The 72,089-nt window shown below is 38.8% G+C and overlaps 1 protein-coding gene across 1 annotated transcript; it reads left to right on the top strand.

Moving 5' to 3' along the window:
• Positions 1 to 18,692: 18,692 nt before the first annotated feature.
• Positions 18,693 to 33,466, top strand: POP4 (POP4 homolog, ribonuclease P/MRP subunit). The gene is made up of 7 exons (XM_074293284.1): positions 18,693 to 18,974; positions 21,625 to 21,677; positions 26,060 to 26,283; positions 27,727 to 27,804; positions 27,978 to 28,039; positions 29,702 to 29,803; positions 31,887 to 33,466. Exons 1-7 carry the CDS (start codon positions 18,935 to 18,937, stop codon positions 32,021 to 32,023), a joined length of 696 nt encoding a protein of 231 aa, XP_074149385.1. The 5' UTR covers positions 18,693 to 18,934; the 3' UTR covers positions 32,024 to 33,466.
• The last annotated feature ends 38,623 nt before the right edge of the window (positions 33,467 to 72,089 follow it).

Here is a 72,089-nt window from a genome sequence, read left to right as displayed (position 1 = left end):
AAAAAAGCAATATAATATAAATCAAGTGTATATTTTTACCAATATTTAAACAGAATTCAATTATTGAATATAGGAAGTAGAGATTGGATCTGTGGTTTCATCATCATAGGGAACTCCTAGATGGGGAAACTACCTCTGTTAAAAAAAAAAAGAGCACTGTTTTGCAACTTAAAATCTTAGAAAGATACTCAGCAGAGCAAATAAAATAAAATTAAATCACAGATACTCTACAGCACTGAAAGGGTAAGTAAGTTGTCCAGGATCACAGAGCCAGGATATGTCAGAGGTAGGACCTAAATCCTGCTCTTCCTGACTTTGAGTCAACTCTCTATCCACTAGCACCCTAAAATAAAAAAATTTTTGTTTTATGTCTTGCTTTTAGGAAGGAGGAAAATAAGAAAACTTTATATCAAATACTCAGCAAAATAAAAACTTAAAAACAAATACATACACAAAATCAAATGATTCTTTAAGGGACACCCTAGATCCATGTCATATTCAGCTCAATCTTTTACAAGTTTTCCATAATTAGCTATAGAACAAAATAATGAGAATGGATGTTCAGAATAAATCCCTGAGGCTGCTCTGTGAGATCCTTTATAAATAAACATAGGTTCCATCATCATCAACAGACTGAACATGAAGGAGAGAGGGGAACTAGGCCTATGATTCGCTGGGGATAGGGAATTCCTAATGAGAACATACGCTTTCAAGGCAAATTTGTATTTACTCTGAAACATACAGTCTTAGAGAATCAGCTGAGGTCATTTAGGGCCAGATAAGTAAGATACAAAATAGGGGCCAGACATAGCATCAAAAAGGTCTGCACTCAGATCCTAAGTCTGCAAGTCATTCTTTAAGTGTGAGATTTCAGGACTAGACTTATAGGATCAGAAAAACAACAATTTAGGAAAAATGCTCAAAAAATGGATCCAAGAAATAGAGTTCAGAGGTTAACTAGAATCTACAATTAACCAAAACAATCATTCCCTGAATATTATAGTTATTATGGATTAATCTATATCATATACCCTATTCAAGACTAAAGAAAAGTATTTCAAAGAGGTTATATTAAGAGGGCAAACATCTTGAGTTCTATTCATTATTTTCTCTTGAAAGGGCTGACTTTTTATAGTTCACTATATATAAAGAAAATTCCTGAATTTCCCCTTTCCTATAAGTTAAAATGTATATTACATTACAGACTACCCACATTTTTATAACTTGACTCCCATATCTATTATACAGATTTAATTCCCAGCTCATTTAGAAAACTTAGGAGAAATGATGGTTCCCCGAATTTCAGGAATTTCAGCTTCTAGCTATTCAACTTCTTGTAGCTTACAGGCTTTAATCCTAACACTTTTAAGTTGGAGGTTTGTCTTTTCCTTCAATTCTAATGAATTGGTGCTTTTATTTAAGACAAGCCAAAGTAACTATGTTTTGAAACTGTTAAATTGTCAATCAGTTTAAAAACTCTATTTTATCAGCAAAAACTAGTCTATTGGACTTGATGGATTGTCCTCAGAAGCTGTCACATGCTCTGGGACTGAGGAGATAGAGGGAAAAGGCAGAGAGAGAGGATTTGGAAGGGGTAATGGGAAGGGAGGCTGTCTACTCAATGGGAAAAGGATTAGCAGCATTGCAGTTTGGGGCACGCCAGGCCTTCAGAAAGCACAAAGATTACAAATGTACAAATAATTAATTCAAATCGATACAGTGAGTGTTTCAGACCGAGAGACATTCAATTATGTTGTTCAAAGGAAAGATGCTGATCTTCAGTGAGTCTGCTCCATGCTGCAAATCATGGAGCATTTTTAATTTGTGCAGCAGGGATGTTAATCTTTTGCAGCGGAACGTGGTCCTTAGGGACACCATAAATATGTGTGCATGGTTGGTGGCTCGCTGTCATCCCAGGGGACTCAATTCAAACTCCACTCAGTTTTTCTGCTAGTCTTTTAATGTCAGTCTCCCAAGCACTGAAACCCAACCCAAAAATTAGAAATGCCTTCTATTAAAATGTGTGTGTGTGTGTATTTCAAAGGTTACCAGCCCCCAAAACTACAAAGAACCTTTTGCAACTAGACTGTATTTAAGTCAATACAGGTGTCCCTTCCTGCAAACAAGCCCAATCTAGGAAAATCCATATTTACAAAACAGATAAATTATTCCATTTACAAAAGGATCCTTCACTTTGAAAAAAGGATTGACTATAGAATTCCTTTAAACAAAGAGCTCCCCTAGCGCATTTAAAATAGGATTGTATTTACAAAAATAGTGCCTGCACACAACTTTTCAAAAGCATATTGACTGTGTAAAGCAAGAGAGTCTAATTTCTCAGTCCTCTCTGCAATTTACTCTGGAGATTTGGAGCAAATCTCCCAGGGTCTTAAGTTGAAAGAATCTCAGCAGTAAGTGAAACTCCTCCTGAAATTAACAGAAAGGCTCTTAGTACCAAAGGATGGTCTAGAAGTTGGTGAGGTGACAACACCGAATTTGAAGTGTGAAGACCCTGATTAAAATCTCAGCTTTACTACCCACAGCAATGAGCTGTACAACTCTAAGAAATATAGATAAACTCTCTAGGCCTTAGTTTTATCATCTGTAAAATGGGGGGAAATGGGGAGAGGCTGGACTAAACTAAATGGCCTCCAAAGACCCTTTCAGGATCTATGATCTCATGTTTAGGAAAGTAGATGAGAACAGAACTGAAAAAGAAACTTGTTCTCAGTACTCCATGGGAAAAGGCTGGATTTTGTGATTATAGGCCCTTAAAGATGGAAGAAAGCTTGTGGGAAAGGCCTTTCTCTTTGGGCATGATTTTTAAAGTCTTTTAATAGGCACTAGCCACAGCTGGAATCTGGATGCAGTAAGACAATCAGCTGTCACTGGAAATGGCAACCTTATTACATCTTTCTCTGAGCTTTGAAAAGATAGAAAAACAAGGATAAGCAATTTTGGGGGATATCTAAGCAAAAAAAAAAAATTAAAAACCAGTCCACATGGGATTTTCAAGGATTGCTCAAGAATGCTGATAAATCTTTGGACAAGGACTGTGACATATAACAGATGCTGTGGGTTGAGTCAATTTTTGAGGGGAGGAGGGGACACATTCAGGGCAATTCAGAGTGAGATGCTCCTAAGAGAAGCTTCTCAGCACCATGTGAATTAAAGGGCTCCTGTCATCATTGAAGACAAATGTGTGGTGCAAGTTGACCATGACACTAATCAGATATAACAAGGAAAAACTCAAGGTCATATAAAACTAAGGAAACATCAGCTACTACTTTTTGTTATACTCAGTCAGGGTTTACACGTACAAACTAAACTTAGGATACAAAAATTGATATTAGGAAGAATATGCCTAAGTAAGTCTAACTCTAGGAAGTGCAATCTTTATCCACGCATAAAGCTAAAAATCAGACCAACTAATGAACAATTGGTTACTTCCTCCCTAAATTTTATGAAGGAAGAACTTAACAAAAAAAGGATCTGTCTGGTAAAAAACTATTTTTAGAAATCTCTTTTACTTACTGAAGAAATGGGATCTAGCATGATACAGGATGCAATTCCCACAAAATGGAAACAAAGAAATATAAATAAATATCAGAAAAGTTTAGATTTTGTCTTTTGTAACTCTAAGCTCCCAAGGACCCATTTTTATGATTGATGAATACTTTTCTATAGAAGTGAGAGGGACTAAAGCATGATACCTAAATATTAATCAAAGTTATTAATTAGTCTTCCAAACACAAAAATTAAAAAAAAACTAACATGTCAAATGCTTTAAATATATATTGCAGAAATGAGACTTTTTACTTCTTTTGCATCATTCTCTTTGGGAATTTTAAAGCATTTTTTAAAACAAACAAGTCTCTAAATCACCATGAGATGCAGATTAAATGTTAAAGTGTATCATCTGTACTGTATTTTTTCCCCAAAGTGCTGGCTGTTAAACATTTACCAGAACACTCCTGCTCCTAACTTTAAGTTAAATCATGTGATCAGATTTTTAATTAAGTTAAATTTTTTAATAAGCACAAATCTATTTTTCATTTCTCCCATCCGTGAAAAAAAGAAAAACAAGACCTTGTAACAAATATTCATATTCAAGCAATATAAATTTCCACATTGGCTATGATCCAAAAATGCATCTTACTCTGGACCCCAAGTATAGTATCACATCTCTTAAAATATTAATATAATGAAAAATTTTAAAAACTGTTTAGCATCCTAGAAATTTTAAAAATTGAATGACTTAATTTTTTGGTTTTCAAAATTTTTTTGCCTTAAAGAGACATAGAGAAAACAAGGCTGAGTAACTTTTGCTGTATCAACAATAATGAACTCAACATCTATTTGCCTCTTCATCAAAACTCTAAACTTAGCTTTTCCCTCCACCAGTGGGATAAAGAGGAAACATAGACGGATATTTTGATTCTTATTTGTTTACAAAGTCTAGTCAAAGAGACTAACTCAAGAAAGTTGGTTTGGTTACCTCTTCAAGGCTAAGTGTCTCCAATCTAGGGATAGTTTGCTTGGAAAAAATCCTTGCTAATGTGAACAGCCATGAAAACACCATGTGGTCCATGGAGTGTGTTTCTTTTTGATAGAGCATGCCTACATTGCTGATGGCATTTATAGAGCAAGAGAAAACACAGCAGCCCAGGCCTTTTCTATCACTGAAAGGCTAATTAAATTTGGGAAAGGGAAGCCAGGGAAAGGCAGCAGGAGGTTTTTCATCTGCTATCCACATAAAGTATGGCAATGGTTGATGGAAGGTAAGAGGGGAGTGGAGGAAGGAGGAGGAAATTTTCATGTGGAATTAGTTCAGTTGTGTGATTAAAATAAATGAATTGAACATAATGGACATATAGACTTTCTAAGCACATTTTAAAAGAGGTATGTGAAAGATGGTGATTGAATACTGGGAGATTTGATGAGTCATAAAATCTACAACTGTTTAGAGACCAATATCTCTTCACTTAGAAAGTCCTTTAAAAATATTTATGTTTTTTTTCTCTCAATGTATCAAGCTAAATATAAAAATGGTTCATTTTCATGAATGAGCCCCAGTGATAACTATATCACTCACTGCACATCATTACTTAATTACCTAGCAATGAAATACATAATTCCAAAGCTATGGAGCTTGAGGGAAGGGAGGAAAATGGAAAGAGGACAAAGAAGTAATATAAGGAGGAGTTTAACTTTTCATGGAGAGACTCCAGAATGGAGATAATTAATATACAAATAGTTTCCCTTTGCCCTTTTAGGACTTGAACAAGACCCAAAATTAGTTCAGAAAGATATAGGAACTATCAGTGATATGCCTTGTATTGAGGGCATATCTGTCAAACTCTCCATTCTATGACTCTGCATCCAATACTCCAGTTATCTTTTTTCCATCTCAAAAAGGACTCCCTTTTTGTCTGAAGACTCACATAGCTTTTTCTATGCAGAATAAAGATAATGAAATTATCATTCCATATATTGTATAGAACTTCATGCTTTTTAAGTTATATTTGGATCTACTTTACTTTCATGACAACATTGAAAGATTTATACACTAAGTATTCTTATTTCTATTTCACAGAGGAATAAACTGAGTCACTGAAAGATTATAGTTCCAAGAGGAGTGAATGGCTAAGCTAGGACTAGAATAAAAAGCTCTTAAGGCCTACCCCTGAGAACTACTCTTTATTTGAGAGTAAAAGATCTACAGTTACTGAGGAGAGGTGGATTGGTGAATGATGATTGTGGACCTCCGTTTCCTCAAATGTAAAATGAGAGCCTTGGATCCATATGATCCTTAAGGTTTCTTCCAATCATCAATCCTATAATTCTGGATCACAGTTTAGTGGTTTGTTGTTGGGGCAACCTAGAGGAAATGGGGATGAAGAGCAAGAAGACAGAGATGAGAGAATAAGTAGGGCTTCAGCTTAAGAGATAGTAAGATTATCAGCTGACTCTAAGGCCTATATCTCTAAGCCCTTATTTGCCAAATAAAAAGCATGGATTAAATGAATTATTAGAACTTTTCCCATGCCCTTCCAATCTTCATATGTAGTATTATTTATATCACCATGCATTTTCATATAAGATTTTAACAGATTTATAAATTCAAGAGGATTTTAGTCTAACATTCCCATTTTTCAGATGAGAAAATAAGACCCAAAGATTTGCCCACAGCCATACTAATAATAAATATTTAAGCCCTTTAAATCCTCTGTCTCCAAATCCAACATTCTTTCTACTAGTAACCTTTTGTGTCATGCTGCAGTTTTATTCTCTGGTGCAATTGATTTTGTGCATGCTCCAGAAATGAGAATGTCCTTCTTAAAACATTTGTGTTTTTTGTGATGCTGCATCATATATACTTGGTGGGAGATTTCATTAGCTCCTCTTATGACCTTCTAGCTTGACATCCTTTCGTTTTCCTTCAAATGGACCCATAATTCCACCTTCGTGAATTCAGCTGGAACTAATTGCTTTATTAAATAAACTTTATTTAGGGGTTGACCGCTTTGTGCTTTTCAAGAAAATAGTTCCTGCTTTCACTATGGGAAATCTAGTTTAGAAATTCAAAGGGAAGAGTTCACTCCCTGACCCACAATTAAGCTAAAGGGCAGATGGAAATTCTAACTTTGAAGGTGAAAAGTATAGTGGTAGTTCCTAACAGGCACCTTAGGAGGGTGGAAAGAGGAGATTTGTCATCTTCTCCTTAAAGAATCTGACCTGAATAGAACACATTCATTTTCTTAAGAAACTAATAGAAAATAGACCTCTTCGGATGATTCAATGCTATTTTTGCTTCCTCGTAAAGCTAGTTCATTTATCTGTATTCAGGCACAGAACACTCTATGAGTACAGAATACAACTACATTCAGAATTATAAGATCATACTTGAGTAGGTAGATTTAGGTTCTTCCTCCCCACCCACTCTACTACTCATAATCAATAGTTGTTTCTACGTCCAGTACTCCTCTGAGTCCTAAGACTTATTCCAAGGTAGCTCTTCTTCTAGTTGCAATGCAAACAACAGAATCAGTCAGGAACTATTTTCCTTGTTCCTGTCTTTCTGGCAGTTGGGTGATAGAAGACAGAGCATTGAATTTGGCATCAGGAAATCCTGCTTCAGACACTTCTATCTATAAGCCCCTGACTAAATCACTTCTCTGCCTCAGTTTCTTCATCTGTGAAGTTAGGGATCCCTTCCAGCTCTAAAGCTATGATTGAAAGTTTCAATGAATAATAAGACTTTAGACCTATTGATCTCCAGAATTACAAAATTATGCTTTCATCGTGTATATACTATGTGCCCAGCACCAAAGTAGGACTTTAGGAAAGAGAATTTATTTAAATGATAATTTCACCACTCCATACAATTTGTGCTCTTTCACAGGCTGTAAGAGCTGGATGGAATTTCTAGAACACTATACCACAAGGCAGTATATAAGATGCAAATGAGTTATAAAGACAGCAAATGCTGCAGGAATTCAAAGAAGGTTATCCATTCAATGTCCACCAATGGGAGATTGGCTGAATAAATTGTGGTATATGAATATTATGGAATATTATTGTTCTGTAAGAAATGACCAGTGGGATGATTTCAGAGAGGCCTGGAGAGACTTACATGAACTGATGCTGAGTGAAATGAGCAGGACCAGGAGATCATTATATACTTCAACAACAGTACTATATGATGATCAATTCTGACAGACATGACTCTCTTCAACAATGAGATGAACCAAATGAGTTCCATTTGTTCAATAATGAAGAGAACCAGCTACACCCAGCGAAAGAACTCTGGGAAATGAGTGAACCACAACATAGTATTTCCACTCCCTCTGTTTTTGTCTGCTTGCATTTTTGATTTCCTTCTCAGGTCATTTTTACCTTATGTCTTAGTCCAATTTTTCTTGTGCAGCAAAATAACTGTATGGATATGTAAACATATATTGTATTTTACATATACTTTAACATATTTTTTAAAAAAGGGAATTCAAAGAAGGAAGAGATTGTTATGGGCTTACAATGGGTAGGGAAGACTTCAAGAAATTCTTGGGGCCGAAGCCTTTAAGGATAACTAGAATATGGATAAGCACAAAATAGAAGGGCTGAGAAAAGGATATTTCAAAAATTAAGAAAGCATAATTAAGAACACAGAGACACAAAATATATGAAATAGGTTAGGCCAGTTTGATTCATACAGGAGTGGGAGATTAAGGTTAGGTAATTAAACTGAGGTCAGATTTTGAAGACAAGGCTTTAAATTCCATGCTGAGAAGTTTCAATCACATAGCTTAGGTTTCTGCCCATAAGAACTTCTTTGGGGGAGGGAGACAGTACTAGCAAAATAGTTTGGTAGAATTCAATCTTTTTTCCCCTTTCAGGTACAGCTGTCATGTACTCCTCCGAATGATATACACATTACTTTTTCTTCAATAATTAGTGCCAGCTGCAGGAAATGATGTACTGTAAATTAATATCATTGATCGACATCCAAGAAAATGGTCAACAAGACCTATTTTTTTCCAATCAATGCTGCCGATCAATTACCTAATAAAAAATAAGTAAGCCCTATGCCTGTGCCACAGAGTAAATTTATGTTCCTACAGGGGAGCATTCATACTCTCTGTAACTGTGTCTATGCTCAGGGATCCCATATTAATAACAAGAAACACTTCAAGCCCAAATGAGAAATGTGCTATTTAGTACTCTCAAGAAAAGTCTGTGTGAGTTACCAGATGGGGCAGTGATATCATCAAACAAAAACTGCTGTAGGGGCTAGGCCAGACACAGCACACATCCAATCCACCAATGACAAGTTTGACATTTTTACAAAATCCAAAGGTACCATTAGTTTTCCTCACTACCACTCAAATACAAAATGGGACTTTTCAGTTTCTCTGTCTCCAAGCAGAGGAACAGGTAATGGAGATAATTAAAGAATCATGAATGTATGGACAAATGAATAAATTAATTTTAAAAATGTTTATGATATTCTAAGTGCTGGTGATACAAAAAGAAAAAAAAACAGTCTCTGTACTCAAGGAGTTTATACTCTAATTAAGAAAGTAATATATTTACAACACTTCTGCTAAAAGGTACATAGAAAAGCTCAGAAGTGTTAAGGGTGTCACAGAAGGCCAGATAAGGAAGCCCAGAATTTCTTAGATGATAAGTTTGATGATAGTGACAGGGATTCTGGAGGCATAGATGCCTAGCAGATGGTAATGCCTGGTGTTCTTCCATTTCATCAAAAGGGCTGGAGTTTCTAGAGATCATTATTGATCACAAAATAAAAGATTTTGATTACATCAAACTAAAAAGTTTCTGTACAAACAATACTAACGCAAACAAGATTAGAAGGGAAGTAACAAATTGGGAAAATATTTTTAAAGTTAAAGGTTCTGACAAAGGTCTCATTTCCAAAATATATAGAGAACTGACCCTAATTTATAAGAAACCGAACCATTCTCCAATTGATAAATGGTCAAAGGATATGAACAGACAATTCTCAGATGATGAAATTGAAACTATATCCACTCATATGAAAGAGTGTTCCAAATCACTACTGATCAGAGAAATGCAAATTAAGACAACTCTGAGATACCACTACACACCTGTCAGATTGGCTAAGATGACAGGAACAAATAATGATGAATGTTGAAGGGAATGTGGGAAAACTGGGACACTGATGCATTGTTGGTGGAGTTGTGAAAGAATCCAGCCATTCTGGAGAGCAATCTGGAATTATGCCCAAAAAGTTATCAAAATGTGCATACCCTTTGACCCAGCTGTACTACTACTGGGCTTATATCCCAAAGAAATACTAAAGAAGGGAAGGGGACCTGTATGTGCCAAAATGTTTGTGGCAGCCCTTTTTATAGTGGCTAGAAACTGGAAGATGAATGGATGCCCATCAATTGGAGAATGGTTGGGTAAATTATGGTATATGAATGTTATGGAATACTATTGTTCTGTAAGAAATGACCAGCAGGAGGAATACAGAGAGGCCTGGAGAGACTTACATCAACTGATGCTGAGTGAAATGAACAGAACCAGAAGATCACTATACACTTCAATGGTGTATGAAGAGGTATTCTGATGGAAATGGATATCTTCAACATAAAGAAGATCCAACTCACTTCCAGTTGATCAATGATGGACAGAAACAACTACACCCAGAGAAGGAACACTGGGAAGTGAATGTAAATTGTTAGCACTATTGTCTATCTACCCAGGTTACTTATACCTTCGGAATCTAATACTTAATGTGCAACAAGAAAATGGTATTTACACACATATATTGTATCTAGGTTTTATTGTAACACATGTAAAATGTATGAGATTGCCTGTCATCAGGGGGAGGGAATGGAGGGAGGGGGGATAATTTGGAAAAATGAATACAAGGGATAATGTTATAAAAAAAAATTACTCATGCATATATACTGTGAAAAAAAAATTCTAAATAAAAAAAAGGGCTGGAGTTTCTATCATGTCATATAAGGCATATGATCAATCAAACAGACCAGACAGATTCTGGTCAAACCCTGGTAGGAGGTAGAAAAGAAAGAACTTGTCAGATAGTGGTCCTCCTACCACTTGCCCATTTAAAGCTGGAAGGGGCTTCATTGATGACCAAAATGTTCCTACAGTTAGTTCCTAGCACAGTACTCTATACATAGTGGGACCTCAATTATTTGTTCCAATTCAAATGCAATAAACATTTATTAAACAGGTAAGTATATTACATACATGATAATCTTGGAAGGAGGAAGATCTAAATTCAATGTCCTCATTTTAAAGATGAAGAATCTGGGGCCCAGTGAGGGTAAGCAATTTTAATTCCACAAACCATATAGAAAAAAACACTCCCCATCTCCCCATTCTATGATCTTTCCATTACACCATACTATTAAGTAATTTGTCCTTCCCCAATTATAAACTATAGAGAAAAGCCAGTCTCTCTCCCCTATCTAATCCAGATGAAAATCTATGTGAAAGGCCAGGCCTAGGCAAAATGGAAAAATCATTGAAGTGTGTCCTTGGCGCCATCTTTCTATACCTTTATTTTTTTTTTTCTTCAAGTATAAATGGCCTTGCTTAAAAAAAGAAAAAAAAAAGCTGGAATCAAGATCTCCTTAATTCAGAAGAGACCAATAAATTTCACTAAATGGCCATGTGCTTTAAATAAATTAATTATGTTTATCTGGTAGCAATTTAGCTAAAGAACTTTGGTTCTTTTTGCCTCAGTTTCTTCTAGACCAGTATAAGAAAGGAAAGTACCCTTGTCACGGGAGATTCGCAAGCTCATTGCTATAGATCATTATCAAGTTTTACATTATTGATTTTGGGGGCACAAGTAACTGTTTTCACATCAAGGTCAATGTAAAAAAAAAATCATTACAGAGTAAATACACTGCAGTTTCACAATCTTAAAAGAGGCAAAGTGGACCTGGAAATCCACCCTTCAACCTTACTCCCAATAAACTTGGACCAACAATACTAGCATAAATCCTGCCATCTGGAAGAGCTTGCTCCTCTCCTAGACATATCATCAATTTCTGAATGTCGTTGGAAAACAAGCCTGTTCTCCAGGGTCTCATAATTCTATCTCTTCTTTTAACCTTTATATTATTCTAAACTATTTAACTCCATGTTACCCACTCTGGGTGCCACAAACTGCATTGTACTATAAAGAACTGCCATGGTTCATAGATGTTGGCGCTTTCAAGTAGAAGAGGTTATGATTTTGTGAAATGAGAGGTAAAAACTTATTTCTGATAGGTTTGGAGGTTCGCAAGGTGTCTATGGACTCTTATTTTAATTCTTGTATTAGGCTGCCCCCTAGTGGAATCCATAACATCTGCATCCGGATGGAGGCGGCTGCCCTCCAGTACTGTGTATGTTCCTTATTCCAAGGCTTCATAGGAAGAAAGAAAATATACGCTCATAAATAATATATTCATGGACAAAATATCCCAAATACAGGTAAATATGGCTCTTCTTGAGAGTTCGAAGATGCTTGTAAAATTAGATTATTGCTTTCAATACATTAGCTTTAGAAAATGTGTACCTCTTTTTAAAAAAAAAATTATTTTTAGTGCCCCTGGCATTCCCACCTCACCTATTTCCCTTTTGAACATCCAGTATCCTCATTGTATGTTTTATCTCAACTCCCTTACCTGAATCAAAAGTACCTGTGAAGAAAGAGCGTTTTGTGGTTACTATGCATCCCCTCTAAAGATAAGTTAATGAGTTCCTTCCCTCAAAGGGATATATATTTTATGTCTTTCCTTTCATTATAGACAAAAGACATGCTCTTCAGATAAAGGACTTTCTGACATCATCAAGCAAGTAGGAGTTGGGAAAGTGTCGTTTTGGAGCAAAGAAGTCTCCCAATCCCTATAGTTTCTGAGTTTAATTGCAGTTTGATTCCTTTCCTTAAACACTTAACTTTTCAAGAGCAGGGCTTGGTGCTGGACAGAGTCAAGAAAGGGGTATAAAGAAGCTTGGTTTTCATCCTATTTACAGGGAACCATTGCATGCTGGATGTCAATTGCTTTGAAATCATTATCTGCTTTTTCAGCAGACATTTTCCCAACCAAAGCAGGTAAATATAAACCATCCTCTATGTTAGAAAGGGGTTCAGGACCATCCTCTAGCTCAGCTTCAGTGTATGCAGAGGGCTTTCTACCTGGAAAAATGTCTACAATCCAGAACTTAAATGACAGAGCTGTACTGTGTTCTTATCCCAGCCAACCTCCTCTGAAAGGTGAGATCAATGGGCTAGAAGTGACAGGATAATAGGACTCCAGGTACAATAGTTAAGGATTTATCCTCCCTTCGATGCACACCCATAATTCCTTCTCAAAGCTGGGGATCCCAGCCAAGATTACAGAGCTGAAAGAACGACAATACCCAGAGGGAAGTTTCCAAGTCCTGCTCATGAAGCGGACTTTTCCATCATCATCACATGTTCATGAGCTGCTCTGCTGATCTGTACCAAATAGGGAATTAGGCATGGTTCTTTCTCTTTTTATCTCCCACTGAGTGTGCAAGGATGAAATAATGTTAATGTGAATTGACGCTTCCTCTGGGAAGCTGAAAAAGAATTTTCAAGAACTAGACTCATTAGACCTCACACCAAGTGCTTGGATGGTCAGGTTTGCTAAGAGATTAGAGGGAGGGATAGTATGAAAGAGAAAAGGACTTAGCTAGAACTCATAGGGATTATATAAAGTAGATAGTTCCTCAATCCCTGAACAATTTTTTTCTTATTCTGTAGCTCTGACTGGAGTTGCTTCAATATTATTTGTGGGCAGATCATTTGGCATGAGGATTATCCAGAAGATTTGTTTCCCCTTCCAGGTTACCTCTTTTTCATACCAAATTGCCCTCTATATCTCATAATCTTGTTGGGGACAGGATAAAGAAGTCCTATTTGCTAATATAGCTGGCTTAGGGTGGAAGATATTGAGTTAATCATCCAACAAATGTTTAATTAATAATGCTAATCTCTTTAGGTCTCAGTTTTCTCATCTGAAATAGGTTAATCTAAATGACCTCTAATATCATTCCAACTCCTACAATTAATTTGATTTCAGCATATGAAAGATTCTGTCAGGCACAAGAGGAAAAATATAAAAGCAAAAGTTGCCTCAATTCAAAAAGCATTTACTAAATAAATACAATGTAAAGAGCACTGCAATAGACACTGAGGAAAGCTCTAACAATACATAAAAAATAGTCTCTGCCCTGAAAATCCTTAAGATCTAGATGTAAAGATAAGACATACATAAGAAATAAAACCAATTAAACAGGTAGTTTACACCTGCCACATGATATAAGTCAGAAAAGATCCCAGAAATGGTATTCAATCAGTGCCTTTAAAGATAAGTGTTACAATGTGGCATGGTTCTTAGACTTAAGTTCAAATTATACTTCTGACACAGTACTTCTGACTATATGACCAGAGGCAAGTCTCTTATCTACAAGAGAAGTAATAGTAGCCATAGTAGTTCACAAGTTATAGTAAAGTTCACTGAATATGATTTTCAAACCTTAAAGTGTTGTTACATAAATATCCTTCAACCTCTATAACTTTGTCTTTTGATACCTTCCTTAACCTGTTCACCAACTCAGATTAGTTTATTTTTTAAAATGTAACTTTGTATCTTCTGAATCTTCACATTCTCTCCCCCTACTAGACTTCTTTAACTGTAATGAGTCAAGTCACTGCTTTAGCTTTTCCCCATTCCTTTTCAATGCTGATATTTTTAAGATTTCATATCAACACATAGCTTATCCCATCCTACTTCTTATCAAAATCTTCTATCAGAATAAGCAATGCTATACACAAATTCACCAAAGGCCCCCTTCTAACATCAAAGTTGGGAGCAGGGAAGACAAGGCAAGAGAAGTGTAGACTTGACTCCCCAGGCACCCATTTCACCTGGATGGCTGGATTTATGGCACCGGCACAGCCAACAGTGATCACTGCGAATCCCTTAAGTGCCTCAGGAATTGCCCCATAAATCCAGTGAAGGAACACTCATGTGGCCCCAAAGAGCTGTAGTGCTCGTCTAAACACTCCATTCACAAGAACTGAGCTTTTCTTAATGAGGACAACTCAATGAGTAAAATCTCCTTTAGGACACAAAGATAAGAGTCTGTTGTGGTGCATATATTAGGCACCAAAATAGACTTTAAGAGTGATTTTAAGGAGAAAAAACCTTGGAGAAATTCGAATTTCATGAACCATTTGATAGTAAATAGTACTGCTAAGTCACTACACTTGAATATCCCAAATAGCTGAACTTTCATTTATTTTTGCTGTTTCTCCTTTTCAGAGACTACAGAATAATATTCTCATACAACAATATTATTGTTTCCTTTATCATCAATGCTTTCATTTTTCAGTGATATCCATTTCCTAAAGAACAACGTAGGGTCTGATATTGCAGGAATTTACAGAATCTTAGATCTGAGCTCTAAAAACATGATGAGAAATAAAAATCAAAGGCTAGGAGGTTAAAATTAATTTTGAGTAAAGGAGTCAAGTCATTTCAACCAGCATTACTAAATATCCATTACATGCAAGGCACTATTCTAGGTGTTGAACAATACAAAGGCTATTAAAAATAGAACAGTGTCTGTCCTCAAGTTTACCTTCTCTTGGTAGGGAGAGGGAGCAGTAATACAACCCAAGGACAAAGTAGATACAAAATCATTTTAGAAAGCGAAAAGCACTAACAATTAGGGGGAACAATAGTACCTAAACCTTAAAAAAAAGAGGGTTTCTCCCATATAAAGATGTAGTGTATTCCAGGAATGGGGAAAAGACTATGCAAAGCCATTTAGATGAGAGATAAAATACCAAATTAGAAAATATCAAGTAGGATAGCTTTGATAGAACATGGTATAAATGAGGATAGACAAGAAATGTATGGAAAAGTAGAGCTAGAATACATGGGGCTTTATAATAAACATAGGAGTTTGTATTTTATCAGTGACAATAGAAAGCCACTCATGGTTCTCAAAGAAGGAAGTGATGATATGGTCATATTTATACTTTGAGGTAATTATTTTGGCAGCTTTTTAAAAGGTGGATTAGAGATCACAGATGGAAAGCAAGAAGATCAGTTAGGAAGCTACTAAGTCCAGGTGAGAGTTGATGAGGGCCTGAACTAACTTAGTGGTCTTGTGAATGGAAAGGGATGGATGTGATAGACATGGGAGAAGTACAATTGAAAAGTCTTAGCAAATGACAGATTACTAGGAATAAGGAAGAATAAAAAGTTGAGAAAATTGGGAAAATAAAAGGATCATCTATAGTAACAAGTATTTTAGATAAAGGATAAGTTTTAGGGGAAAGATTAATTATTTTTCAGACATTTAGTGTGAGAATCCCACCGGGTACTTAGGTGGAGATTTCCAAGAAGATAGGCATTTATACAAAATTTCTCTTAAGAGAGAAATGAGAGCTGGTTATTGCAGATACCATTACAGTTGATAAATCATATAGAATGAAGAATTAATTCATCAATGGAATTATTCTTTTTTCTATTAAAAAACAGGAAAATAATCACTCTGTTTAGCACTGAAGATAAAATCTTCCAGGTTTCAGACTAAGTTTTTCTCCATAACAAAATATGATGGTCAATTTTAACCAACAGTGGCAAATGCTATAACAGTGGTGTCAACTCAAAGAGAAATAAGACCATTCTACCTTTCATAAGGATCTTGGGGGCCACGGATTAAGTTTTTAAAATCACCTATTAACATTATCTATGTTTTATTTATTGTATTAGATAGTTGCCCATAACATTTTAATTTGGTTTGGGCAGAACTCAGGAGTGTTGCAGTTTTAATGCAGCCTGAACAGCAGGTCAGATACCTCTGTCCTATAAAAGTGTGCTATAAAAATGCTTACCAATTGTGGCTATTAATTTAGAAGCATTGCTACAACAGGGCCCAATACACACAATGAGATACATCACCACAATGACTCAGACATCCCATTAAAAAAAAATTCACATTCAAGCAAGGAGAACCACGAAAACATTGTACACAGCAACAAGAATGTGTGAGCAACTATGATAGACTTGGTTCTTCTCAGCAATTCAGTGACTCAAGGCAATTCCAATAAACTTTGGATGGAAAACTCCATCGGCATCCAAAGAGAGAACTATGGAGATTGAATATGAAACAATGAATATTATTTCCACCGTTTTTATTTCTGGGTATTTTTTCTCATGTTTTTTTCCTTTTGTTCTGATTCTTCTCTCCCAACATAACTCATATGGAAATATTTTTAAAATAATCTAAAATAAATAAATGAAATAAAGTTTTCCCCACAGCACTGTGAGGTTGTCACAGGCCATTACTATGTCCCAAGACTTATGTAAAAACCAGGTTTATAACAAAAAAAAAAAAAAATAAACATGCATGTGGAACCCAATGTGTTCACAGCCTTTACAGAACTTTGCATATTTATGACAATACAACAAAAGGAGGGAAAAAAAAAAAAACAGAAAGAGGTATGGCATGGGAGAGAACAGGTGTAGTAATCCCTCTTAAAATGGAAGACAAGTACTTGGCAAGTCACATCCTTTTATTTAGGAAACCCTAGACTATGACTATCGGAGGGTCCCCTTATCTGCAAAGGACCCGGCGGTACAAGCATTTTCCCAGCCTGGCACAGACCAGCTGGCACTCATCTTGCCTCCCAAAGGCACACAGGGAGTCTAGCTTAGTGCAAACAACAAGTTATGCCCACTGGGGTTGGGGTGGAGATGGAATACCGTCATCCTTGACCCACGCATGTTTTGGGGCCAGTGTTTCTGGGAAATACAGCAACTCAAAAAGATAAGTTCAGGAGATCCCTCATCAATAGAAAGTACAAACATTTCTAGTTTGTAAATGAAAAAAACACAGGTTTAGAAATGCCAAGTAAAATTTTAAAACATCTAATGGTTGAGTGTCAGGATTCAACCACAGGTCTCATCAGGCCAGTTCCTGTGGTGTTTTTCTTCCACTACACCGCAGCGTGGAGCCAACCCTGGGTTCTGACCGTGCAAATGGGCCTGAGACGGAAAAGGCCTCTGTGCAGCGGCGCATCCCTGGCTTTTGTTTGTTTTAAGCCTAGAAGTTCCAACGGGCGACGTTCTCCGTGGAAGATTCAAGGAAGACCTGGCCCGTCCCAAACGGAACTAACAACGCCTCTCCCGTCCCCGCTCCAGTGTAAACCCCACAGCTCCCACGGGGGCCTCCCGAGGCCCGGACCTGGCCCCGTCCTTTCCCGCTCAAAGCTTCAGGGATTCCCCAATGCTTTTTAGGATAAAAGACAAACTCTCGCTTGCAAAGTCCTTAAAATCGGGTTTTACTCTTCCGAATTCCACGTTACTTCCTATAATAAAGTCTAAGACTTCCTCTCTTCTGTCCCTTGTGTCTAGTCCTGCATTTACTCTTAGCATTCCTAGCTCTCTCCAAGGCAACTGGCCTAGGGGGTCAACAAGTCCCGGGTTCAAATCCTCCTTCTGGCCCGTGACCCAGGGCAAGCCCCTCCCCGTCAGGAAGGTCAGTGAATGCCACTGGTTGAATTTTCACTAGCAATGAAATGCAGGTCCAGAGAAACCACAACTCCCCAGCTCCCGGGATGCGGTATCGAATAAATGAAGCGCCCTGGGGGAGGGGCAAGCCCCAAAGCACTAAGATCGTAATTGTGTCAGTTACTCAAATTCGGGGAACAGAAAACGCGCGCTGCCTGGGGGTTCTCGCGCTTCTGTCCCGGAACTCTCGGCTGCCTGAATGACCCCCGGACCTTTCTCAGAGCAATGCTTTTAATAAAGTAAAACAGAGGGTTACAAAGAAAACCGAGCGCGTGGCGAGGGGGCGGTCTGCATCTAAAACGACAGAAACGTTCAGAGGGCCCGGAGTTCGGAGCTCCTGCAGTCCGCCCCGCAGCGGGGAGAGCCCACGAGAGGCGCGGACGTTCTCTAACCACCGACTCCCACTGCTCTTAGAAAGAAGAAGAGTTTCCCCCTCCCCCCCGGCTCTCCGTCCCGAGGTGCCGTCAACGCAGGGCCAACCCGAGCAACGCCGTTTCTCCTAAAGTGTCTTGAACAGTGGCGCCCGAAGACGCTCGGAAAGGCGCATGCGTCTACGCTTCTCGTCGGCGCGCTCGCATGACGTTCTTCCTCTTGCGTAATCCCCCGGAGCCCCCTTGCTCTCCAGGTGTTAAATCATCCGGGTTGCCTCCTTTCTTTTTTCTACGCTTCGTTCTCTAGTAGCGGCAGGGGTCACGACCTCGCCCCTCCCGTTTCGGCTGCCAAGTCAGTGCAGCGTAGGCCGGCTGGGAGGGAGAAGGAAAACTTCGAGAGAGGCCGGAGAGGCGGCGTCGTGACCCGGCGCGGACTTCGAGATGTCATCAGACGGGGCCGGAAGCGGCGCGAGCATGGAGCGTGAGTAGGGACCGGCGGCTACCCTTGTCTAAAGCATCCGTAGGAGGAGGTCTGAAAGTCCGTGCCTCGGCCTGGTGCCCCGAGGCGGCCCAAGGCCTGCCGGTTCCCCGAGACCCGCGGGGCTCCCCGAGGCCAGCCGGGATCCCCCGAGGCCTCCCGGGCCCCCAGGGCCAGCCGGCTCCCCGAGGCCAGCGGGATCCCCGAGGCCTCCCGGGCCCCCAGCGCCAGCCGGGATCCCCGAGGCCAGCCGGGATCCCCCGAGGTCTCCCGGGCCCCCAGGGCCAGCCGGGATCCCCGAGGCCAGCTGGGATCCCCCGAGGTCTCCCGGGCCTCCCGGGCCCCCAGGGCCAGCCGGGATCTCCGAGACCTCCCGGGCTCCCCGAGGCCAGCCGGGCTCCCCGAGGCCTGCCGGGCTCCCCTGCCTCTGCCTTATCAGGCAGCCCTAGCGGGCAACTCTAAGCTCCCTTCTCCTCTGACTTGGAGCGTGCCTCCAGTTCTCCCTGTTCGCTTCATAGAAAATAAAACAAAACGTAAAGCTGAGAGCTGGAGAGGGGAACTAGCTCGGCCAGAGCCTCGAAAGCAGTAGCTGTCAGAGGTAGGGCTCGGAGACCAGGTTAGCCGAAGTAAGGGAAGGACGAATGTGTGGGCCCACCGTGTCCAAGAGGAATTACATTCCCTCTCGGTGGCTTCAGCTCAGAGAGGAAGAGAAAGCTCTCCAAGACGGTCGGGTTAAAACTATGCTCAGAGGGCAGTGGCTTCCACCCTAGCGGAGGTGTTCCAGGGAAAATTGGCCACTTTGTTAAAGTTTTGTATTTACGAAGCATACGCACGGGTAATTTTTCAGCATTGGCCCTTGCAAAGCCTGTTGCAAATTTTCCCTCCTTCCCCCCTACCCCTCCCCTAGATGGCAGGTAGACCAATACCTTAACTATGTTAAAATGTGTGTTACATCCAATACATGTACACATATTTATACAGTTATCTTGCTGCACAAAAAAAATCAGATCAAGAAAAAAAAAAACACAGAAAACAAAATGCAAACAAACAATAGAGTGAGGATGCTGTGTTGTGATCCACACTCAGTTCCCACAAGGGTGGACAAGTGGCTCTGGTTTGAATCATCTCATTGCTCACACAGACTTGTTGTCGTGTACAACGATCTCCTGGTTCTGCTCCTTTCACTCAGCCTCAGTTGATGTAAGTCTCTCCAGGCCTTTCTGAAATCATCCTGTTGGTCATTTCTTACAGAGCAATAATATTCCATAACCTTCATATACTATAATTTACCCAACCATTCTCCAGTTGATGGACATCCATTCATCTTCTAGTTTCTAGCTACAACAAAAAGGGCTGCCACAAACATTTTGGCACATACAGGTCCCTTTCCCCTCCTCAGTATTTCTTTGGGATATAAGCCCAGTAGTAGTACTGCTGGATCAAAGGGTATGCACATTTTGATAACTTTTTGAGCATAGTTAGGAATATTATTGAAGGACTTTTTGATCATATGCCAGTTGGACTATAGGAACAAAAGTCCTGTGCATGTGATAGTCGTCAGCCCCTTCAGATAGGACTCTTGTCACTTATCGTTTGTTCTAGATGTTAGTGTCCACAAGTCTCTTTCAGCAAATGCCCCTCGGGCACCTGTGACCATTCCTTTGCTAAGTATTCCAAGAGAGACATGAAGGGGAGCCCAGGAGGAGTCCCGGAGTGGAAAGCAATGTGAATGTATAAAAAGAGAGGAAGTCCCATTAGTTAAAAAATAACTTGTTCTGCAGCTCTAGGTTCATAGGATCATCAAATGGTAAAAGTGGGCGGGGAATCTAGTTCAACCTCATGTGTTTTACAAAGAAGCGAACAGGTTCAGACACAGAAGGGGTCTGTGTGAATCCAACGGGTAGGATGCGGTAGAGCTGGGTTCAGCCCAGATCTTCTCATTCCAAATTAATGCATTTTTCTCTATCATGTAAATGAGTGCCCTACTTATTTCAGATATAACACAAATAGTGGGAACTTGGTAAATCGCTTCCCTTTGCCACAATTTCCAGATCTGTAAAAAGAGAGAATTGGACTGACTAGCTAATCTCCAAATTCCATTGCAGCAGAGAGAATTTAATCTTAGGAGCTAAGAACACCAGATTTGTATGAAAAGATCAAATAAGTAATAATAAGGACCAAAGACAAGAAAAGAGCATTAGTCTGAGAATCCAAGAGACTCGGTTTTGAGTTCTTGCTCCCCAAATTCCCAGTGTATAATTGTTGGCAATTCACTTAATCTCCTTGAGCTTCAATACCTTCATCTGTAACACGGGAATAATATGCTTGTGTTATAAAAACTGTAGAGCACTAGAATAACTACTGTGGAAATGTAAATAAATTGAGCTATAGTTACATTATGTGTAGAGTCATTAAGATTATCTTGTACAGTTTTTTTGTCTCCAAGTTCTATGGCATCCCATCTCTTAATGTCCCTGAGATAAAAATGGTCCCAGAACAAAAAGAGAAAATGCCTGGAACGCCTGAAACTCCACTTCTTCTTTCCCTCCATATTAAATAACCACCTTTGATTTCACTGATGAGATGTTTTCTTAACTTTGGGCTACTCTTAAATGGAGGCCTGAAAGTGATAACATTTTGGTTTGTTTTCCAGGCTTGGTTTACCAAACTTTCTCTCAAGAAGAGGCCAAAGAACTTGATGTTCAGGTACAGCGTTTACTCTAATTTGCTGTTCTTTATAAACAGAAATGTCACTTCATCTATTAGAGATGGAAACAGGAAAGAAGAGAGTGTTTAAGATTGAAAATAGGCTGTAGCAATATCTTTGATACTGTTACAGCTATCTTACTTTTACTCTCTGTGCTTTCTGTTATGCTGTACACACACATGCCTGGGTGCATGTGTGTGTGTGTCTGCTATATTTACCTCAAACCTTTTAAAAATATAAATCGAGGGGGGAGGGCAGCAGAAAGAGGGTAAAGTAGAAAGAGTAAAAAGGAAGAATTGTATTTCTGATTTTTTTCTTTGTATCCTTAGCTTCTGGCCTTTTTTTATTCATTAATTTAAATCATGTTCAATTCTTCAATATTTGGGATTTTCTTGGCAAAGATAAGTAGTTTGCCATCTCTTTCTTTAGCTCATTGTACAAATGAAGTAACTAAGACAAACAGGGTTAAGTGACTCACCCAGAATCGCACAGTTTATGAGTGGATAAGGGTAGATTTGAATTCAGGTTTTCCTGACTCCAGGCCAGGAGATCTACCTGCTGTGCCCTCTTACTGCAGCAGCTTCTAGCATAGTGCTAGAAGCATTTAATGAATAATTGTTGGATTGGATTAATAGAGTTAACCACAGAAACCATCGTTCATGGTAGTCCATCTTGTACCAACAAAACTTGTTTCCCATCTTATTAAAATAAGATTTAAATCGGCTATAGTTGTTTGGTTTTCTGATATAGTATAGAGTATAAACAAGAGGTAAGGGATACTTACTTGATCATGGCCATTACAAAATTGCCCCTTAAGTCATTATGTGATCTTGTCACTCTGCCTTGCTGGCCCCTAAAAACTTCTGTAGAAGGGATTTTTATGCCATGTCTTCTAGCATCAAATGGATCTTACCCACTTCCCTTATGCAATATCATATTGTCAATAATGTTTTAAATTTTGAAAACTGAATGCACCTTTTAAACTGTTCTTCAAAAAGGAACTGTTAAATGATTTTGTAAAATGTTATAAAAATAATATCTTCTGATAACTCATCAAATTATTAAAGCACTTCCTTTAAAAAATAAGTTGTCTGTATAGGCAGACCAGATTTGAACATATCTGAAAAGATAGTAAATGTTTCCTGGCCTTATCAGTTGCTGTCAGTTGAGTGCTATAGGGATATAATTGTCATAGAAGTTCTGGAGAAGCAAATAACATCTGAAGTTAACAAAATATGCCATATTGACAATTCCAGCTTGAGGCCATGTGATGAGTTGTTTTTTTGTTTTTTTTTTCCAAAGACATAAACACTCTCTTTCCAAAAAGGAGGAGGTAGAGCACCAGCCCTGAAGTCAGGAGGACCTGAGTTCAAATCAGGCCTCAGACACCTAACCCTTCCTAGCTGTGTGACCCTGGGCAAGTCATTTAACTCCAGTTGCCTGAGCAAAAAGAAAATAAAAAGAGCAGGAGGGAATGGTGTCTAGGAAGTCCTCCCATTTCCAAAGCTTATTGTAAGAAGTAAAAGATTGTGGAAAATGGTGTTGGGTTTCTCCTTAGTGGTCAACATGCCACTTTCTGTACCACACAGCAACCTGACACAGATCTTAGCCCTCTTAGAGCAGCCATCTTTAATACCTTTCCCTGTAACCTTAAAATGGACTTTGTTCATCTGGGCAGATTAATGCTCACACCATGTACCTCAAAACACATGTGCTTATAATTAAAGAGCCTTTGGTTTCATTGGTCTGGGAGTGGGTTTTCCTTCCACCCCTCTTAAGTTTCCAGTTTGGTTGCCAGAACTTAGCCTCAATAACGCTCAAGTGACCTCCTAGGCCACAGGGAAGTATCAGAAGAGAGAGTGCACCAAGGACAGTGCATATAAGAGTGCTGTGTTTTGTTTCCTGCTGAGGACTAGACAGGATTCTGTCTCCATGTTGTCCAAAGTTGTTCTATTCAAAAGGAAAGCTCAGAAGCAGGTTGGAGGTTAGTGGAACCATTCTCTGTGGCAAAACTCTTCCATGAGGGATGTAAGCTGGCAGCTGACTTAAGCCTCTCTTTGACATCTGTGGATATTAAGTACTTGGGAATAGAATGGAAGAGGCCATACTAATCCTCAAATGAGAACAGATTGCAGAAAAGTTTAGATAAATTTGTGTATAACATATCACCATGTTTTAGAGATTATGTGATATCTGAGGGGGAAAAGGCCTTTACTAACCAAAAGACAGCTGCATAACTGAAGTGGCATTTGTTGGACTAGAAATCCTAACCAGGCAATTAACAAGAAAAGGATGTCCCAGACCCAAGAAACGCCAGGGGCAGTCAGGGAGGCACGGGGGCATGCACTTGCTAAGCAGGGCAAAATGTAGTATCTATTCTTGAGACTCTCACAGTGTTATGGAAAGTGACTAGCTAAGATTTAAGGAAGCCAGAAGGCAGAGGCAAGGGGGAGAGTTCTATATGTGGGAGACAACTATTGAAACTGCTTGGAGTTCAAAGCTAGAGTGTTATGTGGAGAGGAAGGGAGCCAGTGTCATTGAATCACAAGAGTAGCTGAAGGGGAATAAGGTGAAAGACTGGAAAGGTAAGGAACCAGGTTGTGAAAGGTTTTAAAAGCCAAACAGAGGATTTTGTATTTAATCCCCAAATTGATAGGCGGACAGTGGGGAGTTCATAGCATAAGATAATGATATAACTAGATTTAAACTCTAAGAAGATCAGTTTAACAACTGAGTGGAAGATGGACTGGACAAGGATAGTCTTGAGGCAGAAAGATAAACCAGAAGGTTACTGAAATAGTCTAAGTGTGAAATGTTATGAGTCTGCACTAGGATCGTGAAAGCATAGAAGAGAAGGAGCATATATGATAGATATTGGGAACATAATCTTGACAGGACCTAGCAACTGACTAGATTTTGGAAGAGAGAAGGAAAAATCAATGATGACATCTAGGTTTCAAATCTGGTTAGCTAGAGAGTAGTAGCACCCTCTCCAGTAATAGGGAAGTCAAGAAGAGGAGAGGGTTTGGTGAAAAAGATGATGAATTCTGTTTTGTATATGCCAAGGATAAAATTCTACAGGACATAGAGTATGTGGACTTTTCTGTTTGTTTTGTTTTGTGGGGTGTACATAGTACTGGAGGCTGGAAGGATAGAATCTTTCCAAGTTGTAAAAAGTCTTGAATGATTTTCAGAGGAATTTGAACTTTATTCAGAGGCAGCAGGGGAACTATTAAAGACTTTGGAGCAAAGATCAATTTCTAAGATATGATCAGATCTATGTGTAAGAAATATTATTTTGGCAGCAGTATGAAGAAGAAATTGAAGATAGAGAAGAGGGGATGTAGGAGCATCTATTAAGAGGTTATTGCACACAGCAACCAATTGTGGCTTTAGAAAATTACTAGGGGAGCAAAAAGATAAGCTATAAAAGGGGAATGAGGCATATGTTATAGGTCAGGACCAGTTGCTCAACAATACTCCTTGTTAAAAGGAAAGGGTCTATATTGAGGACAAAGTAAAGAGAATTATTTGGAAGAGATTCCATAAGGGAAAAACAGACATCAATAAAACATTGGATAAAAAATTTAAACTCAGTGTTTTGAAGAGTATTGCCATAGTTTATATGTGTGTAATTAGGAATATGATAATTGTAGTAAGGTGATGGCAGTGTGAGATCCCATGGAGGTGGAATGAACATAACTTGCTAACTTATTGGCTAAAAGGGGTGTTAAGCTGAAAACCATTTCATGTCAGGTGCTTAATTAGTCCTTCAGTAATTCCTATGCAGCTCATTTAATTCTTCATGAGTGAGAAAAAGAAGAATCTATAAGAAAGAGTCATGTTTCCTTTTAAGACAATAAGCAAGTAAAGCAAGGGAAGAAATTTGATTCCACAAACATTTATTGAGCATTGGATTCAAGGTACTGTGGTTACTTAGACAAAAATTAAAATTAAAAATATCTTCCTTCAAGGAGGATGATGAGCTTTTTAGGACTGGGATAGAGATACTTGACATATACTCAAACTAAATATAATATGAAGAGGGAGAAAAGAGGGCAGAAGAAGAGATCAAAGTGTTGGAAAAAATATTAGAGAATGCAGAGTACTTAAAAGCTAAGAGCTAGCATGCTTATCTAGCTCATTGTGACTCTCACAGCAAGTGGAAACTGGAGGTATTCTTGTTATTACTGTTATCCTCATGTGAAAATACAGGCATAGAAAAGTCAGGAAAATGAGCTGGTGATTTTAAGAAGGATCATTCCAGACATTCACAGAGAATGGGTGTCAGCATTAACTACGGGGATGAAGCTATCAAGTAGCAGGCCCAACTTGGCCCAACTTAAACATTCTATCTTGGGGTGCCGCTCTTTCCACACAGCACCAGGAACCCCACAAGGCGGAGGCCTTTTTGAAAGCCTTCCTCAAGCGGAGCATGCCCCGTATGACAGAAGCCCAACTCCATGACCACCTGGATCGCAAAGCGGTCGTGCTGGAGTACCATCCCCTGAAAAAGCCCAAGGAAAGGAAAAGGAAATCCAAAGGCTTCTCTGCAAAGCAGAGACGAGAGCTGCGCCTCTTCGAAATTAGACCAGAGCAGCAAAGGTGAGATATCTGTGCCCCAACTTCCCACCGTAGGGAGAGGGAAGCCTCCTTTGGGGCTTTGTAACTGGAGAGTCCAGCCCTGGGGAAATGTAGCTTGCTCTTGTTTGTATAATGTGTGGCCACAAGGGGGAGCCCTTCCTTTACCAATATTTCTCAGTGTCTGGCTTTTTTTTTTAAATCAGCATGGCCTGAGAGGAAAGGGTGCCTATCATTTGGTTCCTACTTGGTTCTAATTGCTAAGATCCATGTCATGAACGAAACCATCAACATGGCTACAAACTGTTTGACTTGAAGTTTTCAGTGTAAGAAAGAGGAATCGATATTTCTTAAGATTTGGGGGGTTTTGCTGTGCCTTTTAATAGTAATAGATATAGTTTTATAGTTCAGGAAGGTGCCACCCACAAATGTTGGAACGTGTTTTAAGAAGACTTGTCACAGCGGCGTGGGAGCACATCTTCCTTCCTCTGGCTGATGCTTCATTCCTCCTGAGCCACAGTTCTTTGTTCCCCGGCTTATGATTGCTTTTTGCCACTGTTTGTAGAACTGTAGCTAACAACCTCCCACATTCTAGACTACAGTTTGAGAAATCTGATTTACAAGTGTTGGTTTAGTGTTGTGGAAGCCTGTCACACAAGCAGCATGTTTTGAGTAGGGAAAGAGGTTCCTGCTTCCAGCGGTATCATCTGGAACCGGAGCCACTGATGGTACCCCATGAACTCACACTTATATAAGCTTCCCTAGCCCTGTACAAAATACAGATCTCCACGAGGTAATTGTGCTAACAGATGAGACCAAAGGTCAAAAAATCAAAGTGACGTGACCACAGTCAACAGCTATTTACTGTCAGAAGCCACACTGCACCCTTTGGCCTTCCGACTCCAGATTCAGGGCTCTTTCTTTTATATAAAACTCTTCATGAAAAGTGCCTGCCTCCTCAGCTACAGACTTTCTAGAACGTTACTTAGGGTCTACCTAGCATTTGAAAATCATTTCTCACATGAAGAGTTTTGTGTCAAAAGAATCTTTCTCATCAAAGTCAAAATTGCTTAAAGGCAGCCATCAAAAGCTTTCTGAACTAAGAACTGAATTGTTGGTAATGCTTGGGAAATAGAGCACCCAAGAGTCTTGTGCATCCACACTCAGCCATCACCTCCCAAGCAAGAGAAATGCCTTTGTTTCAATCCTTTGGTTGTATATCTTTCTGCTGCTATTGCTTGAAATGAAGATATTTTCACTAATTTGAACAGGAATTATAAGTTGCCTCTCCAATAATTAGGATGCTTTGTTCAGAAAGTATAATTCCTTGAGCTTTTTTTTTTTTTTAATGTATATTTTACAAATCTTGAAACTCTCTAGTCCTGCTGTATTTTCACAAACCTTGAACATAGTTATCTTCAGTTCATTTTGCTTAACCTCTGTGACCTGTTCCTGAATTTATTTTAGGTACAACCTGTTTCTCCCTCTGCATAATCTCTGGAAACAGTATATTCGGGACTTGTGCAATGGTCTCAAGCCAGACACGTAAGTTAAAGTTCTTCTGCTCCAAATTCTAGCTCTTATTGCTCCTGAAAATGTAACATCAAGAACCAGCCTTGTGGTTCTCTCATTGTATCAGTTGAAATTATGTGTATGTGATTGACTCTTTCAGAACTCTGAGTTTGGAGTGTAATGTAGTTACATCTTTTGTCTTATAGGCAACCACAGATGATTCAGGCCAAGTTGTTAAAAGCAGATCTTCATGGTGCTATTATTACAGGTATATTTGATGAATTATGTCTGATATCATTGTACTTACATTCTTAATAAATGTCCATAAAGTTTCAAGTCAATATGCCATGCATTGTGCTGGGGATACAATATAAGTGAAAACAGTTCTAGTGAGATTCTTATCTTACATGTTCTTAATTTAGAACTAGAGTCATTCTCTTTTACTTGATTTAAGAATTACATTTCCTTTCCTTTGAAATTCCATGGAACTCCCTGAAGTCATTCTCTCATCACCAACAGTAGAATTTGTTGAGGACTCTGGGACTAAAACATGAGGTACATTACTTTTCCCTTCCAGGATAACAATAACAAAAATAAGTTACTAGCCAAAAGGGTTAATTGGCACTTCTTTTGGGGTAAGATGATACTTCCTCTCCTCCCCCTTTGCCCACTAGCAACATTTTAGAAATCAACATTGCCTAAGGAGCCTCAAGCTATGAGTTTTTTGGAGGGATAATAATACCTATGATTGCTCATGATATACTAATCGCTTAGAAAAAGTAATTGCTAAATGGAAACTTGTCGGCTTAATTTGTTTATTTATTTATTTGTTTTGTTTATTTATTACTCATTCATTTACTCAGCTTACATATACTGAGGACTACCATATCTGTGGCCCTATGCTAGTTATTGGACAGGGTACCAAAAAGTTAAGACACAAAGACTTAGCCCCTGCCGTTGTAGAGCTGATAATTGTAGGGTGACAATATGGGGATGGGTTGGTAAGTCTGACATGATATATGCATAGAATTGATACAAAAGAGAATGTGATCAGCATTATAAGAGAGCTAGAAAATGTTCAGAATGCTCAGGAAGTTGGAGGCACCAAGGAATGGTCACATTTGAACTGAACTTGAAGAATGAAAGGATTTCAGTAAGTAGAGATGAAGAAGAGGAGGAGAAGTACTATTAGAGTGGAAAAATTCAAGATGTGTTTTGGGGGAACGGTAAATAGTCCATTTTGGATGAAGAATATGTATAGGAAAGAAGTGGGAGTATAGGAAATTCATTACAACTGGAATATTGGAAAGTGATAGTAGAAGGATACTTGGTAGATAGTATATTCAAATTCTATATATGTATAACTGCCTTTTAATAGACTTCTTCCTTATATTATGCATGTAGAAAAATGATTCTCTTCTTTCATTCTGTAGGGCTATGAGACCTCTTGATACTGTCTAATATTAGTCATATTTATGAACATTCAGCTCTAAAATTATATTTAGTGATTAATTGGTCACCCCTCTGTTAGTGATTCACACTAAAATAACAATACTTTATATCTGTATAGCCTTTTATATATTATCAAAAATACTTTCATCTCCCGTATCTCAAGCAGAAGTTACCACTTCTGCCACTATAGAAAGTATGGTAGACATGAGAGGCAGTGGAATGAACACAAACCAGGAACTGAGAAACCTAGGGTCTTGCCTCAGGGCTGCCACATCCAGTTATATTTAACTAGACAAGTGGTTTCTTGTGCTCAAGCCTCCGTTTCTTCATTTGTAAGAAGCAAGGGACATAAAGATGTTTGGGGGAAGAGAAAGATTGGCCTGATTAAGTGTAAGTGCTCCTGTCAACTCTGATCTTTGACATGTGAAGTCTGAGCAGCCATAGAAACCGTCACCATGATCTCTGTTTTGCTCTTCAGTCACAAAATCTAAATGCCCCTCCTATGTTGGCATTACGGGGATTCTTCTTCAGGAAATGAAGCATATCTTCAAAATCATCACCAAAGACGACAAATTAAAAGGTATGTGGCCACTTCCCTGTAGGCATTGAACCATTGAGGCACACACACATTCAGCAAGCAGGTGACTGCTGTGCTGGCCACAGGATGAGTCTGTCCAATTCTATAAAACCTGCTTTGCAGAAAACTCAGGCACAGGCAGAGGGTTAACCCAGCTTCAGAAACTGGTTCCCTTGTGACCCCCCACAGCCTTCCCCAAATGGGTTGGTAACTGCATGTGTGGATTACCAGGGTTGCCAAACCAACCGGAAAGGCTAGCTAGCAGTGGGAAGGATTTGCTATTAGTACCTTTTTGCATCAGCAGGCTTATTTTTGGGTGCCAAGTAGAGACTTTGGCATACTTAGCAGTCTCCTTTTAAAATGCTGAGACTTAGGAAAAGGAAAGAGAAAAATAAAGAAGTAAAGAGTTGTCCTGATTGGTAAATAATACTAGCAGGGAGAGAACTGGATTTTCACTAATGGGGACAGCATGGCGGGGTAATGGGTAAGAGAAAGGAATAAGTATTTCTATAATTTTTTCTATGTGCCAAGCCAAGGAGCTAGAAAATGGGGTGAATTTTTTTTTTTTTTTTTTGGCTCTGTTACTGACTTGCTGTTCAACTTTTGACAAGTTCTGTTTCTGCTCCCTGTCTGAAAGAGATGTGTACCCATTATTTTCCTGTTTCTTTAGCCCCCCTCCCCCAAAAAAATTAAGACTGTGTAGCAGTATCTTCCAAAAGAAGTTTCAAGTAGAAACAAAATACTGTTTTACTATTTTTAAATCAGAATGCATATGGTTAAGGAATAAAAGATTATCAAGGAAGGATAACAGTCCTTTCTGACTAACTTAAAATTCATTTGGCTCCACTTAGCCAAAGATGGTAGAGGAAGAAAATAACTATTTCCAGTAAAACTGCCTATTCTCAGCCTCCTCCTCCTTATACCTCTTTGTTTCAGTATGCTAGTACATGGTCAATAAATACTTGTTGGAACAAAAATCAATACCTGTTATAGAGCATATATTTACTTTTGATTTTAAAATTGTTAAACTTTATAATAAACAAATGAATGAATAAATAAATGGAAAGTTGTTGTTCCTTCCTGTATTCTTGAACATCTCTGCCCCCAAAAACAGCATTTTTAGTTTAGTTCAAGAACAGTATTTTCAAGCTTGAGAAATTGGGAGAAACTCACTTCCAGTTGATCAATGATAGACAGAAACAACTACACCCAGAGAAGGAACACTGGGAAGTGAATGTAAACTGCTAGCACTACTGTCTATCTACTCAGGTTACTTATGCCTTCGGAATCCAATACTTAAAGTGCAACAAGAAAATTGGATTTACACACATATATTGTATCTAGATTATACTGTAACACATGTAAAATGTATGGGATTGCCTGTTATCTAGGGGAGGAAGTAGAGGGAAGGAGGGAGGGGAAAATTTGGGAAAATGAATACAAGGGATAATGTTATTTTTTTAAAAAATTATACATATGTACTGTCAAAAAATTTTTTTATAATTATAAAATTAATTTTAAAAAAGAGAGAAATTGGGAGGAAGAAAAGAATAAGAAACAAGAGTGTTCTTAAAAGTGCCATATTGTGGCCTACTTACCTACAGACTCAAAACTTTCAGAACCTTAGAATTCTATTCATTAATTCAAAGGTACATTCATTTAATTGTTATTGAGTTATTTATTTTGTTTTTGGTATTCTAACTCACAGATTAACTTTTCTCCTAATTAAATAACAGGGGAAGATGATATAATATGTAGATAATTTCCTTCATAAGAATCAAGCCAAGGTGAAATTTGAGGTTTGTTTACAAATATCTTCTCTAGAAAATATATCAGAGGCAGCTCTTTCCCCAGGTCAGTATTTTGAGTTTGATCCCAGTGCTTTTTGATTGTGAAAATTAGGTGTTGGGAGTCACATTGTCTGATGTCTTTGTTAAAAATTGGTCTTGTTGCAAAAAGACTTTCTCATACATTCTGTAGACATCATCACTACCAGAAATCAGGTTTATTTTACTTTTTATTCGTTTATAATATTGCCTAAATGCCAGAATTTTTTGTCTTATCTTTTTTTTTCCTTCTCTTTTAGTTATTCCCAAATTAAACTGTGTATTTACTGTAGAGATCGATGGCTTCATTTCCTATATTTATGGGAGCAAGTTTCAACTTCGCTCAAGTGAGCGTTCTGCAAAGAAGTTCAAAGCAAAAGGAACAATTGACCTATGAACTCGTGGCTATTTAAGAAAATATCAGCACAGTGTGAAGGAGGCAGGAAACCCAAACTGGCAGCTGACTCATGTTTGGTGGCTTGCTCTTAAAAAAAAATACTGCCAGGCCAGTGAGTAGTTCATTTTCAGCTCATTTCACCAGTTCAATTGTTACTTGTCTTTTTTTTCTGTATTGTTTGAAATTTTGCATGTGGTCTGCCTGATGCTTTGGTTAAACCAAGGCTTCTCAAACTTTGCATTCATAACCTCTTTTCACCTGAGAAATTTTTACATAACCTGGATATGTAAGTCTATAAAATAGATATACAAATTACACATTTACTGATAATAAACTATAATTTCATAACCTCCACATTCAGTTATAAACCTCAAATGGAGTTGTGAACTACAGTTCAAGAAGCTGAGGGTTAAGCAGATGATTTTTTTGTTGCATTATTTTCTAGTGAGATTGCTGAGTCTGTTGCACACCCCACGCGCCCCCCAGTAGCAATCTCAGGGAAAAGATGCTACAAAATGACTGGCTCTTAATCTTGCAAATCATAGTTTTATTGGATTAAGTATTTGGGACCCTACATATTGAGATCTGTATCATCTAGTCTTTATACTTTGGTAGCAGACCAGAATATACTATTTTCCAGTGCCAAGCCTGCAGAGAATTATTATCAGAGAAAAGCCAAGGCCCCTGGGAGGATAGAGAGGATTGCGGGGCTCATTCTCAAATCCACAAATTGTATAACTCTCTGCTTCCCAGAAACCCACCCAAGGTGTCCTTTGAAACTGTTTCAGAAAACTGTATCTGTAATAATTTTGAAATCTGAGTAAGAAAATGAATTTGTATTATTTATGCAAAATACAGATTATTTTTTAAAATTAGCTGCTTTGTACCCTGATGTTTAAATGTAGAGGTTTTACTTTTTTTGTTGATTCTAATGCACTAGGCCAGTGTTATCTGTACTAAAAGTAAGTTGATTCTCTGAGGTTATCTCATTGCTGGCTGGGGTTGGGGGGAGAGGGGAAGTTGTCCTGGAACCATTTTAGTCATATTGGTGGGAAGTCCTGAGGAGTATCAGTGCCTTTCCTCAGTGTCTTTCCTTTGGCAGACAAGGTATGTGCCACAGGTCATCCTGAGCATCCTCTCCCTTCACCCCTAGAAACCAGAAGCAGGGCTTTTTAGTGCCCCTACATTGCACACAAGGTGGGTGAATATTGATTCAGAGCAGTTGGTGGGTTTTTCTGACAGAACCGGAATGCTGTGACCAGGCATGCCCCAGATTTTACCTATTTACAATCATGTGACCTTGGGTGCCATGACCCTATGTAGCTTGTCTCCTTTATTCCGAGTTTCGTGAGTATTGTTTGACTATGTTGCCTTACTTGTAAGCTATAATCATAACTACCTGCTTTCTTGATGGGAAAATAAATCTTTCTCTTAGTTATTAAAGTGGTTTTTGTTCTGTTTTAACTGGCTAAAAGTGCCACATTCATAACTGAGTATCGTTAATTCTTAATAGGTGCTATAACTTTCTTTCCTAAACCATCCTGTTCTTTCCAGCCAACACTCATTGTAAAAGGCTTCTAATGTTGTATAAATATACAGTTGCTTTCCAGAAAAGTTGTTGGTGCCACTTGCCATGTGAAATCTGTTTTTCATTTGGCATTGACTCAAGTTTCAGTGTGAGTTGCTTGCTACTTAAATCACAAACTTCCTGTCCTCTCCTCCCTCCTCCCTAATCCACAGTTAAGGGGACTTGGAGAGATTATCCTGCTTTGGAGAAGGTTCTGGTACTCCTGTGTCTGGGAGGCCATTGGTTAGTGCTCGTATTCCCATTTCAGAGCTAGAAAAAGTGAGGCATCCTCCATGTAGACACAGCATTGTCCAATCCATACCAGTAGCCAACTACAAGCAAAGTGGTTAATGATACAGGGCCCTGTCACCCTGTCTGCCCAAAGTAGACCAGAGAACTGGGGAGTTGGGAAGGCAAGGTGAACAGTACAGTGGTAATGTTCTAGCCTATGAATGGCTAGTGGGAAATTGGTTGCAACTTTTTTTTTTTTGGGGGGGGGGGGTTGAGGGTAAAGGAGAGGGAATGGAATAAGGTGGAACGCCAGCATAATGGGAGTTATCTTTTAAAACCTAACTTTTATTGAAGAATACAATTCACCACAGAAAGTCACTAATAGTCACAAGACAGTGGGACCAGCAGGCTGTAAATACCCTCAGCCAACTGGGGAAGGTGAGACTATTTACTGATTCACATATTAGGGACCTGCAGGGCAAAGATGCATAGAAATAGTCACAGCACCAGTGGTGTGATTGACTGCAGGGATATAGGTGGCAAGTCAGGACTTTACTAGTGGAGGAGGAAGGAATATTCAGTCAGTGTATGCACTGAGTCAGGGGGAAAGAAGTTGGCCTTCCACAATTGGTAGGCAAAAAACTAGTTGGTCAAAAAAATTTCAAATTAAAACTTTTTAAATTTAAAAATAAAAACTAGTTGGTCAAATTCAGGAACCTACTTCCCTCTCCCTTCCCCCCCTTTAGATATCCCAGGCTCAAGTCAAGATTCACCTTCAAACAGCTTCTCCCTCCCTTTTTCACCTGCTCAGTACTGTATGTACTGTATGTTATTGAGTACTTTCCTTTGGTCTCTAACTTAGATGAATGGTGCTTAAGTGATAGTTGCTCAGGCCCTGAGAAGTACCTTTTATTTCATTTGTTTCCCTCCGGGGGTGCCTTGCAGTGGAACACGTAGTCAAGATACTGATCTAACTGCTCATTAATTGCTCTAAGCTCTGCAGGTCCCCAGCAGTTCTTCCTATTATACTTAATCTCAAAATGCTTTTGTTATTTTCTGGCACCTGGTTTTGAACCTCCCATACCTGCTCAGAACCCTCATCATCATAATAGCCTGGATTTGTACACCACCTTCGAGTTTACAAAGGGCTTGCTAAGCCTTTGATCCGCACAACAGATGGAGTGTAGGGAGTCAGAAAGGACTTCCAAGGTCAACCACTGTAACCAGGACTTGACCTGGAATATCCTACCCCCTTATTGGATCTCTCCCTTAAAAGGTATTATATAGAAGTGTGTGTGTGTGTGTGTGTGTGTGTGTGTGTGTACACATATTAAAAACTATACTACCAGGGCTGAGCCCAGGTAACATTCCTTTTTGGTTCATTTTTTTTATTTTTACAGTTGCTTGTGACTTTGCCCTGGGTCACTTAACTACTAAGTATCAAATGTTTGTTTGTTTGTTTGTTTTTATTATTTTATTTTGTTTTTTATTAATTTTTATAATTATAACATTTTCTTTGACAGTACATATGCATAGGTAATTTTTTTTTTTTTTTTTTACAACATTATCCCTTGTACTCCCTTCAGTTCCGAGTTTTTCCCCTCCTTCCCTCCACCCCCTCCCCTAGATGGCAGGCATTCCCATACATATTAAATATCTTATAGTATATCCTAGGTACAATATATATATGCAGAAGTGAATTTTGTTGTTGTTGTTGTTGCAAAGGAAGGATTGTATTCGGAAGGTAAAAATAATCTGGGAAGAGAAACAAAACAAAACAAAATAAAAAAACAATGCTAACAGTTTACACTCATTTCCCAGTGTTCCTTTTCTGGATGTAGCTGATTCTGTCCATCATTGATCAATTGGAATTGGATTAGCTCTTCTCTATGTTGAAGATATCCACTTCCATCAGAATACATCCTCATACAGTATCATTGTTGAAGTGTACAATGATTTCCTAGTTCTGCTCATTTCACTCGGCATCAGTTGATGTAAGTTTCTCCAGGCCTCTCTGTATTTCTCCTGTTGGTCATTTCTTACAGAACAATAATATTCCATAACATTCATATACCATAATTTACCCAACCATTCTCCAATTGATGGACATCCATTCATTTTCCAGCTTCTAGCCACTATGAAAAGGGCTGCCACAAACATTTTGGCACATACAGGACCCTTTCCCTTCTCTAGTAGTTCCTTGGGGTATAAGCCCAGTAGTAGTATGGCTGGGTCAAAGGGTATGCACATTTTGATAACTTTTTGGGCATAGTTCCAAATTGTTCTCCAGAATGGCTGGATTCTTTCACAACTCCACCAACAATGCATCAGTGTCCCAGTGTTCCCACAGCCCCTCCAACATTCATCGTTATTTGTTCCTGTCATCTTAGCCAATCTGACAGGTGTGTAATATCTCAGAGTTGTCTTAATTTGCATTTCTCTGATCAATAGTGATTTGGAACACTCTTTCATATGAGTGGAAATAGTTTTAATTTCATCATCTGAAAATTGTCTGTTCATATCCTTTGACCATTTATCAATTAGAGAATGGCTTGATTTCTTATAGATTAAAGTCAATTCTCTGTATATTTTGGAGATGAGGCCTTTATCAGAACCTTTAACTGTAAAAATGTTTTCCCATTTTGTTACTTCCCTTCTAATCTTGTTTGCATTAGTTTTGTTTTTGCAGAAACTTTTTAATTTGGTGTAATCAAAATTTTCTATTTTGTGATCAATAATGGTCTCTAGTTCTCCCTTGGACACAAACTCCTTCCTCCTCCACAAGTCTGAGAGGTAAACCATCCCATGTTCCTCCAATTTATTTATGATTTCATTCTTTATGCCTAAATCTTGGACCCATTTTGATCTCATCTTAGTATGTGGTGTTAAATGTGGGTCCATGCCTAGTTTCTGCCATACTAATTTCCAGTTTTCCCAGCAGTTTTTGTCAAATAATGAATTCTTATCTCAAAATTTGGGATCTTTGGGTTTGTCAAACACTAGATTGCTATTTTTATTCACTATCTTGCCCTGTGAACCTAACCTATGCCACTGATCAACTAGTCTATTTCTTAGCCAATACCAAATGGTTTTGGTATTTGTTGCTTTATAATATAGTTCTAAATCAGGTACAGCTAGACCACCTTCATTTAATTTTTTTTTCCAAATGTTTGTTTTTTAACTCGGGTCCTTCTGACTCCAGGGCTGGTGCTCTGTCTACTGTGCCATCCAGCTATTCCTAGTTAGTTTTAATAATATTAATGTTAATAATGATAGCAGAAAAGATCTACTTCTAGATTTACTTAACTGAAAATCTGAATTTTAAAAAGCAGACTGTCATTGTGTTAAGAAAGTTAGTCCTGATCCTTTCTCAATTTCCAAACCGCTCAAGGTCATTGATGAGAATTTTTTTTTTTTTTAATAAAAAGTAAAACAAATGGAGGGAATGAAGACATATGGTAATTGCCCATTTTATACAGAACCAGAGAGCTCATGCCTTGCTCAAAAGCTAGTAAGGGGAAAAGCTTAGTTTAGGAGCCAGGCTTTGTCTTCAAATTATTGTGCCTTTTGATTGCACTGCCCTGATGCTGAGAAAGTTAGCTAACCCCCATTGGTTTCACAGGACTCACTGAGCACCTATCATGTAGGGAATGCATAAAAAATATAAGGCATGATCCCTGCTTTTAACTTGGCGCTCAGTCTACAGTACAGTACAAATGAATGGATCAAACAATTAGTAAATAATACAAGACAGTCTGTAATCAAGTTGTGATTGTGGCGCAGACAGTAAGGTACTCTAGGCGTTCAAAACCAGAGAACCGTCTAGTGTGATCAGGATGATAGGATCAGGAAAAGCTCTCTGGAAGAGGAGGATTTTGATGAGCTCCTTAATGGAAAAGGGAAATGTGTGTAGAAGAAGAAAAAGTATTCCTCAAACAAAGGGAACAGATTGAATAAAAGTGTGGGAGCAAAAATTAATTCAGTATATCCTTGGAGACAGTAAGGAGAATGGTTTTGATAGTACAGTCAAAGTCCCAGTATAATATAATCATTAGAGATCTGTTCCTCCATGATTTATGGGGAAATACCAAAAATCTCCCCTGAGTTGGTCCATTCAAGTAATCATTGAGTTCAGGAGTTTTTCTTGGTTTATTTCACTTTGAGAAAAAATTTGGGAAGACCTCCTGGTAGAGGGCCCCTGAAAGTCAGGAATTTCAAATTTTACTCAAGTCAGAAACCAGATGATTTGGAACAATCATTGACACATTCTGGAAAAGTTGACCAGTGACTTTATTCTCTCCAAAATTCCAAAGAGTAAACAGGAGAAGATTCAGAATACTATAAATCATGGTAAGAAGCTTTCTTTCTGGACAGCGGCTTTGATTTTAATTTAGTTTGCATTCCTTAACTATAATGCCTAATTAAGACATCTGTTAAAAGTCTATAATATTAATTTAATAGGGGGATTCTAATAGAACTTTATTGGAATTGTCCATTTAATTAACCTCATGGGCCTTTAATGGATGTCTTAAATAGACATCATTAACGAGAGTGCTAGACAAATGAAAATTAGACTCAATAACATTCTTGGCAGTTTTTCTTGGGCTGTGAAGGACACATACTACCAAGTAGATGCATGTACAAGGTATATCTACTTAACCACAAACAGATACATAATATTTGAGCCAATTAGCCTAGAGTTTAGTGACTGAATCCAGTGTCATGGCATCAAACATGTTAGCATCCAGGTAGCTTTCACAGCAAGATTGTGTCCCATTGCTGACCTTTTTACAGATACTGAGGGAGTGTGGATGGCTTAGTTTGACCTAACTCATCTCCTGGAAAAACAACTCAAATTTCCAGTTGTGCCTTGTACACAAAGTGAAGCACTTTGTCCCAAAAGTATACACACATACATGTGAAACACCATGACTTTTCCCTGCCTTCTCTCCCATCCCCCAGTTAGGAACCATCTTCTTGTCTTCAGTGACTGCATCCGGGAGCTATGTTCTAGAGAGAACAGTGTACCTGGAATTGGGGGGCTTGGATTTGAGTCTTGGCACTGTGAGAATCTGGGAGACAAGCAGATCGTTAACCCCTGACCCTCAGTTTCACCATCTTTTATTGATGCAGATGAGGACATTGCACTGATTTTTTGAGTCCTTTTGATTTTGTATATGTAAGATAGAGCCACATTCTCAGAATGAAGCCAGAACTACCTGGAGATTTGCGGGCATCAAGTTTCAGTCTTGTAGGTTCTAAGTTTCTTAAGAGCAAAATAGTGTCTTCTTTCTCTGTTTTTTTGGAGCACTTCACACACAGTAGATACAAAATAGACTTGATGAATGGATAAATAAAATCCAAAGTTATCAGTGGAATAGAACCTCCATGTCACAAATAAAAGTTATTCCAACTTCACTTCTCTCTGTCTAAAGTGAAGGAGATGAATCTCTAAGATCTCTGCATTAATATTTTATTATGCTTTAATGGGGACCTATGTATCCAGGACTTAGTCCATCCCACCTTTTGTTATTTCTTGGGGATGAATGCTCTGCCCCTTGACATTGCTTCCTAGGGATCATCCCAGCTAGTTCAGCAATAGGTGTTCCATCCTGGGCCATTTTAGAATTAGAGCACTCCACTCACATCTACAAGAATCTCAAAGTTCAAAAAAGTATTTGTCAGCCACTTCATATGTGCTGGACTCCATGCTGAGCATTGGGGGTAGGGTGAGAGATTGATGCTGAGAAAAATAAGATGAAGTCCCTTTCCTTAAGGAGTTCAATCTAACAGGGACCACCTGGCCTATGTAGGGAGATTAACAGGTCAGAGGTAGCCTCCAAATGATACCAAGTGCTGTGTAGATGAAGGGAATCAAAGAAGGTTTTAAAAGAAGCGGCATTTCAGCGGGGCCCTGAAGCTCAAGGTTGGGTAAGATGACAGCAGGCAGTGAGGGGGAACAGTGGATACAGCAATGGGCCTGGAGTCAGGAAGATCTGAATTCAAATCCAGCCTCAGATAGTTATTAGCTGGTTAATCCTGAGCAAGTCATTTAGCTTTTGTTTGCCTCGGTTTCCTCATTTGTAAAATGGGAATAACACTCCCAGGGTTGTCATGAGGATCTAATGTAAAGTGCCTGGCCATAGTTATTATTAAGTCATTTTCAGTAGTGTCCAACATTCCATGACCCTTTTTGGGATTTTCTTTGAGTACTTTGTCCATGCCTTCTCCAATTTACTTCACAGATGAGGAAACTGAGGCAGACAAGATTAAAGATTAAGTGACTAGGTAAGTCACTAGTAAGTGTCCTAGGCTACATTTGAACTCAGCTCTTGACTCCAGGCCCAGCATTCTGTCCTCTGATTCAACTAGATGGCTACAGCACATAGTAGCTGCTATATAAATGCTTTTATCACCATCATCATCATTATTACTAAGACATGTAGAGGGAGGGAGATATATGTAAATGGGAAAAATTAGAGACTGCATAAGGAATAAATAGCAAGTAGTCTGATTTGCCAAGAGAGTAGAATATGTGAAGGAGATTATAAAGGAGAGAAAGCAGGAAAGGTCAGGCCTAGAACATGGCAGGCAGCCCCTGTCAGGAAGAGGAGTTTTAATTCTGCTCCCCACTCATGTTCCCTGGGACAAGCCACATAACCTCCCTAGGCAGGTTTCTCCTGCTAAATGAGAGTGCTGGACCTGGCTATCCCAAAGGCCCTTCCAGAACTAGCTCAGGGCTCCTATGACATCCTTCCAGGCAGCAAAGAACCACTGAAGGTTTTGGAGCAAGAATGGCATGATCAGAGCAATGCGTTAGGAAGAATCCTCTGGCAGTTTGCAGGCCGGCTTGGAGATGATGCACAACAGCCGGCTGTGTTGAACAGCCAGGATCCTTTGCTTGCTAAACAACGGTGCAAACATTCTGCTTATTTACGCTCTGCTGGTCTACTTTTCTTTGAGGAACAACGACAAACACCTTGTATTTATCTGGCACCTCTCTATTGAGGAACTAAAAGCCCTGCCCAAGTATTCCTTAATTAAACCCCAACCACAGGGCCCAGAAAAACAGGTGGGCAGCAGGTGTGCTTTTGTGCACTTGCTGAGTGACTGACCTTGCCTATTAGTGTCAGAGATGGGGGATCTGTGGGCCCTGACCTCCAGGAGCAAACAGGCTGGGGCAATGGTTCCCAAGTATTCGCATTCTGATTCTGACACATTATTACAGAATGTTTTCATTAACTTGGATTACCTAGAACAAAACTAAATTGAATTTTTTTTAAAACAATTTTGTTACATTCAAGTATAAGGAACTCCACTAAGGTAACAAAGTGTTATTGGGTAGAGGTCTTACAAAGGCCTACTTTAATGAACACATGAGAATGGTTTGTTCTTTCAAGATTGTTTGAACTAGATCTTAGGTACCTGAAACCAGTTCAGTCTCAAATTTCCCCCATGAGAGCTTATTCAATAATATTAATTCATTTTGAAGATCTTTTCTTCATAGATATATACAAAGATCAATTCTAGGTCAGCCCTTGTCAAAATCTCTACATATTCCAAGGTGGCCAATGAGGAGCTCAAATTAATAAGGTTTTTCTGCATTCACAGTTTATGATTGCTCCACTTCATTCAATTTAATAACTTTGGCTGCACCGTAGGTCACCTTGAGCCAGAATTCTACGCTAATTAGGAACAAAGATTTCCTGGCAACATGGAGCACTCCTAGAACATAAGGCTCCACCTTCACAGATCTGGGCTCAGCCTCCATATGACCCTTCGCAGCCTCTGGCAGCTAGGATCTCAAGTTCCCTAAGAGAGCCATGAAGCTGGTTAGCTATCTGCTCGAGGAAGAGAAGGAAGTTATTCAGGGTTACAGAGGACGGGGAGGGAACCTGCTAAGACTTCATAAGAAAAGAGAGTGGGAAGATTGAGAAGAGAAGGAAGAAGGGACCTTTCTAGAGTGAGGAGGAATCAACTGAGAAACAAGGTGATGCGGTGGATGGAGTACCTGGCCTGAAGTCAGGAACACCTGAGTTCAAATTCAGCCTCAGATACTTATTAGCCATGTGACCCTGGGCAAGATACTAAATCCCGGGTGCCTCAGTTTCCTCGTGTTAAATGGGCTGGAGATGGAAAGGGCAAACCACTGCAGTGCCTTTGCCAAGAAACTCCAAATGGGGTCACGAGGAGGTGGACATGACTGACCAAGAAGAAAGGGAAGAATAGGGCTGCCTGGGGATACCATGCCAGGATTCTGGAGACCCGAGTCCTAATCACTGATTCACCTAAAAAAGTCCTTTAGGCCTTTGGGCCTCACAGGGTTTGGAGGATAAATTAGGATTTAGAGCTGTAATCTGAAGCGCAGAGAATTATCGTACCCACAATGATCCAGGGAGCCCCTCTCCTGACAAATGCACCCCTCTTTCCACTGCCCCTCAATATCTTGGCAAAGGCTTTTCAGGTCATCTTCAAGTCTTTTCTCTTAGCGCTCCCATCCTTGGATACTCTTGCTCACTCAGTCCCTCCCCTCCATTGCTGCCTCCCTGGGGCAGTACCCGGTGAGTACCCAGCACAACCAACCCAGCCAGTCCTTCCCGGAGATAGCAGAGCAATCTGCCTAACCCTATCACAGCCCATTCTGCCCTCCAGGCCAGAACCAAATGCACACTTCTCTGGCCCCCACCTTTCCTGTGTTCTTATGCCCCTTCCCGCTTCCCCACACCCCCACACACTTGCCAGCCTCCTTACTGCTCCTTGAACAATTCACACCCATCTCAAGACTCCAGGCATTCCCACCGGCTGTCCCTCATGCCTGGACCTTGCTCCTTTTTCATCTCTATCCCCTGGTTTCCTTCAGTTCCCAGCTGAAGTCCCACCTTCTCTTGGAAACCTTGCGGGGGAGGGGGTACAAGTTTATTACTTGTCATAGTTGTGATAGATTAGTCATAGGTGATAAATTGCTGCTCAGAATCTTGATTTAAACAAGATATAAGAAAAAAAGGAACCTTATAATAATTAATAAAAGCACAGGAAGATGGCCACTCCTCCTAATGCTTCCTGAGGTTTATCATTAGCTAGGAGTTCATTTCAAAGTTCCCAACAAACAAATTTACAGTCATGCCTGAGACTCACTGGGATTCTTCACTAGGATTCCCTACATGTGGACAGCCATTTTAATATTAAAATTCTCCACGTAGGAATGTATATTTGAATGTATGTATGTGTATAATCACTCCTAATTTACATGTGTCCAACCCATGCATTCTTCCCATCTCACATATACCCTGCCTTGGTTAATATCTATAACCTTCCCTTCTGTCCTGACTAGGCCCTCTACAAGCACATACTACCTGAGCTCAACTGTGCCGTCAGGCCCCAGCAACTCTCAGTGGCTTCCTGTCCCATTCATATCCACAACTATTCAAAATCGCCTCCCCTCACCGCATCCCTCTCGGCTTCAGCCGATGACTTCTTCCCCTTTCCCCATCTTTTCTCTTTTTCACTCCTATCTTGGGAAGATGGGGAGACCCTCCTAACCAAAGCCATCGCCACCCCAATTCTGCTGCACCATTTTCTTTACACATCCCTTCCCAACCTCCAGTCTTCACTTCTTTACTGGCTCCTTCATCTTTGCCTCCTTTTGCACACCTCTCCCTAAGCCCTTATTAAAAAAAATTTTTTTTTATATACCTCAGTTACTTTACTGTTGTCTTCTCTATTGCCTCCTCTTTATTGCTAAACTTCAGAAAAGAAGCCCTCCACTTTGTCACTTCACAGCCTCCCTCCCACACTTGTTTTCTGTACACTAAATATCATAACTAGCATTCATACAGCACTTTAAGGTTTGCAAAGCACTTCACAAGGATCTCACTTGGCAGGTACTATTATTATCACCATTTAACAGATGAGTAAACTGAGATAGCCAGCAGTTAAGTTTAAGCAGAATTGCACAGGGTCACATAGCTATAAATATCAGAGGCCATATTGAAACTCCTGATGCCAAGTTCAACATTTTTAATCACTTTACCAGCAGCTTTATACATCTCCCCAAGTCACCAATGACCTCCAAATTACCAAATTTAACACAGTGACCACCCTCTGCCTCAGTTTCCACTATCTTCTGGTTATTCTCGTTCTCTTGTTCTTTTCACTTACTCTTTTTGAGATCTTAGACCTATCATCTCGTGACATCTTTTGTTCAATTCCCTCATCCATAAAGTGGAGATGTATATACCTGCCCTGCTTATCCCCCACATGAGATTCAAAGTGCTCTAGCAAACCAAAGGCCTACTTAAATGCAAGAGAAAATTATTGTATTAATGTCTAATGTTCATATAGAGATCTTAACTTTTCAAAATACTTTTCCATCTCAGTTAACTTCATAATTGTGAAGGAATGAGGCTAAGGTTAATTATCTTCATCTGACAACAGAGGAAACAGAGAGAAGACACAAATTAGTACCCTAATCAGGACTGGAATCTAGGTATCTTGCCTTTTACCCATTGAAGCTTGGGAAGGGTTTTCACCACCTCTTGCCCCTCCCTATGTTTGAAAGCCTTCCTACAAAAGCAGAAGAAAATCCCTCAAATCCAGGCTTGCCTTGGCTAATTGCTGGGGAAGGTGCAGGCCACCCCTTCACACCCTGGCATGTGGATGGTTATTTGCGAGTGAGGGCTGGGGCCATTTCCTGGTTCTTGGGTGGCGGAGGTGTTTGCTACAGAATTTAAAGGCTGTAATAACTATTGAACACCCTATTATCTGGCTGCCTAATTAATGTAAATGATAGTTATACCACGCTCACCGAGGATTATGTTACTCAGAGGAAAATCTGCTAACAGCCACGAGACTGTTCTAGTCGCTTTTATGGAAGCAGGCACATTATGGCTTCATGGAGTAAAAGGTAAGTCATCGTCCTAAATAATGAAGACAGAAGGTTTAATGGGGCTCATAAAGAAAGCCAGGCTGTGGGCTTTTATTCCCCAAATTAGTTTGACTGCAGGAGTGGGGTAATGAGAAGGAAGGGGCCTGGGGGCTGGTGTGTTTGGGTTCAGGTCTCCAGGGTGTTTCATTTTCTCCAGGAAACTCCAATGTGGAAAAAGTTACAAGTGCTGTCATGGGAGCAAAGGAGAAAGGAGACCCTTTATTTCTCAGGGTGAACCCAGCTCCCCCTCTTGCAGAGTTGGCTTAGATGTCTAAGCGTGACGTTGACATCATCCCTGTCAGAAAGAGGCGAGGGCCGGGGTCCTTGTGCCCAGAGTCACAGGTGTGTAAGCCCAAGGTTCAGGGACCTCCGTAGAGGTGAAAAACTTGCAAAATCTCCGAAGGAGAAGGTGACTCAGAAGCCATCTACTCCAAGTTGTGGCTGAATAGGAATGCCTGAGCTGCAGTGTCTATTATGAATGAGCATCCATGCTACATTTGAAGGCAATCATCAACAGAGACCCCCCCTGTCTCCTGAGGAAGGCCATTCCATTTTTGGACAGTTCTAAGATTTAATAAGTTTGGGTTTTTTTTTTTCTTCACAGAGTCAACATTTTCCTCTGTAAATTCCTCACTCCAAATTCTGCCCTCTGAGGTCAAATAGGAACAACTCTAATCTTCCATTTTAGCCTAACAAATTTCATATTAATGAGATCCAAGACCTTCAGATTGGTAAGGAAGGAAAAAACGCCCACTTTATATAAATAAATTTTAAACTATTCAAGTTTGTATTGTCTTTCCTTGAAAGCTTTGCTTTTTTCCTAAAGTCTCCCTCCCCTTCTCCCCCAGCCCCAGCACCATCTCCAGTGCCCTTAGTCACTATTTTTTCTATCTAGGTTGATTTAATATCCATTTCTCTGGCTTTTGGTAACCATCCTGGAACATTTAAGTCTGGGAGTGCCCTCTATTTATCTACATCAAATTCTTTTGGTACAAGAAGATGTATTCAGTTCTCAGAAACCAGGTACGACTGGTGCCCTATAGATAACACTTACATGAGGCAGAGCTTGCCTGGTAAGCTTCATTCAGACAATCAACAGAAACAGCAGAGCAGAGCAAAAGGTGACACTGGGGGCCAAGAAAGAGCTAGGAAGCCAAATGGCATCTCTCTCCACTCCCCAGCCTTCCTTCAGGACCTCAGGTGTGCTTACCTGAAATTGTCTCTTCCCACTCCTCCGAGACGTCCACCTGTGGCTCTTTGGACCCTGCGGTCTGATCTCGGTGGAGACCTATCCACTTACCCATCTCTCATTTGCCCTCTGCCTCCTGCACAGATGGCAAAAACCATCTTAGATAACGGTGTGTCCCCTTTGCAGTGTTGAAGACATGACTATCTCTGGGTTAGCACAGACCACAGCACCCTGGCTGCATAGTGCAGGCCCTTCTGCTGCTAGAAGAAAGCCTTCCCCGCCTTTTCCAAGCTGCAGCCAAAAATAAGAGATGAAGCAGATTTGACTCACCTGGCAAGGCGCGGGGTTCACCCATCCATTTAGTTTGTATGGTCAAGTTCCCTTATCCAGTTCAGAGAAGTTGCTACCATCCCAGGACTATTACAATAGGTGCTCCTTAGTCAGCACTTTGGTCATAGAAGTTGTACATAATCTCGGGACGGGGAAACTTACTGATCTCACCTGGGACAGGAGAAAGACAGAGTTGGAAAGAATCTTACTGGTCATCTAATCTAAAATCCTCACTTTGTAGACGAGGCCCAGAGAGGGAAGTGACTTGTCCAGAATGAACAGAATAGATGTGCACAAAGATGGCAGTATTGGAATCCAGATCTAATGTCTCCAGATGCACAATGATCACAGAATCAGAATCACAGAATTGGAGAGTTAGAAGAGACCTCAACAGCCATACACTAAAAGAATCCTCACTAAACAGTGGTCATCCGGCCTCTGACTGAAGAAACTCCCAGAAGAGGCAAACCAACACCTCTGGCCGCCCATTTGGACTGCTCTCCTTGTGGAAAAGGTTTTTCTTAAAATCAAATTTAAATTTGCTTATTTGCAATTTCCATCCATTGACCCTTGACAGTCAAAGAGAAGTCTAGTACCTCTCCTCCATGTGCCAGACCTTTAAATTCTCAGAAACTTAACATGTGCCTCTACTCCATCCTCAGAGTCTTCTCCAGACTCAATAGCCCCAGTTCCTCCAACTGATCATCATATAGCATGTACTTAGAGCTCTTTACCACCCTGGATGCCCTCCTGTAACTACTTCTTAGCTTTTCCATGTCCTTAAACTGTGGTATCCCTCATTTTTCAGATGAGGAAACTGAGTCACAGAAGGATTAAAGTGTCTTTTCCAAGATAAAAGTTCCAAAGAACTTGGTTTCTCCCCTTTTATAGATGTATAGGATTCAAGCAGAGGAATCTTAGAAATGATCTAATTTGACTCCTTAGAAAAGGAAGTTGTGTCCCAACCAAGTAAAGAATCTTTCCCGAATTCACATGGATGATGACTGAGCCAAGTTCTGGAGTCCAACTCTGACTCCATATTTAGCATTATCTCCACTGTACCAGGTGTTCTGCTGTTTGCTTATAATCCATCCTATCCTCACCTAAAAGCATGCGTTAATTTCTTACCAGAGCAAGGCACTGTCCAGAGAAAAGCTCCCAAACAAATTCCTGCCCAGAGTTCCCCAGAAACATTGAAAATAAAGAAAATGGATATAAGGGAATGTGGCCTGGCTCAGAGAGTGCTATAGCCTGTGCTGAGATCTGGGCTCTAGGATGTTGGGGAGCACTCTCTCTCCTTCACTCTGACCTTCCTGGTTTCCTTCAAGTCCCACCTAAATTTCCACCTCCTATAGTAAACCTTCCCCATACTCTGCCCTCTGAATTCCAGTGCTTTCCCGAACTTCCTTATTTCCTATTCTATATATAACTTGCTTTGTATATTTTTGTTTTCCTATTGCTCCCCCTTTTGACTGTAAGTTCCTCAAGGGCAGAGACCTGTCTTAGCACAGTTCCTGGTATACATTAGGTGTTTAATGAATATTTATTGAATGGAATTGTTTCTATTGATTAAATTTCTTTGCCTTCCTGAGCCTGTTTCCTCATCTGAAAAAGGAGCGACTTGGATGAAGGGAAGATCTCTCCAAGGAAGGCAGTCCAGGTGTTAGGTTTTCATTTTTCTGAAGAGTAAATTGAGGCCCAGAGAGAAGTGGCTTGCCTAGGGTCCCCCTTCAAGTAAAATGTCAGCCTTGGGGCGAGAATCTAGATCTCTTACTTCCAGGTACATTTATGCCTAACTCCTAATGTTTTCACCCATTAGCATCTCCTCCCCATGAGCCGCCAGGCTCCCTACAGACCTGGACGGAATCATGTTCCTCTTACATTTGCAGTGTCTAGAATACATCGAGGTATAATAAGTTCTCTAACCAAATGTGTTCAGCTGCCAGAGACAGTGATCGGAAGCCCTGCTGCCTGGTTCCCTCTGTCCTCACCCTATGGACTTCTCCATCAGAAGATATGCCAGGGTTTTGTGCGGTTTTCCAGTCATTTCAGCCGGGTCTGACTCTTCATGACCCTATTTGGAGTTTTCTTAACAAAGATACTGCAGTGGTTTGCCATTTCCTTCTCCAGCCCATTTGACAGATGAGGAAACTGAGGCAAGCACAGTTAAGTACTTGCCCAGGGTCACACAGCTGAAAGTGTCTGAAGGGAAATTGGAATTCAGGTCTTCCTGATTCGAGGCCCAGTGCCCTGTCTGCCCCGTATCAGAGCCATAACACTTGAGTTGTGGCTCAAATACTAATATACCAAATCATACCAAAGCTAGATCCAGGAACAAATATTTTCTAAAGATACTTTCCTTTGGACATAAGGTGACTTTGGGGTTTAGGGCACCTGAATAATGACTAGAAATTTTACAGTGTCATCATTTATAGTGGAGGGACAATTGATTTTGCTTTAATGTAGAAGCAGAAATCATTTCATCCAACCCCTTCTTTTAATAGATGGGAAACTGAGGCACAGAGGAGGCTTGCCTCCACATGATCCTAGCTTTCACATAATTGACCCTAGATCCCCAGACTCCCAATTCACCACCTTCAGAGGCAGTGTGCTACAGTGGAAAGGAGCAGATTTGTAGTCAAATGACTCATATCCAAATTCTTCCTCTGCTTCTGACTTTCCTATGCGATCTTGGGCCATTCATTTAACTTCTCTGAAACTGTCTTATCAATTAAAAATCAGAAAGCAAAGGTATTGGACTAGATGGCCTAGGAACTGTCCCAGCCCAGCCCCAGATCTGTGATCCAGGCTCCCTCCATCATACCACACTGCCACTCATGCACTGCTTCAGGACTTTGTATCTTTCTCTGGTTGGTTGTAGGCAGAGGGGACCCCCTGGATTATAGGCTCTCTGGCTTTCCACCTGGAAAGTCCCTAAGGGGACACCTATAAAGCAGGAGTTTATCTAGCCCAGTCAATGTTATGTGACAGATCTGCATTTTAATCACCCGTCAATTACATTGTTAACTATGTGGAGAGCCCCATTAGGAAGACTTCCCCGTTGTGTACTTACTCCCAGTCAGTTCATAACTCGGGCTCCTCCTGTTCAGGAACATTTTCCCAGCCACAGATCAATATGGCTCTTCTGTTCCCTGGTTTGAGAAGAGGAATGAGAACTGAGTCTACAAACCCAAGAGACATTGCTCCTGGATGGGAGGCTACGCTCCAAAGAGCTCAAATTCAGGCAAAATGGACTAAGTGGGACTCAACTCTGGGATCCTCCTTTCTTTGGTTTAATGGAAAGAATCATAGATAAGTGTCATGAGACCAGAATTTCAAATCCCTACTGGTTATCCAGTCAAACTCAGCAAAAATCATTTAACCTCTGTGGGGGTGAAGATCATTTGCAGGGTAGCTTTCAGCTCTAAATTCTAAAAAAAATTAATGAAAAAGTTAAAAACGAACAACTCAGGTGGGGCAGCTGGAGCTTTGCCACAGGATGTTGAGGTACTTGCAGTCCTTCAGCCACAAAAAAACAACTGAACTAAGCATGTTTTCTCTCTCTAGCAGCCACACCTTCTCAGCCTGTCCCTACCGAGTACCCCTTACTGTGAAGCCAGTAAGCAGGAGGTCTCAAACGCCCCCCAAAGACCCTTCTACCTAGGAAAGGTACAAGGAATATCACTTCTGTTTTTATCCAAGCTCTGAAGACAATGAAGGCCACCTTAATAAAGAGGAAAATAAAGTCCCCAAGACCCAAGGGACAGCCCACTTCAAGCAATATGCAAACTGCAAAATTTCATTGCTACCATCTACCAAGTCTTGGGAAGTTGCTCTAATGGTATTTGACCTTTATTTATGGACATATAACAACTCAATATGCCCTCTGCCTGCCCCTGCCTAGCTTTTCCCAAAATGAAACGATTTTATTATTTGTGAGGCTTTTTATGGTCACAATATATTTTATTCATAAGCATACTATGGTCTTACTGTGCAGAACAGAGAAACAGATGCTCAGAGAGGTCATGGCTTGCCCTAAAAGGTCCATAGAGCAATAAAGAGAAAAATACTAATACTATTTTGACTCTTAGATTTCTGTCTCACTGATGCTTGAGACTCGGCTCCACAAACCTTCATTAATAGTTTACTACACGAAAGTCACTGCCCAGGCGCCAGGGAATACAAAGGCAATGCAAAGAGTTTCCATCCGGCACCGGGAAACCGATATGAAAACGCAGATGAGGAAATACCAGATAACGTGAGGAGGGAGGAATTACTAACAATCAGCCACCTGAATGGACCCAGCAGTGAAGAAAAGATTCTGAAGGGCAACATGGGGAGGAGGCTCATTCTAGACTCGGAATCAGAACTGTCTGCAAAGATCTGGAGGGTGGAGATGGAATGCCAATTATGATGAACAGCTAGTATATAGTTCCATTTCGCAGAAACAAAAAGGCGAACAAAGGAGAGTATCAGAGTAAAACCACGGACGTGGTTGCAGTCAGGTGGTGGAGGTAGCAGCTTTAAATTCTAGGAACTTTAAATGCCACTGTAAATTTTTTCTGAGGAGAAAATCAGTGCCAGAGGGGAAATTATGGCCACTGCAATTAACTGTCCCGAGATGCAGAGGAAAGGCTAATTGGCAGGAACTTTGGACTAATGGGGCCTCAGAAACAGCTGCAGGCGCACAATCATGTTATGGTGGAAGCCGTTCCTGCCCCTCAATCTACCAGGGTCACTTCTGTCTGCCTTTCAGCAGCTAGCCAGCCAGTCGTTGGTTTTAATTGGTGGTTTGCCTGTTGGTGAGTGGGGGGGAAGGCTGATTGACAGCTTAGCCATCCAGTGACAGAGGACACAGGACCGCTGGAGTTTGTGGGCAATGGCCTCCTCCATCTCTGAGGATGCAGAAGCTGTAGGGCTGGAGCAACAAGAGAAACTGCGGAGTTCCTGGCTGAGGCTCAGAACCTGTGTCACCGCAGAGTACTGTATCACTATTGGTCAATAGTGGAGGAAGGGGGCAGGGGCCTAAGTGGCCCAGTGGAGAGAGACAGGAGGACCTGAGTGCAAATCCTTCCTCAGACACTGTAGCTGTGGGACTCCGGCTGCCTCATTTCCTCCCTGTAAATTGGGATCATAACAGCCCCTTACTTTACAGAGAGAGGTAATGAGGTCACGTTTGTAATAAGTCGGCACTGTGTAAATGCTTATTCCCTTCCCCTTGTACCTAAGTCCCCCAGCAAGGAAATCAGCCTCTCTGAAGTGCAAGCATACAAGAAGTTGGTCATGCAGCCTTGGCTTAAAGACCTCCAGTGAGCAGGGTCACATTCCTTCCCCACTGCCATCCTTTGCCAAAATCTAGCTCATTCCAGCCTTAGGGCTGCCTGCACTATAAAAATAACTCACATTTATATACTGCTTTGTAAAGTTTATAAAGAATTTCTTTAACAATCCCATGAGACAGAAAGGTGAGTATTCATATCCTCATTGTAGAGGTGAAGAAACTGAGGCTCAGACAGGTGGAGAGAAATGCCCAGAGTTAGCCAGTTATAAGAATTACAGGGGCTCCTCATGAATAGGGATGGTTCCCTTTTTTGTATTTATTTCCCTAACAGTTAGCATGATGCCTGGCATACTGTTGGTGCCACATAAATGCTTCTGGATGGATGGATGGATGGATTGAAATATCAGAGTTGGGACTAAAACCAAGCCATAGGATCATAGATGTGGCGTTAGAAGGATCCTGAGAGGCCATCTCCCCTCGTTTTACAGATGGGGAAATGACCCAGAAAGGTTAACTGCATTTCTCAGGGCCACACATTCAAAGGCAGGACTAGAACCCCAGCCCCCCCGATTTCATGGCTCCCAAGCCAACTCCCAAGCCCAACACTCCTTCCATTGAACCTCTCCCTTTAGTCAGCGACAGCTGTTGGTGAGGAGAGAAGATTACGTTCTCTACTGAGAAGCCCCTCTCCTGGGCCTTTAAGGGGTCTCTGATGCTATTTCTTCCTTCTTAAAGGAATCACAGAAAATGGTGGCAAGAGCTCCGTGTTTGGGCCAGTAGGTGGCAGGCAGCGCCCACGCTCTTGGTAAGTCAGGAGGCCCCTGGTCCCAGAAACAGGACCCTCGGCCACGCCGAACAATCGTCTGGGCCCATCCTGCTGCTGACAGGCCCAAGAGCACAGGGCCTTTGGGCTGGTCCCTGTTCTGAGGGACGGGGGTGAGGGTAGGGAAGAGGGGAGAACACAAAGGGAAAGGTGCAGGAGGCCATTCTGATTAAATGCTCATTAGGCCCAGGGAATGATGAACTGGAGAAAAGCAGTCTCTGTTTGATCAGGTCCAAGGAAAGGAAAAATTCTGGAGTTTGTGACCTGGGGGGGGGGGGACAGGGCTGGGTGTATCTTCCCATCACTCCTTCCCTTCCCACCATCATCTCCCCTCAGATCCCAGCTTCTGTTTTCCCTTGCCCTTCTAGGAAGAACTGACTGCTGAGTGTAGAAAAAACTTGAGCCATCATCCCTGTGTCGCTTCTCCCACTCCCCCGGCCTCTTCTTCCCTTCTTGTCCTTCACTTGCCTCTACTAAGTCTCCTCTTCTCTTCTTCCTCCCCTCTCTTTATCTTTGCCACTGATTCACCTCCTCCCTGTGTCTCTCCTTCTGTCCTCACTGCCTCCCTTCTTTCCTCCCTTCATATCTCTCTCTCTTTCTCTCTCTCTCCTTCTCTCTCTCTCTCTCTTTTTTCTCTCTGTATCTCTCTCTCTCTCTGTGTCTCTCTCTTTCTCTCTCTTTCTCTCTCTGTCTCTCTCTCTGTCTCTCTCTCTCTGCCTCTCTCTCTATCTCTCTCTGTCTCTGCCTCTCTCTGTCTCTCTCTGTCTCTCTGTCTCTCTGTCTCTGTCTCTCTCTCTCTTTCTCTCTCTCTGTCTCTGTCTCTCTCTGTCTCTGTCTCTTTGTCTCTGTCTCTGTCTCTGTCTTTGTCTTTCTCTCTGTCTCTGTCTCTTTGTCTCTGTCTCTGTCTCTCTCTCTCTGTCTCTCTCTCTCTTTCTCTCTCTCTCTGTGTTTCTCCCCTCCTTTCATTCCATTCTTTCTACTCCATTATTTCAGATGCCAAATCATCTTTTAGGAGTTGACTTGGATGCATTATTTTCAGAGATAGACACTTCCTCCTTCTCTTTCTCTACCTCCTGCTCTTCCTCCTTCCTGTTTTCCCCTCTTCGTCCTCTTCTTCCTTCTGTTCTACCTCCTTCTCCCCTCCTCCTCCCAACCAAAATCCTACCTTTTACAGGAAGCTTTCCTCAACTCCTCTTCATTCATTAATTATTTCCTAATTATCCTATATCAAAGACAGCTAGGTGACTAAGTGGATAGTGTGTACCTGGAGTCATGAAGACATGATCAAATTTGGCTTCAGAAACTCACTGACTGTGAGCCTGGGCAAGTCACTTAACCCTGTTTTTCTTTATCCTCTGGAGAAGGAAAGGCAAACCACTCCATTATCTTTGCCAAGAAAGTCCCATGGTCAATATGGTCCTTGCAAGCAGACTGTCTTTTGCCTCTTTTTGTATCCCCAGTACTCAGGATAGTGCCTAGCACATAGTAGGTGCTTAATAAATGTTTACTGAATTAGAAAATTGAATGCCTTCTAGCAGAGGGATCAGAGATACTTTAAAGCCAGATTAAAACATAGTACAAAAATATTTTAAGAAGATATAAAAAAATACAATAGAAAATAAATAATATTAATGTGTGGTTTTCAAAATCAATAATGCCACCACAGAGATTCCTAAGGCTTAGTGGCCATTTCTATTTAGTTTGACATTACTGTCTTAGGGGAAGTAGTTTTTAATAAAACAAGAAAGGTCACCTGGAGACAGACTATAAACAGCTTTAAATGCTAGGCTGAGGGGTTTGATCCTGGACATAATGGGGATCCAGGGAGAGTTTTTGAAAAAAGGAAAAGACACAGTCAGATTTTCAGTTATGTGGAGGGGAAAGTAGAGGGGAAAAAAGTAAAGAGGCTAGAAAAATAGCCCAGACCTGAGGTGATGAGGGAATTGGGGTGGTGGCCATGGAAATACCAAATGTTAGGACTGAGGATGAAGAAAGAGAAAAGGTGAATGCCAAAGTTCAAAACCTGTTAAATCAGGAAAATGGGATGTCCTGAACCTAAATTAGAATGTTCAAAGAAAGCTCAGTTAAGAGCTGAGTTCTAATTTATAGATGAGGCTCACAGGAGTTAAATGATTTGCCAAGGTCACCTAGGCAATGCATGTCAGGGGGGAGATTTGAATCCAGGTCCTCCTCCTCTGAACTCCAGACTTAGTATTCTTTCCATTGAAGCCCTAAATTGGCTGAAAAGTTGTCAATGTGGGACTGAAACTCAGGAGAAATATTTGGGCTAGATATATAGATTTTGGAATCCTCTGTAAGAATTGAATCATTATCTGGAACGATCAATTACACCCATGGAAGCAGATGAGATCCAGGAGTTATTTTGTTGATTATCTAGACTTACTAAAAATTATAATAAATATTAACTTTAAAAGTATGTATGCATACTTGCACAGAAATTCCCTTTATAATGTTCCCAGCAAAGAGTAGGTTATCCCTTTACCTCTGTGAAGCAAACTGTTAATTCCTTGCAAACTCTTCATGGAATTTTAATGCTTCTTTGTAAAATAACAGTTTTAAGACAGTTATTACAAGATTTCCTTCTCTGTAGATATTTTCATACATCCTCAAAGATCAAAGATTAAAAACACATACACCCCTTGAATCCATAGGGAGATACACATTAAAGACTGACAGTCACAACTGTAACTCGAAACTTCCATACCAAATTGCCCATTTCCACAAACTCCATTTGGCTCTTAAACATTCAGTAATAGCATCTATTATCTCTGTGGGAGACCTCAGTGAAACAGACACCGTAGTCTAGAGGTCTAAAGTAGAGTTAACCCATTTTGTTCTCCAAGAAGCCCATTCCATTTCTGGATAACTTTGTTGTTTAGTTGTGTCTTACTCTTTGTGACCCCATTTGGGGTTTTCTTGGCAAAAAATATTGATGAAGTTTGCCATTTCCTTCTTCAGCTCATTTTGCAGATGAGGAAACTGAGGCAAATAGGAATAAGGGACTTGCTCAGGATCACACAGCTAGAAAGTGTCTGAAGCCAGATTTGAACTCGGGAAGAGGAGTTTTCCAATAAATTATCTTTTCTTCAAGCCAAATATTTCCACATCCTTCCTATTCCATCCTGGTCCTTCCCTTCTGGATCTGTTCCAGTTTGTCAAAGTTCCTTCCAAAATGTAGTATCCACAATTGAAAACAATAGCTGAGTCCTCATCTAAGCAGAATACAGAAGAACTGCTTCCTACTATGTTTTTAGACCTGTATATTCTAATCTTTAAGAGCATAGGTATCTCTTGAGGGAAGGGACCTCAGAGGCCATTGAGTCCAATATCTTCATCTTAGTGAAGATGCTGGATTTGTTTGTTTGCTGGTCTTTATAAGCTAATTACATTTTCCACTGTTGTAAACATTATGTGTGTAGAGCATCAGGCCTGGGGTCAGGAAGATTAATCTCCATGAATTAAAATCTGGCCTTATACACTTAGTAACTTTATGACCCTGAAAAAAAAATCACTTAATCCTGTGTGCCTCAGTTTCCTCATCTGTAAAGGAGAAGGCAATGGTAGTCCATTCCAATGTCTTTGCCAAGAAAACCTCAAATGGGATCAGAAAGTATCAGACATGTCTGAAAAAAGTGACCGAACAACAATAACAATAATTATTGTGCAGTTTGTTTTTTTTTTGGTGCTCCTTTTCTCACATTGCCTTGCTTCATGCAAATCTTCCCATATCTCTCTGAATTCTTCATTTTCTTCATTCTTTATAGCATAGTAATATCCCATCACATTCCTATATCATCATCCCCAGTTATTGGAAGCATATTTTATTTCTAGCTTTTTGTTATTACAAATAATTTTACTAAAATATTTTTGTAGACAAGAGTCTTTTCCTGTCATCAAAAACTTTCCTGGGATATAAAGTCATAATTTCAGAATTTCTGGGCTAAAAGATATTGACAATTTACCAACCTTTCTTGAATAATTGCAAGTTTTGTATAATAGTAAAGATCAGTCCAGAGCTTTTGCAGCAGTGTATTAGCATGGCTGCTTTTCCCACTTGATCTTGGTGAGCTTTTCTTTTTCCATCTTTGCTAATTGCTGAGTATAAGAATGATACCTCAGGTTTACTTCAGTTTGTATTTCTGTTTAGTGATTTTTGTTATTTTTCTACATGGTTAGTGAGAGTTTGTATTTCATTTGAAAATTGTTTATATATTTTGACCATGTATCTATTGGAGATTGACTTTTAATCTCTTAACTTATAGTAAATTCACTATATATGGGGCTTTTATCAGAAATATTTAATGCTAAGATTTTTTCCATTTCTTATCTTTTCTTCTGATGCTAGTTGAATTCTTTGTTTAAAAGCTTTTAAATTTAATGTAATCAAAATTATCAATTTGTCTTTAATAATATTGTCTGTCCTGTGTCTAGTTTTATTTATATATATATAATTTCCATTATTGTGAAAGATATGATTTATTAAATCATTTCAAAATTTGGAATTTATTGCTGAATAAAGTATAAGATGCTGATTTAAACTGATGTTTCAAAAGATTGCACTCCATATTCTCTTGGCAATTCTTATCAAATGAAGAATCCTCTCTCTAATATTTCATGTACCTGGGTTAATCAAACACTGACTCCTATGTGTACTTATTTCTAGGTCTTGTATACTTTCTTTTCTAATTTTTTTTTTACCCTGTATCATATAACTGTGATAATTATTGCTTTGTGGTATAGTTTGAATATGAAGGTATCAGATATCCTATAAATAAACAAATAAATGATTAAATAAAAATAGATGAATGGATAGGTAGAGTTAGATAGACGAGTAAACAAACAAGTAAATAAACAAAATGTACCAAAACACCTATCTTGGTAAATTAATTCCTAGGTGTTTCAAATGGAATTTATTTTACTATCTTTTCTTCTTGAGTTTTGGTGGTAATATACAAAAAGACTGATGATTTTTTGTGATTTTATTTGATATCCAACTACTTCACTGAAATTTTTATTTCAATTAATTTTGTTGTTGATTCTCTTGGGTTCTCCAAACATATCATCATATCTTCTTTAGACAGAAATAATTTTGTAAACTTTTGACCTATACTCATCCCCTTAATTTATTTTTCTTGCCTCATTGTTATGGTTAACATTTCTAGCACTGGATCTAAGAAATGTGAATACAGTGGGCAATTTTGTTATCCTCTTAATTTTGAGAAAGTCTTCATCATCTCTCCATTTCAAATACAGTTGGTTAGCTTTTAGTTTTAGATAGATGCTTTTGATTACATTTATAATGGGTTCTTTTATTCTTGTGTTTTTAACCCCATTTGGATTGTTGACATAAAATGAATGCGGTACTTTTTTGAAGATTTTTTTTCTTTGTCTATTGTAAATTAATGTAGTTTTTTGTTTATTTTGTTATTTATTTTTGTTATTGCTGTAGCTTTTGAAATGTTAAAATATCCTTTTATTCCTAGCATGAATCCAAATTGTTAATAGTAAATAATTCTTGAATATGCTGCTAAAACCTTTTTGCTAAAGTTTGATTTAATGTTTTTGGGTTAATATTAATATTGCTCTCTCATATTCAGTCTTTTCTCTGTTTCTTCTTGAAACGTATTTGTCTCATAAAAGGAGTTTAATTATGCTACCTTCTTTCTCTATTTTTGCAAATGATTTATGTAGCAAGGGAGCTATTTTGTTCCTGGATTTTTTTTAGCATTTATTTGTAAATCCCACTGGGTTTTTTCTTTGAGAATTAGTTTATTTTTATCTTACTAAATTTCTATTTTGGGGTCAGATTGTTTATACTTTCTATTTCTTGTTTTATTCATCTGGTTATCTTATATTTTGGTAAAATAGAAAATATCCATTTCACTTAAATTGGCAGCATTATTGATAATGAAACTGGTGCAATAGTTTCTGATATAGTTTTTTTTATTATATCATCTCCTTTCATTTTGAATTCTCCCCATCTCCTTTGTAATTTTGGTTATTTGGTTTTCCTTTTTTTTTTTTAAATCAAATGATTTATCTTTTTTTAAAAAGTTCTTAAATTTCATTATTTTGTTAAATGGTCTTTTTGTTGATTTTTAAAAGATCGTTATGTACTTATTTTATATACTTTTAGTTATACATTCAATTTATTGGTTTTCTCTCATCTTCTTTTATTAATATAATGGTTCAGAGAGTATTCTATAATGACTACTTTAGTTGTATCCCACAAATTTTGATATGCTCTTATTTTCCTTAATAGAATTATTTAGTATTGCTTTTTATTTTTGTTTCTTCTTTTTGTCTCTCACAATGCCTCCATAATATCCTCCATTCTTTTTTTTTTCTTTTATTTTTCCCCTGAGGCTGGGGTTAAGTGACTTGCCCAGGGTCACACAGCTAGGAAGTGTTAAGTGTCTGAGACCAGATTTGAACTCGGGTCCTCCTGAATTCAGGGCTGGTGCTCTATCTACTGCTCCACCTAGCTGCCCCAATATCCTCCATTCTTTACCAAAGCTAACCCCTTTCATATGTACTGTCTATCTCATCCTTTTACATCTTTTCTGGCTGATTCCTGACCCTTCTTTAACCATCGCTGCCTTTTTAATCTTCTATTTCTATTTACCAATTTTTTCCCTACTGCCTAAAAACATTCCCAAGTCTCATTCTTTAAAACCCATCAATTATCCTCATAATTCTTCAAACCATCATCTTAGATCTTTCTCCTTTTCACAGCCAAATCCCCCAAAAAGCTGCTTACACTCACTGCAACTACCTTCTGACCTTTTCAATCTTTTGCAGATTAGCTCCTGATCTCCTCACTCAACTGAAACTTCTTTTCCCCCGAATTACTAGTGACCTCTTAATTGTCAAACTCTACAGTGTTTGACACTGTGAACCACCCTCTCCTCCTGGATACTCTCTCCTCTATGTGTTTTTATAAAATAGTTCTTTCTTCTTCCTTCCTTTTCATTTCATATCACTCAACCATATTCTTTCACTCCTTTCCTTCATTCTAATTTCAGATTGAGATGTCCCTTTGATGGGGAAGCCCCAATACTATCCTGACTTGAGGGGGACCATGAGGTAAGCACTTGAGAACTCCTTGGAGAGAAGAAACTCCTTGAACTCTCCCCTGAGAGACTAGCCCTAGGGAATCAAGATAAAGCGGTTTCATTCTGTTTATCTTGGTGGGACTAACTGAGTTCAGGACCACTCCTACTTAGCCTGAGTTGGAGATCTAGATTTCTATCCAACTCTATTGAGTTGGAGATTATTAGTCCAGGGGCACTCATTCAATTGGAAAATTTCTATTCAGTTTGAAGATTTTGGTCAGATTTCAACTCAAACTGCCTCCAGCTCCTAGTTAAAGTTTCAAATTCTAAAAAGGGGCAACTTTGGGCACTTCCTTGCAGAGGGCCAAAAGCAGGAATCATGCCAAGGAACCTCTCTCTCCTTGGCATGGCTACCTTTGAGGACCCTCTGCCCAATGAGAATGCATTCTCTTTTTAATGTTACTCCCTCTTTCTCTCTCTCACCTATTTCCCTACTTCTCTTTTGGGGTTTTTCTGCTAGGAACTTTGTCTCTTTCCGTTGGGACCTTGCTACAAAGGAAGTCAGTCTTCCTAGCAAAAGCTGATTTCTCAGTTCTAACAATAAACTTCTTTTTGCCAGTCTAACTTTTAGGGGTTTGTAAATTCTTTTACAAAGAACCTAAGCTGAACAGAAAAGGATCCTACAACTCTCTGCCCTGCGCCAAACCTCATTACTTTCTCCTTGCAAAGGCAAACCCTTCACCCTTTACCCTTGATCCCCTTCATTCCTATATGTTTCTGCCACTAGCACCACCTCTCTTTCTGTTATCTTCCATTTCTTGCTTCTACTGGTTTCTGCTCTGTTACCTACACACACACCTATGTCTCCCCCATAATTAATGGGGTTACTAAAGCATCACTTATTATTTTTGAACTATTCAAGTTTATTTACCTTTCTTAAGTTTTTTCATTTCAAAGAATCTGCTTAACTTTGGTTTTCTCAAAAGGAATGATTGGAAATCATCAAATCAGTTAAAAGTTCTCTGTAGCAATCTGGAATTATGCTCAAAAAGTTATCAAACTGTGCATACTCTTTGACCCAGCAGTGCTACTACTGGGCTTATATCCCAAAGAGATCTTAAAAAAGGGAAAGGGAGCCGCACATGCAATTATATTTGTGGCAGTTCCCTTTGTAGTGACCAGAAACTGGAAGATGAGTGGATGTCCATCAGTTGGAGAATGGCTGAATAAATTATGGCATATGAATGTTATGGAATATTATTGTTCTGTAAGAAATGACCAGCAGGATGAATACAGAGAGGCTTGGAGAGGCTTACATGAACTGATGCTGAGTGAAATATTCAGAATCAGGAGATCATTGTGCACAGCAACAAGAAGATTACACGATGATTAATTCTGATGGATGTGGCTCTCTTCAACAATGAGATGAACCAAATCAGATCCACTTGTCCATTGATGAAGAGAGCCATCTACACCCAGAGAGAGGACTGTGGGAACTGAGTGTGGAACACAACACAGCATTATTACTCTATTATTATTTGCTTACATTTTGTTTTCTTTCTAAGTTTTTCTTTTTCTTCCTTCTTGATCTGATTTTTCTTGTGCAACAAGATAACGGTATAAATATATATACACATTATTGGATCTAACATGTATTTCAACATATTTAACATGTATTAGATTGCCTGCCATCTGGGGCAGGGAGAAGGAGGGGAAAAGTTGGAACAAAAGGTTATGCAAGGGTCAATGTTGGAAAAATTACCTATGCATATGCTTTGTAAATAAAAAGCTTTAATAAAAAATGCTCTGTAGGATTATGCTTGAGGGTTTAGGATGTTTTTGTCCCCTTCCTTTAGGAAGAGGTTCAGTGACATCACAGGGTGATATCTTGAGTTATGAGTGAATTGGATTTAAGTAAAGTAGAATTGCACAAAGTTGTCAACCCCCTTTCTCTTTCAGAGTCTTCCAAGTCCAGGGGCAAGAGAAAAGTTGAGTCAAGATGACTTGCAATGGCCCAGGATGCAGTGGATAATTTGGGGCATCTTTGATGTAATGACCCAGCTCTAATTATTCCTTATTGCTTGTTTCAGTTGCTTTCATGGCTGTTGGAACAAATTGTTCTCCTTCATCTATTCCACCTGGGGAAATCTTCACATGCTTGTGGCAGACATTCTCCCCCCACCCACGTCACCATTGGGCTTGCAGCTTCTTGGAGCCACAGTTGAGTTGATTGCCAACTAAGTACCAAAGATAGATAAGAGGTGTTAATCTTCTTGAATCTTCTCAGGTTCAGGATAAAGTATTCTTGTTTGAAAATAATTTTCCTTTGCTTTTAAATATATTTTAGAGCACTTTCCTTTAATAAGAAGTCTTGAATGTTGATTGGAATTCTTTCATAAATGACTTTTCTCTTCCTTCCTACTTAATAATATTTCCACTTTAAAATAGGAACTCTGGAACTTGGTGACTCACATTTCTGAGAAAATTAAATTTGAGATTATTTTGATGGTAAATTATGGTTTCTATTGATCTGTACTTTGCCATCTAATAACATTATTTCTAGACGTATTTCATTATTTTCTGAAATAATACTATTCAGAAGTTTTTTTGTTTATTTCATTATATTTTTCTAGGAAGCCAATGCTTGTTAGATTTTCTTTCCTAGTATGTTCCATATCAACTATAAAAACTATTCATGTTTTTAATATATGCATGTTTTATATACTTAAATATATATGTATATATACATATAAGTATTCTGATTTCATATTTATCTTGACTTAATATTTCTTGTTGCATTGCTAATTTTTTGTTTCAATCTTCCTTATTCTATTTTTCAAAATGTCCAGTATTTTGCTAAGGTTTTCCACTTTCTTTGCAATAGTTATTGTCTTATTTGATGACCCGTTCCCTCTTAATCTCTTTTATGGAATCAATATCTATATGTCCTACCTTCATGCAAAGATATGCACTATGTTTTTAAGGGTCTGTCTTGGGGCCTCTCTTCTATGTACACTTGCTACCATAATAGTGAATTCACCAGCTCCTGAAGATTCAATTATCATATGTATATATAGGATACACAAATCTATCTATCCAGTCGTCATCTCCCCTCTGAGTCCTGTCACACATCTCTTAGAGAGATCCCATAGGCATCTCAATCTCAATATCTTTGCCTCAACGTCTCTTCCTGACTTCCCAGTTTCTGTTTAGAAATTATTCTTCTAATGTTTAGTCTTATAACCTAGAAGTTATCCTAGATTCTTCTCTTTCACTCACTCTCTGTGCCCACACAGAGTTTTTTTTATATCCTGCAACTTTGCTAAAGCTATGAATTGTTTCCAGTAGGTTTTTTGGATGATTTTCTAGGATTCTCTAAGTATAGCATCATATCATCTGCAAAGAATGATAGTTTTATTTTCTCATTGCCTAGTCTAAATCATTTAATTCATTTTTCTTTTCTTTTTGCTAAAGCCAACATTTCTAGTACAATATTAAATAATAGTGGTGATAATGGGCATCCTTTTTTCATCCCTGATCTTACTGGGAATGCATCCAGCTTCTCTCCATGACAAACAATGCTTGCTGTAGGTTTAGATAGATACTGCTTATTATTTTAAGGAAAGCTCCCTTTTATCCCTATGCTCTCTAGAATTTAAAAAAAATTGGGTGATGTATTTTGTCAAAAGCTTTTTCTGCATCTATTGAGATTATCATATGATTTGTGTTGGTTTTGTTATTGATATGGTTGATTATAGTAATAGTTTCCCTGATGTTGAACCAGCCCTGCATTCCTGGTATAAATCCTACTTTGTCATAATATATTAACTTTCACTCACCTTCACCCATCTCCAATCAGTTGCCAACTATTGTCAGTCCCTTTTTTTCCTCCATAGTATCTTCCACATCTTACTTTTTTTTCTCTCCTCACATCACACTCAGGATGATCCAAAATCTCATTACTTCTGGAATGAACTGTAATAGTCTTCAATTAGTCTCCCTACTTACAGTCTCTTCATTCTCCCATCTTTTCTCCATACTGATGTCAAATCATTTTCCCTAAAGCCCAGCTCTAAATCTGTTATTCCTCATTCAAAAAGCTTCAGTGTTTCCTGATTACTTTTACAATGAAGTGCAAGTTCTTCAACTTGACATTTAAAGTTCACACAGTCTGTTGCATCTTCCCTTCCTAGGTTCATTATATATTACCCTCCTTCATGTCCTTTATGCTGTAACAAAATTGGCCTGCCCACTCTTCTCTATACATGATTGTCGTTCTCCTGTTGCCACGTCTTTGCACAGATTGTATTCTGTCCATGGAATTCTCTCTTATCACTTCTGCCTCTTGGAAACCCTCATTTTCTCTGAGAACAACTTATATACCATTTTTAAAGGCATTTCCTGATTCCTTTTAGTACCTTTTCCCAAGCATTGTGTAATTATTTTTATACATTTTGTAATTTATTCAAGTGAACGTGTGGTTTCCCCCCAGGAGACTAAGCTCTTTGAAGGCAGGGGCCGACTTTTGTATTTGTATCTCTAGAGCCTTAATATTTTCATAGATCCTTTAAAACTACTTGTTGATTAATCATACTTTGCCTAGTTTTCCTCACTTTTTCTATCATGAATTCTAAGATCAGGTGGTTAATTTCCTCCAAAATTTCCATCATTTGTATTCAAGCAATCAGTTCTTCCCTATTGTTCAAAACAAAGCAATGAATCAATTTCCCTTCTTGCTTTTTAAAGAATTAAATTATCATTAAGCCAAGCCAAGAATTCATCAGCTCCTACATTTTTTAGCATAGAGCAAATCCCAACAGATGTCTAGATAGCTGAATTCCCCTATTACTACCATACCATACCTCTGGGCCAGGTTTGTGATCTGTTTGCTGAATTTCTGAACTATTTCCTCCTTCCGTCCAGGTGTTCTATAGAAGATTCTCCCAAAAATATTACTTCTGTCTCTTCCTTCCTTAATCTGCATTTAGATGCTCTCAACTATACCTCATCCCTACAGTCATCTGGGTTTATTCACCTAAGTATATCTTCTTAATGCTTAAGACACCTCTGACCCCTCTTATAGAGTCTGTTCCTTTTGAAAAAGAGGTATGTACCCTTTCATAGCCATGTTCCAAACATGAATACCAGCCCAATAATTATCGATCAAATCTATGAGATCAAGTCTGCTTCCTTATGTCTGTCAGAATCCTCTTTTTCACCTTATTATTTCTATAGAGACATTTAGGGTCAGAAGTTTTATTGCTGGGCCTCCAAACACACATGAAGATTATGATATGTATATAAAATATCACATATATGTAAGAGGCAATGTGGGACAGTAGATAGACTGCTGGCTTTGGAGTCAAAAAGACTGGGTTCAAATCCACCTCCAACACATGCTGACTGTGTAAAACTGTTCTAGGCAACTTTAAGACTATAGAGAAGATGCTGACCTGCAATGGAGAATGATTTTGAGTGTCTCATATCAATAAAATCATAGGTCCAGGTTCTATACCTTCATAGCACATACCCTCATACCTATATCAACACACATATATGTTATAAACTTATCTCTGTGGATGTGGATGTGTAGATATACACTATGCATAATATTTACACACATGAATATGTTTATGCATTACATGCATGCATTGTAATGTATTGTGTATATATGATTGTGTTATTACATATTTACACATTGCAATGTAAAATATTTATCCAGTGTATACATATTTATCACTTCTCTTTAGTTGCAGCCTAGTGCAGATCTAGAGACTATCATTATTGTGTCTTAAAGCTGGTCTAGACACTAATACTTTGTTGGTGGAGTTGTGTACATTCTGGAGAGCAATATGGAACTATGCCCAAAGAGTTATCAAACTATGCATACCCTTTCATCCAGCAGTGTCTCTATTGAGCCTGTAGCCTAAAGAGATAATAAAAAAGGGGAAATGACCCACATGTGCAAAAATGTTTGTGGCGGCCCTTTTTGTAGTGGCCAGAAACTGGAAATTGAATGGATGCCCATCAGTTGGAGAATGGCTGAATAAATTGTGGTATATGAATATTATGGATTATTATTGTTCTGTAAAAAACGACCAGCAGGATGATTTCAGAGAGGCCTGAGAGACTTACATGAACTGATGTTAAGTGAAATGAAAAGAACCAAGAGAACATTATACATGGCAATAAGATTATGGGATGATCAATTCTGATGGATATAGGTCTTTTCAACAGTGAGGTGACTCAGACCAGTTCCATGATCTTGTGATAGAGAGAGCCATCTGCACCCAGAGAGAGAACTGTGGGAACTAAGTATGGATCACAGCATAGCATTTTCACTTTTTTGCATTTTGTTTTCTTTCTCATGTTTTTTTTTTTCCTTTTTGATCTGATTTTCCTTATACAACATGATAATTATGGAAATATGTATAGAAGAATTGTACATATTTAACATATATCTAATTACTATCTTGGGAGGGGAGCAGGAGAAAGGAGGGAGAAAAAAATTTGGAAGACGAGCTTTTGCAAAGATGAATGGTGAAAACTATATGCATATGTCTTGAAAATAAAAAAGCTTTTAAAAAAACTGGTCTAGAAATTTACAATGTGTTTTTCTTAGATCTTCCTTTGTTTTGTGAATCCCTTACCTTCAGTCAACAGCAGTGATTAAAATGCCATTGAAGCTCCTAAGAGTTTTAATTTCTTAACCTCCTTGGGGGAAAAAGACTCTTAAAACATTCATAAAACTCTTTCATAAAAACAGGGACTAAATCTTGATTTCTTCATTATCAGCCACTGCCTTTTTTACAGCTTTAGAATCTTAAAGAGTTACAACAGGGGCAACAGGGTTGTAGAGCCAGTATTTGTCAGAGATGGAACTTGAACTCAGATCTTCCCGGTCTATCCACTATGATATCGTATCCATCTTTACTCATTCATATAGTTCTTAATCCATAATAATGATCCCTCAATGATTCCTTCTAGCAGTGCCAGTTGTTCCCCTGTGAATCACTAGAAGTACTTGTCATTACTGCGTGACCTCTGTCCTGTGGATACCACCTGGGGATCCGTATCATCATTTAAAGGAGCAAAAGAAGCTCCTCCTTCCTCTCACTGAAAGAAGAACCTCATAGCTATTACCTAGCTCCAGGTGCTTAGTGGTCCTTTCCTTCCTCCTCTGTGTCATGTTCCTTCACCCTTAACCCCCCTAAAGTAGGTCAGAATTCCTTCCTGCCACTTCAGATCCATTAATCTTTGTTTTTACCTTCAAGTTCTTTCCCTATTTCTTCAGGAAACACTTCATTCTTCCTAATAACCTGGAGAATAGAGAAGTATTCACCCAGCCCCTTCAACTTCTCTTCCAAATCAGCCTATACTTTGTGCATTAACGGCAGTTACTCAACACCACAAAAATACAAACATATGTAGTCTCAACAGATCACTGAAAAAATTCCTCACACTTTACACTTGCTGGAAATAATGTTCTTACTGGTGATTCCTGGTTCCACCTCTTAGAAATTCAGATAAGAGTAGAGTCAAAAGAAAGCTGGATTCCAATCTCCTCCGTGATTTTTATTTGTTCCCTTGATCATAAACAAGTCACAACCTCTCTCATAATCTGTAAAATAGGATAGAGATAACTCCTGATAGAGAAACTCCCTCAATCAATGCAGATTGGAAATTTCTTGTGTCCTGGATCCCTTCTCAAAATGCTTTTACATGCACAAAATAAAATATGTAGCATTACAAAAGGAACAAGTTACACTGAAATTGTAATAATAATAATAATTTTCAGACTCCACCAAGAGTGTTGACTAGGACATTAAAAGTTTAAATTCTATTCCTAGGGTCACACAGTCAGGATGCATCCAAGGTAGTATTTGAATATACATCTTACAAAGCCAGGCTACTTTGCAACCTTTAAAGTCTTATATAAAAATCAGCTGTTATACTGGATCAAAAGTCAGAACCCTACAATATGCTGTTTACAGGAAACACATTTAAAGCAGGGAGATACATACAGAGTAAAGGTAAAAGGCTGGAGCAGAATCTATTATGCTTCAGGTGAAGTCAAAAAAGCAGGGGTAGCTATCCTTATCTCAGACCAAGCAAAAGCAAAAATTGATCTAATCAAAAGAGATAAGGTAGAAAACTATATCTTGCTAAAAGGTAGAATAGACAATGAAGCAATATCAATACTAACATATATGCACCAAGTGGTATAGCATCTAACATCCTAAAGGAGAAGTTAAAAGAGTTGCAAGAAGAAATAGACAGCAAAACTATAATAGTGGGAGATCTCAACCTTGCATTCTCAGAATTAGATAAATCAAACCACAAAACAAATAAGAAAGAAATTAAAGAGGTAAATAGAATGTAAGAAAAATTAGGCATGATAGATCTTTGGAGAAAACTGAATGGTGATAGAAAGGAGTATACTTTCTTCTCAGCAGTTCATGGAACCTATACAAAAATGAACCATATATTTAGGACATAAAAACTTCAAAATTAAATGCAGGAAGGCAGAAATAGTGAATGCTTTCTTTTCAGATCACAATACAATAAAAACTACATTCAACAAAAAGTTAGGGGTAAATAGACAAAAATGTAATTGGAAACTAAATAATCTCATCTTAAAGAATAATTGGGTGAAACAGCAAATTATAGACACAATTAATAACTTCACTCAGGATAATGCTAATGATGAAACATCATATCAAAATTTGTGGGATGCAGCCAAAGCAATAATAAAGGGAAATTTTATATCTTTAGAGGCTTACTTGAATAAAATAGAGAAAGAGAAGATCAATGAATTGGACTTGCAAATTAAAAAGCTAGAAAAAGACCAAATTAAAAGTCCCCAATTAAATATTAAACTTGAAATTCTAAAATTAAAAGGAAAAATAATGTTTTAAGTAAAAAAACTATTAAATTAATAAATAAAACTAAGAGTTGGTTTTATGAAAAAAACAATAAAATAGATAAATCTTTGGTAAATCTGATTAGAAAAAGGGAAGAGGAAAATCAAATTGTTAGTCTTAAAAATGAAAAGGGGGAACTTTCCACCAATGAAGAGGAAATTAGAGCAATAATAAGGAGTTACTTTGCCCAACTTTATGCCAATAAATTTGATAACCTAAGTGAAATGGATGACTACCTCCAAAAACATAGGCTTCCTAGATGAACAGAGGAGGAAGTAAATTGCTTAAATAGTTCCATTTCAGAAAAAGAAATAGAACAAGTTATTAATCAGCTCCCTAAGAAAAAATCCCCAGGATCAGATGGATTTACATGTGAATTCTACCAAACATTTAAAGAACAATTAGCCCCAATGTTATATAAACTATTTGAAAAAATTGGGAATGAAGGAGTCCTACCAAATTCCTTTTATGATACAGACATGGTACTGATACCTAAACCAGGTAGGCTGAAAACTGAGAAAGAAAACTATAGACCAATCTCTTTAATGAATATTGATGCTAAAATCTTAAATAAGATATTAGCAAAAAGACTACAGAAAGTCATCCCCAGGATAATATACCATGATCAAATAGGATTTATACCAGGAATGCAGGGCTGGTTCAATATTAGGAAAACTATCAGTATAATTAGCCATATTAACAACCAAATTAACAAAAATCATATGATCATCTTAATAGATGCAGAAAAAGCATTTGATAAAATCCAATATCCATTCCTATTAAAAACACTTGAGAGTACAGAAATAAATGGACTTTTCCTTAAAATAATTAGTAGCATCTATTTAAAACCATCAGTAAGCATCATATGTAATGGGGATAAACTTGAATCATTCCCAATAAGATCAGGAGTGAAACAAGGTTGCCCACTATCACCATTACTATTCAATATTGTATTAGAAATGCTAGCTTTGGCAATAAGAGATGAGAAAGAAATTAAGGAATTAGAATAGGTAATGAGGAAACCAAACTATCACTCTTTGCAGATGATATGATGGTATACTTAGAGAACCCCAGGGATTCTACTAAAAAGCTATTAGAAATAATCCACACCTTTAGCAAAGTTGCAGGATATAAAATAAACCCACATAAATCATCAGTATTATTATATATCACTAACAAAACCCAACAGTTAGAGCTACCAGGAGAAATTCCATTTAAAGTAACTACTGATAGTATAAAATATTTAGGAATCTATCTGCCAAGGGAAAATCAGAAACTATATGAGCAAAACTACAAAACACTTTCCACACAAATAAAGTCAGATCTAACCAATTGGAAAAATATTAAATGCTCTTGAATTGGGTGAGCAAATATAATAAAGATGACAGTACTATCTAAAATTATTTATTTAGCACTATACCAATCAGACTCCCAAAAAACTATTTTAATGGCCTAGAAAAAAAAATAACAAAATTCATATGGAAAAACAAAAGGTCAAAAATTTCAAGGGAATTAATGAAAAAAAAAAAAAAAGAAATGATGGCCTAGCTATACTAGATCTAAATTATATTATAAAGCAGCAGTCACCAAAACCATTTGGTATTGGCTAAGAAATAGACTAGTTGATCAGTGGAATAGGTTATGTTCAAAGGAAAAAACAGCCAATAACTTCAATAATCTAGTATTTGACACACCCAAAGATCCCAGCTTTGGGGATAAGAACTCACTGTTTGACAAAAAATGCTGGAAAAATTGTAAATTAGTATGGCAGAAACTAGGCATTGACCCACACTTAACACCGTACACCAAACTCAGGTCAAAATGGGGTCATGACCTAGGCATAAAGAATGAGATTATAAATAAATTAGAGGAACATAAGATACTTTACCTCTCAGACCTGTGGAAAAGGAAGGAATTTAAGACCAAAGAAGAACTAGAGATCATTATTGATCACAAAATAGAAAAAGTTGATTATATCAAATTAAAAAGGTTTTGTACAAACAAAACTAATGCAAACAAGATTAGAAGGGAAGTAATAAACTGAGAAAACATTTTTACAGTCAAAGGTTCTGATAAAGGCCTCATTTCCAAAATATATAGAGAATTGACTCTATAAGAAATTAAGCCATTCTCCAATTGATAAATGGTCAAAGGATATGAACAGACAATTCTCAAAGAAATTGAAACTATTTCTAGTTTTGAAATATGTAAAGAAGCTCCGAGTCATTAATAATCAGAGAAATGCAAATTAAGACAACTCTGAGATACCACTACACACCTGTCAGATTGGCTAGAATGACAGGGAAAGATAATGCAGAATGTTGGAGGGAATGTGGGAAAATTGGGGCACTGATACATTGTTGATGGAATTGTGAATACATCCAGCCATTCTGGAGAGCAATTTGGAACTATGCTCAAAGAGCTATCAAACTGTGCATATCCTTTGACCCAGCAGTGTTACTACAGGGCTTATATCCCAAAGAGATTTTAAAGAAGGGAAAGGGACCTGTATGTGCAAGAATGTTTGTGGCAGCTCTTTTTGTAGTGGCAGAAACTGGAAACTGAGTGGATGCCCATCAATTGGAGAATGGCTGAATAAATTGAGGTATATGAATGTTATGGAATATTATTGTTCTGTACTAAATGACCAACAGGATGATTTCAGAAAGACCTGGAGAGACTTACATGAACTGCTGCTGAGTGAAATGAGCAGAACCAGGAGGTCGTTGTATACTTCAACAACAATAATGTATGAGGATGTATTCTGATGGACGAGGCCCTCTCCAACAATGAGATGAGTCAAAATCAGTTCCAATAGAGCAGTAATGAACTGAACCAGCTACACCCAGTGAAAGAATTCTGGGAGTTGACTATGAACCACTACATAGAATTCCCAATCCCTATATTTTTGTCTGCCTACATTTTTGACTTCCTTCACAGGCTAATTGTACACTGTTTCAAAGTCCGATTCTTTTTGTACAGCAAAATAACTGGTGGACATGTATACATGTATTGTATTTAACTTATACTTTCACATATTTAACATGTATTAGTTAATCTGCCATCTGGGGGAAGGGGTGGGGAGAAGGAGGGGAAAAGTTGAATAAAAGGTTTTGCAATTGTCAATGCTGGAAAATTACTTATGCATAAAATTTTTGTAAAAATAAAAATGAAAATAAAGAAATACACATTCTAGAAATAAAAATAAAAAATAAAATAAAATAAAAATCAGCTGTTGCTATGAAAGACCAGTTATATCTTACTGAGGGCTCCTGAGTAAGACTTTAATCATGGCAGTCTTCTTTTCTTTTGAATACTGCTTTCTCAGCTGCTTTAATTGGCAATTAATGGCTTGTTCCCCAAGATTCTCTGAGGCTGCTCCCTGATTGTGCCATATGTCCATTTGGCCTTTTGGAAGATATCTCTAAATCATGGGATTACCCTTTATAACACTGAATCCTGAGTTCTTGGATTACCTCATTTGGGTTTAGGATATTACTATTATGCCATAGTTAAGATAAAATGCAAAGATATTTTTAGAGCATCTAAATCCATCTACATCAACCCAATTCCTGATTAGTTAAAGGAGCCTCAGATTTAAGTTCTGGAGAAATCAATTTTATTCAGAGGTCCTGCTGGGCCAATCTCTAATCTTTAGACGAGGAAAGGTAGCATTCACTTTGGGGCTGAAAAAAGCTACAAGATGCTTAGGCAAAACTAT

Source organism: Sminthopsis crassicaudata, chromosome 2, assembly GCF_048593235.1.
Source record: "Sminthopsis crassicaudata isolate SCR6 chromosome 2, ASM4859323v1, whole genome shotgun sequence".
NCBI lineage: Eukaryota > Metazoa > Chordata > Mammalia > Dasyuromorphia > Dasyuridae > Sminthopsis > Sminthopsis crassicaudata.
Note: the sequence above shows the minus strand (reverse complement) of the source record. Positions and strands in the feature narration are given on the sequence as shown.

What these genes read in the sequence shown, in the direction of transcription:
- POP4 (XM_074293284.1), top strand. Translation starts at nt 18,935, where the DNA reads ATGTCATCAGACGGGGCCGGAAGCGGCGCGAGCATGGAGC. An exon ending in AAGCGGCGCGAGCATGGAGC is followed by an intron (nt 18,975 to 21,624) that starts GTGAGTAGGGAC and finishes TTTGTTTTCCAG; the next exon opens with GCTTGGTTTACCAAACTTTC. An exon ending in CAAAGACGACAAATTAAAAG is followed by an intron (nt 29,804 to 31,886) that starts GTATGTGGCCAC and finishes CTTCTCTTTTAG; the next exon opens with TTATTCCCAAATTAAACTGT.